The sequence below is a fragment of the Rutidosis leptorrhynchoides genome, chromosome 2, assembly GCF_046630445.1.
Source record: "Rutidosis leptorrhynchoides isolate AG116_Rl617_1_P2 chromosome 2, CSIRO_AGI_Rlap_v1, whole genome shotgun sequence".
Classification (NCBI taxonomy): domain Eukaryota; kingdom Viridiplantae; phylum Streptophyta; class Magnoliopsida; order Asterales; family Asteraceae; genus Rutidosis; species Rutidosis leptorrhynchoides.
In genome coordinates, this window is record NC_092334.1 from 589,338,707 (window position 1) to 589,410,795 (window position 72,089).

At 31.0% G+C, this 72,089-nt stretch overlaps 2 protein-coding genes across 3 annotated transcripts; one reads left to right on the plus strand and one right to left on the minus strand.

Moving 5' to 3' along the window:
• The first annotated feature begins 36,641 nt into the window (after positions 1–36,641).
• LOC139893311 (altered inheritance rate of mitochondria protein 25) lies at positions 36,642–42,007 on the plus strand. 2 transcript variants are annotated; one of them, XR_011774471.1, is made up of 13 exons: positions 36,642–36,762; positions 38,063–38,605; positions 38,779–38,865; positions 38,971–39,012; positions 39,100–39,144; positions 39,345–39,410; positions 39,531–39,587; positions 39,695–39,756; positions 39,841–39,961; positions 41,156–41,233; positions 41,312–41,418; positions 41,546–41,643; positions 41,769–42,007. XR_011774471.1 is itself a non-coding variant. In XM_071876469.1 (12 exons), the coding sequence occupies exons 2-12, from the start codon at positions 38,144–38,146 to the stop codon at positions 41,574–41,576; spliced, it is 1,158 nt and encodes a 385-aa protein (XP_071732570.1). In that variant the 5' UTR covers positions 36,642–36,762; positions 38,063–38,143; the 3' UTR covers positions 41,577–42,007. The 2 variants fall into 2 exon arrangements, 1 of the variants encoding a protein (XP_071732570.1); XM_071876469.1 differs by having other exon boundaries at positions 41,546–42,007.
• A 2,720-nt stretch (positions 42,008–44,727) lies between these two features.
• On the minus strand, positions 44,728–49,965 carry LOC139893312 (uncharacterized). The gene is made up of 7 exons (XM_071876470.1): positions 49,673–49,965; positions 48,658–48,759; positions 48,040–48,154; positions 47,202–47,317; positions 46,878–47,063; positions 46,267–46,409; positions 44,728–45,884 (listed from the first exon to the last, which is right to left on the minus strand). The coding sequence occupies exons 1-7, from the start codon at positions 49,798–49,800 to the stop codon at positions 45,703–45,705; spliced, it is 972 nt and encodes a 323-aa protein (XP_071732571.1). The 5' UTR covers positions 49,801–49,965; the 3' UTR covers positions 44,728–45,702.
• Positions 49,966–72,089: the final 22,124 nt, after the last annotated feature.

Consider the following 72,089-nt stretch of genomic DNA (forward strand, 5'->3'; position numbering starts at 1 on the left):
ATAGGTCAAACGGGTCAAAGGTCAAATGGGTCAATTTTTTAAACGGATCAAAATGGGACGGGTTGGATCGGTTTGGGTAACGGGTCGAAATGGGTTACAGGTCAAATGGATTACATCGTTTTTTACATTATTTTAGTTATTATTATTTATTATATACGCATAAGAAATATTAATACACATAATAAATGATATAACCATGCATGCTTTCATAAATTTTTGGCGGATGAAACTTTGTATGCTTGACCCATTTGACCAATTCACAAAACCCATTAGACCTATATTTCTATTTATTGATCGTTGAGTATTGATACCCATTAGACATATTCTTTTATTTTTTGTATAAGACTCAATAGGTTGGAGAGAAATTCATTTGGACATTTCTTTAAGTTTTAATTTACATTGCTAAGCCTAATTTTTCTCAAGACCAATTGACCTGAAAGTTTGACCCAGTTGATCCAAATTTGAGAGTATGGGTCTCAATTGCCATGTATAGTCTTAACATAATTAATTAGTTAATGTAATAATATATCTTATTATATCAATTTATGCTATTTTCTTTATATAGAAAAAGTATAATAACAATATTACTTTTCAAAATTTAAAATTCAAAATAGTTTTTAGTTGAAACAGGTTAAACAGGTAACAATTTTAAACGGGTCCAAATGGGTCAGGCTGGATTGGTTCGGTTGAGTTAGGTAACAAGTCGAAGCAAGTCACAAGTCAATTGGGTCCAAACAGGTCATATACTTTTACATTTATTACACTTATTATATAATATTAGTTATTATTATTAATTTACTGTATTTATTATTTATAAGAAAATATCTCAATCTCGATTTCTATCTCTATCTCTATCTCTATCTCTATCTCTATCTCTATCTCTTTCTTTATCTCTATCTCTATATCTCTATATATATATATTATAACAAAATCAATATTACCACATATTTCGCACACAGATTGAGCTTAATCTACATACAGATTGGAGCAATCTGCATACAGATTGAGTTCAGTATGTGAGTTCTCTGAGTTTTCTCCTAAACTTGATTCTTTCTGGATCCTCACCATATATATATTATATTATTTTTGTAATTTTATAATTTATATAAAAGAAAATTCATTACTAAGTCACAATTTATCAAAAGAATTTAATCTTAACTTTTTATGTTTTTTATAATTGTGAATTTCAATAACTAATTTAGATGATAATGTCATGGTTGTTTCTTCTTAAATCAAAGATTGTTTTGTTTGTTTGAATAACAACCATTAACTTATTATATTTCTTTTAAATATTGAAACAAAACAAATTCAATAATATTAAATAAAAGATAATATTAATTATAATTATAATTATAATTCTTCTTATATATTAATTGAAGCCCAAAATTTGATTGTTTACTCACCATGAACGACAACAATGCACAATTCAAATTTTACACTTTCACCCCTCCTTCAGGGTCCAAACCCATAATTTCCAAGGACCTAAAGTGTAAATTCTATTTAAATTAAAACAAAACCTACAAACTCACCAACATCTTACACGGGACCTATCTTTCTATTCGTATCGACTTAATTTCCACCACCTACACAATTAAATTCAAAATAAATTTACTAACAAAACTGTGACGATCGCTCCAAATCCATATGGACGAATACGTCATTCATCGATTTCATTGCGAGGTATTTGACCTCTATATGATACGTTTTATAAACATTGCATTCTTTTAAAAAGGTATACCATAATGAATATTTAAATCCAAGGTTTTCGACATCTGATGATTTCTACATATAGACAATCACCGTAAATAATAGTTTACAATAATACTTCCGTTGACAGTGCGGTCAAAATAGATACATGATGATGTTTTGTGAATGCAACGTTTATAAAACGTATCATATAGAGGTCAAATACCTCGCAATGAAATCGATGAATGACGTATTCGTCCATATGGATTTGGAGCGATCGTCACAGTTGGTATCAGAGCGTTGGTCTTAGCGAACCAGGTCTTGCATGAGTGTGTCTAACTGATAGTTGCTAGGATACATTAGTAAGTCTGGACTTCGACCATGTCTGCATGTCAAAAGTTTTGCTTATCATTCTTGTCGGAAATTACCTGCTTATCATTCTTAGTCTAGACACGTTTTACTGCATTGATTGCATGAATAGCGTATAGACAAAATTCATATCTTAGCATATCTGTTACTGTAAACTTTGCCTGACAGCTTCCGAAAGTTCCTCCGTAATTTGCGGATCCCTTGTACTATATATAGGTATTCTATGTAATTAGAATATCATCCGATATCCAAAAATCATTTCATATCAAAAATCCTTTATCTAACCGTGTAAGATGAATTCTGCATCTAGTTCGAATTCCTCAGATTCCGACAGCTATTCCGATATGGAGTTTCATTCAAGCTCCGAAAGCAGCGTAACCGGAATGGATCAACCAATTAGCCATCATCTATTCTGGATGAATTGGGGATGGGTTTGTAATCTACTTAATCATTGGAGACAAGAAGAAGGTGATCCCTTCCATCCACCACACTCACCTCTTGGCGAAGAACCTGAAGCACTTACCGGCGAACCTGTCCGAAACACCATCTTCTCTCTCATTTCCAGAGTATCTCATCATGATTATATACTATCTCAAATCCTAAATCTTATTCATCTGCTCGTCCGAACCGACAATCATCCCGGTGTAATAGAAGAAGTCAACGAGCTTCGCGCTCGAGTAGTGACTTTGGAGAACATGATGTGCAACTTGCAGGCATCACAGGCACCACCAGCATCAGCGGCAACAGTACCACCGACAACAACACCAACAGTACCATTTCCACCACCAACAACAGCATCCACATCACACGCCTCAACATCACAATCTGTACCTCGGATATCAACATCGTATGCACCATAGATACCAAGGAGTACCAACGACAACAAACGATGAAGTATGAATTCATAACCTCATCGGGGAAATATCCTACGACGATTATGTAATCTCTAAAATTTTATAGATTATTTATCCCAGTTCTAACCGTAAATCAGATGAATAGAGATGATATAAGGAAGAATAGAAACCCTGACAGGAATGGTACGTGATTTACAAGCTAGACTTGTTATACATCATCACCAGAAGTACCACTAGCAACACCTGTATCACCACAAGCTCCACCAATTTCATAACCACCGACGATATCGACACCACAATCACCAATGGGTATATTAAGATAATAAGTTATGAAGTATTAAATCATTGTTTCCAAAGAATTTATATATATATGAATTTTGGAAACCATAATATATCTTTTCGTACTAAAGCTATTACGTGTGAATTTTAAGGGGTAGATACTACTCGGTTAATTCATATTACTAATATGCTATAATGTACATCTTTCGTTAACGATTTACCATTGTTAACTACAATCTCTGTTTCAACTCAATGAATTCCATTTCCTAATAAACCAAGTGTATTATTCAATTACATAATTGATTTTACATCTTCATTTTCGATGTACTCGAAACTTTCCAGAAAATATCATTTGTGCCTTGCGAAGTTCGCAAGAATTCCACAAGCATCAACATCCTTCACCAAGGAATATCAATAAGAATAAATAATGAAGTATTGATTTCATTAGTGAAATACTCCGTGAAGATTATGTATTCTCTAATGTTTTAGAGATTAATCATTTCTAAGTCAAGCCTAAAATCAAATGAGCTTAATATGATATTAACTCATTAAATCTATATTACATCTGAAGAAAATATACATACATATATTTTCATAAAGACGGTAATAAAAATTCTTTTGTACAAAGTATTAATTGTGAAATCTTTAACGGGTAGGTAATACCCGGGAAATATTTAAGTTCGCAATTAATATGTTACACTGTACATTCTTCAACTTTGATTCAAAAATTATTAACAATACTCACAACGATATACAATCGTTTTCATATAAATTCAATTACATATTCTGATATCGACGGATCAGAATCCAAGTCATAACTCTGAACCGATGATATCATTCTTAGATCTCTACATCTTTCAAAGCTATACTTTGACTTCAAAACTGTGAAAGATTCTTTAGCATTGTTATTACCGAAAATAATCTTGCAATCCTTTTCAAAGTATCCAGTTTTATCACACTTTCAACCAGTCAACTTCAACTTTTCAGATTAACCTTATTATAACTTTGACATATACGTTTTTGTTACTGGGGAACCTTTCATATTCCACCACATTAGCAGTAAATTTATCAACAACTTCATCGATCCTAGATCTTCCGAAAAATCCTTATACTCATTGAAACTCTCATCCGCATCTTGTAACGGTAATTACCATACCAACTACCAGAAATTAGCAATTAGTATTTCGAATTTCGCAACAATTCTACGCCAACAGTTATATATATACATATAATGTCTATCTTCTAAACTTACCTACTTTGAATGTGAAGTTTCTGAAAAACACCCCAAACTGCGAAATTAGTTCTCCGAAATTGGAAAAATGCTGATGAAGCAGCAAAAACTGTAAACGACCTTACCAGTCAAAAGTTTGATGATAAAAAATAGTATGGTGGTAAAGCTGAGAAAAAGAGAAGGGTTGGAACTGGAAAATGGATTGAGCAGACCATGAAGGAGGCTGTGGACAAATCACAAAGACTAAACTTGCCTTCAAAGAATCCAAATGATTCAGTATTTACTGAAGTCATTAACGAATACCTTGCTCCTGACTCTAAACCTTTACGAACAAATCTTCTTCATCATCCTTCGATATTAGAAATTCTAAGATATCATCATATCTTTCATTATAAATATCTTCGATATTTCTGAAGATATCTTCATAACTATTATTATCCGAAATTATTTATCTCTTCGCGCTATCTGTGTTACATCGTAAAAGAATCTATTTTAGTTTCTAAATTCTAAAAATTTCGAAAAATGGATATTTTTGAAGTAGTGTTGGGAATTGAAGCATGAGTTAGTATAATATAATGACACTTGATCAACGTGATTATATTACAGTAAGTCATGCTGAGTTTCTAATGGAACGTGATAAAGGTTCACAGATCATACCCTCATCATGAACCATGTTACATAACTCTTTCATTCTATATAATCTCTAAATATATCAAGAAAATATTTTCTTGATGATTCGGTGGTAATTTGACAAATCAAGATCTTGCCATTACAATTTCTTTCTTAGAACATTAACTATGTTCATTCCGAAATGTATAGCTACGAATTCTGGACCATTATTCGCTTGACTTAAAGTCGGGAAGAGAAAACGAAAGCATGAAGCTTCGAAATATAATGGAAAATATAAAGCCCGACAACAACACATAAATTAAAAACCGTGTATATCAATGCGTATAACAATATAAAGACACGGGAGAATGAAAAACACTATAACTCCAAGGTAATAGTAGAAGAAAATAACCTCCTCTGGTGGCAGATGAAAAAGAAGAATGAAGGATACGATAGCCAAGAAAATATCAAGAATCAGAACTGGATTAAGCATTTTAACAATCTATTAAGAAGTATGAAATGTGATGACCCGGAAATTTCCGATCAAATTTAAACTTTAATCTTTATATATTTCCGACACGATAAGCAAAGTCTGTAATGTTGAGTCTCGAAAGTTTTGAAATCTATATTCATGTAATCAATTACCCTTTGACTATGCTCGACGATTCACGAACAATTGTTTGTAAATAAATATGTATATATATGTGTGTGTATATATATATATATATATATATATATATATATATATATATATATATATATATATATATATATATAAATGTAAGTAATTATAATATTTGAAATTACAAGATATAAATTAAGCATTAGAATTAAATAGGTAACATGTGATACAAAATAATATACAGAATGATTAAGTTGCTATTAAAATGAATATATATATATATATATATATATATATATATATATATATATATATATATATATATATATATATATATATATATATATATATATATATATATATATATATATATATATATGCACATGGTTTCTATACCTAATTAATATTATATGAAATATATAAGTATTAAATAATCAATATGCGATATTATGTATAATAGATGTTATTAAATATTACCTACTTAATAAAATGTAAAAGTAATATATTAAATTACTAAAGGATAAAAATATAATTGTCATATTTATAATATTAGTACTTTCATTAAAAAGATTTATATTAATATCAGTATTAATAGTATCATTAATATTATTATATAGATATGAAATTTGATACAATAAAATTTTTATAATTAATACTAATATTAGTGTTACCATTATTAATAAAATTATTATTATACATAATGATAAATTATGAATTTTGTCATTTTAAATTTCATTATTATTATTAAAACTAATAGTTAACATTGATAATTGTATAATTAATATTATTATTATTATGTTTCTTTATATATTTAATATACAAATATATATAGTTATACAAATAAAGATATATGTAAATATATATACAGATGCAAATTACAGTTACATATATATATGGATAAATATGTGTATACAGTAATTTAAATAAATAAATACGGTATATATACATATATAAACATGGTATATACATATATAGATACAGAGAAATTGCATATTCAGTTTCCCATCGTTTTCAATACTATACATAATTTGTTTCTATCTCTAAAGATCTGTACTAACGATTCTAATATCAGTAATATCCAAAAATCGTTAGCCATCACCTTCAACCTTTTGTATTTTTTTTTCTTGTTTCTGTCCTTCATGTCTGCGTGAGTAAAGAGCGACCACAATTGTCAATACAAAACAAACAACGATCATATCATATGTACTACTTCAATTATTCAATTACAATCTCTATCTAATTCGATCTTCACAATGCAAATGGGAATCAAATTTAACGAAAACAAAACTCACACAATCATTTACAATCACCATCTCCTTCACCTTTTCTCTATGACTCTCTCTTATATTTCTTTTTGTATTCGAATCACTTCAACAAAAACCGCCACTTTTAATCACCGGGAACCACAACCGATCACCACCAAACCACCTTCAATATGATAACCATCAACCTTGTGTTGTATTTCACTTCTATCGTGAATTGTGATCATACGTCACCACCTCTCTAAGCTGCCACCCATCATGACAACAAACCCATTAACCACCCTCTAAAAACTGCAGCAACTATTATTGTTTTCTGCATAACCGAGAACATAAACATCAATCTTCCATCACCACACAATCTCCACTCTAACTTCGGTCACCAATGAAAAACCATTCGATGATTACCACCGTGAACTCCTTCTACTCGACAAACAACACAAACCCTTGAATATGAATAAAACCTTTGCTACAAACCGCTATTTTATTTCTTTGCTACACCACCTTTCTATTTTTCTACATTGATTCGAAATTTTCAAACATGCAAAATATATATATACTCCATTATCTTGAAGACTACTTTCGGTGGTATTATATTTTTTTTACTTCATTTGGATTAATATAAGTGGAGTGCATTTTTTTCCTAATATGACGGACAAGCAATGAACAAAGAATATGTTGATGATGATGTCGAGCATAGTGTAAAGATGATGATATGATTAAACGCATGAGAACACTTTCCAACTTTTTGGAAGTAGTGGGAATTCTAAATTGTTTTGCGACTAATGAATCTACGAAAGCCAAAGAAACCGAATCCTTTATGCTTATTATTTTTTCTTGGACTGCTTTATCTTTCTTTTTGGAACCGTGATTTATGGAGTCGACCATGATTCCATTTCTCACTTTGTATCAACTAGCTTTTAGTCAACAACCACTAAACCAAGAGATCCCACTCAACTATTATGAGCCGGTTGTTATGATTTGTATTATTATTTTTTTGGGCCACATAATCATATTGGGCCGGTTTAACTGCATTTTGGGCAGCCATATTTTCGGTTGGACTAATAAAAAGTGGCGGCCAACAATGTTGTATTGAGGAAACAAAAATCGTGGAAGGCAATTTATGGATTAAATGATGATGTAGCTAAGTAAACATGGTTATGAATTGATGATAATGATGATTAATTTATGATGATAATAATATGATAGATCAGGATAAGATATAAGGATGATGATGATGATGATGAGGGTTAGAAGAAGAAGACAGAAACAGAAATGGGTTAATTGAATTTAAGTTCTGAAATATAACAGCATGTAAGGAGCAGAGGAGTGGTTAGAGATGTTTGTAATTAAGCGAGAGGTCTCAGCTTCGAGCCCGGTCTGGGGCATTCATTTTTGGAAAGCCTTTTTAAAGGTAGTTTTAATAGTTTTGTCAGTTTTATTATTTTATTATTATTATTGTTATAAGTATTATTATTATTAATATCATTATTATTATTATTATTATTATTATTATTATTATTATTATTATTATTATTATTATTATTATTATTATTAGTAAAAATATTATTTTTATAGATATTATAGCTATTATTATTATATTTATTATTAAAAGAACCATTGTTTTTGAAATTATCTTTTTATTAAAATTTTCATTTTTATTTTTATTAAAATTATAAGTATTATCACAAGTATCATTATTATTAAAATTTTCATTTTTTAAAACTACCTTTTATTTAAAATTTCATTACCATTACTATTATTATATTATTATAACAAATAAATATTTTGTACATAAAAATATACTTATACTATAATTATATTAATATTACCTATAATTATATATTAACAATATTAACATTTCTATTATATATATATATATACAAAATAAATACATATATAACATAAGATATATAATATAAATAAAATATATAATAGAATTTAGCACAAATTATATACAAACTACAACCCTAAATATACAACCCTAAATATATAAATACTATATAATTAATAGATGGAATTATTTAAATTTCATTATATGTTTTAATATATATAATTGATATAGGTTCGTGAATCCGAGGTCAACTCTGCATTGTTCAATTCCGTCATATGCATATTATTACTACAAAATATCGTATCGTGAGTTTCATTTGCTCCCTTTTACTCTTTATATTTTTGGGACTGAGAATACATGCGCTGTTTTTACAACTGCTTTATTAAATGCTTTTAAAATATATTTTGAACTGCGAATACATGAAATGCTTTTATAAATGTTTGACGAGATAGACACAAGCAAAACATTCCTCGAATGAATTATTATGCAGACAGAAGTTCTGCGGATTATTATTGAATTATGTGGACATGATAATTGTCACCGTTGAATTATGTGGACATGATAATTGCCACCGTTGAATTATGTGGACATGATAATTGCCACCGTTGAATTATGTGGACATGATAATTGCCACCAATTGATATGAATGTTATGTATCGAGAGAATGATTTTTATACACAGGTTATGTGTATTATATTTTGTACACAAGATATGTGTACGGTTACTAAGATTTATGAAAAAGGATTTCGTACACGAGAAAGGTATATTGTATTTAAAAGATATCGCATGTACATTACAGGCGGGTATAAGATTCGGGCCCATTTGTACCATGCAGGATTTAAATCTTGTGGTCTATCAAAATGATAAATTTTATTATTTTATGATAAACTTATGAACTCACCAACCTGTAATATGAGCAAACTTCAGCTGCAGCTCGTAAATTTTATTATTATTCTCAGGTGTGAAAGAAATCTTCCACTATGCATTTGCTCATATTACATGGAGTCGTTCATGGCATATAGAGGTCAGAACCTCGCAATGGGACCAACTGTTGAAGACTTTGTCCAGATGGATTAGGACTGGTCACTACAGGTGGTATCAGAGCGGTGGTCTTAGCGAACCAGGTCTTGCATTAGTGTGTCTAACTGATAGATGTTTAGATGCATCAGTAAGTCTGGACTTCGACCGTGTCTGCATGTCAAAAGTTTTGCTTATCATTTCGTGTCGAAAATTACCTGCTTATCATTCTTAGAAAATCATTTGCTTATCATTCTTAGTCTAGACACATCTTACTGCATTCATTGCATGAATAGTGTATAGACAAATTCATATCTTAGCGTATCTGCTACTTCATATCTTAGCGTATATGTTATTGTTACCTTTGCCTGACAGCTTCCGTAGATTCCTCCGTAACTTATGGGATTTTAGTATTATATATGCATATGTAAATTATGTATTGCAGGGTACTAATCTACATCCTATAATCTATTTCTTATCGAAAATCCTTCATCTGATCGTACGAAATGAATCCCTCAACAAGTTCGAGTCCCTCAGATTCCGATAACTATTTCGATATGGATGTTCACCTAAGCTCCGGAGGTAGCATCACCAGAATGAATCAACCAATCAGCCATCATCAATTCTGGATGAATTGGGGCTGAGTTCATAGTCGACTCAATCAATGGAGACGAGAAGAAGGCGATACTTTTCATCAACCAAATTTCCCTCTTGGCGATGAACCTGAAGCACTTACCGGCGAACCTGTCTGAAACATCATTTTCAGTCTCATTTTTAGAGTAGCTCGACACGATTATATTCTATCCACAATTCTAAACCTTATCCATCCGCTCGTTCCGACCAAAAATCATTCTGGAGTAAATAGAAGAAGTCAACGAGCTTCGCGCCAGAGTTGTAGCCTTGAAAAATATGGTGCAAAACATACCAGCTTCAGCAACATCACCGGCACCAACAGTATCATCAGTAACATCATGAAAGGACCCGTCCTAATCCACCTGGACGAAGTCATCAACATTTGGTCCCATTGCGATGATCGGCTCCAAGTAATGTCCTTATATTGAGCAAATGCACAGCGGAAGACTTAATTCGTACCTGAGAATAAACATGCTTTAAAGTGTCAACCAAAAGGTTGGTAAGTTAATAGGTTTATCATAACAATCATTTCAATATGTTAATAGACCACAAGATTTCATAATCATAAACATAATACACTCGCAAGTGTATGTAAATCATTCTAAGTGGTTGAGCACTTGGTAACCATATTTAACATTTAATCAACGTGGCATATTCCCTTTATTATGAAATCTCACTACACCGTACCAAGTGTAGTCACCAAAACGAAGTACTGTGCAACCGTTGAATACTGGTCGTCCAGTCCGGTTGGGGTTGTCAGGCCCGATAGATCTATAAACAGGATTCGCGTTTACAATACCCATGTAAATAGTAGTTACAAAGCTACAGGGAAATATGCCAGTGGTACAACTCAACATAGAATATATTTTTAAGTACTTGTGTCTATTTTGTAAACATTTATAAAAGCAGCGCATGTATTCTCAGCCCAAATATATATATTGCAAAAGCAATTAAAAAGGGAGCAAATGAAACTCGCCTTTTGCCTTGAAGGTATTTAATTCGACTTGGTCTCCGATAGATATCACGAACCTAACCATATATATAATATATCAACATATTTTCTTTTTAAGTAATCGTTACATATATATATATACTTTTAATATTTTCTTAGTCTGTAGTTAGCAGTCCGATGTTAGTGGTCCACAATTAGTTGCTTAAATAAAATAAATAAATACCCCATCGTATTCGTATTGATCAGAATTATTCTCGACCCATGGTACCATGTTGTCAAATGATGTGTTGCGTACATAAAGTACCGTGTTGTCAAATGACGTGTTGCGTACAATCATGAGGTCTTATGATTAATCTTCTCGTGTTGTTTACGGGTGGTCCTGAAATATATAAAATCAAATCATAAGTAATTATATATAAAATATCATATTAATTAGGAAATATATGATTAATTTACTTTTTCTCCAAATATTTTCGTAGCTAAACTATCTTCGGATACCCAATCTTGTTTTAGTCGTAGTTTCTTCATTACAACTCCGTTTTTGTTGGTTCAACTTGCCACTTCTTTGGATCGAGTCAAATTTTAAGAATATGAACTTAAAATACCCTAGTTTGTATTCAAAATCATAGGTTATAGGTCAAACTTTGGTGAAACTTATGAAAGTGATCATTTTCCATCATAAAAACAACATTTAATGATCATTTTTCTAAAAATACTTACACTTTGAGTTAAACCATGAAATTTTTATGTGTTAACATATTCATAAGAAATATCATTTTTTCAGAAAATGAACTTCCAATTCAAAGTTCAAGATAGTTTTTAATTATCCACCCCAAAACAGCCCCCGGTTGCACTCCGACGACGTAGATTCAGTTTTTAAGATGTTCTTTGTAAAACCAAGTTATATCTTGTTAGGTTAGCATATCATTATGATATATTACAGGTCTTGAAGTGTTTTAAAAGTTAATTTAGAAGGATCTATTTAGTTTGCGAACAAGTTTGAAATCATTCAAACTATGTTCTTGTTGTTAAAATTTTATACCACAAAATAAGATAGCTATATGAATATGAATTGAATAAGATTATGAACAAGGTTACTACCTCAAGTTACTTAGACAAAGTTACTGCAAAATATAATAAATAATCTTGAAATCAAAGAGTGTGGAGTTAGATCAAAAGGTTGGAAGTAAACTTCTTCAAATGGGTGGTTATTTTGATATGTTCTTGAAAGAGTTTTCTTATGGTGTTTAAGGCTTGTAATTGAAGCTAAATGATGGGGAAAATGCTTGGAGATGATCAAGTATGAAGTTAGGAGTATTTTGAGAGAGAAATGAGGGTGTAGGTATGAGAAAATGGAGTGAAGAAATGGTGTTCATTTATAAAAACGTTTTTAGTTTATAAAGAAAGAAAAGGATTCCTAATTTTGTTTTCTTACTAATAATTCATACTACTTGACAAATCCTAGTTACCTCATATCTAGGGCAGTAATAATGTTAATTAGGATGTTGATTTGATGTGTATATATCAATAGTAAATACGTATAGAAGCTGGGTATGATACGGGTACATATACCCTAGATATACATATAGAAATCTTGAGGAAACGGAACGAGAATTCAAATATAGATATCTTTTGTGAATATACTTATATTGTTTTATGTATTTAAGTCCTTAAAAAGTGATTAAATACATTATATATACGATACATGTATAAGCATTATAGATTATAAGTATATATATCAAAGAATGTTACATATAGTTATCGTTTTGAAAACTTAAGTTAGTAGTTTCAAAATATACTTATAACTCATTGTCATTAGTACACAATGAGATGTTAAACCATACTTAGATCATGTTAAATATATATAAATACATATATATACACAAACGTATAATTATCGTATGTTATATAGTTCGTGATATCATCGGTCATATTGGACGGTCAAACGTTGTGTAAAACTCTTTTCAAAAACACAAGTCTCAACAATTTGGATTGCTTATCATGTTGGTATAGTTTAATTTATGTAAATATTAATCTCATAAGTATAATTTGGTCAGAAAATTCCGGGTCATTACAGTACCTACCCGTTAAAGAAATTTCGTCCCCGAAATTTGATAGAGGTTGTTATGCATAACAAGAAGAAGGTTTTCATGACAAATATAAGGTGATAATGGAGTTTTATCATCATTGAGTAATGTAGATAAAACGATTCGATTATGCGAAGAATATAAATGAGACTATCGTAAAAGAGTGAGATGAGTAAAATATATTCGTCTTAACCGATGACGTAGTTATGATTGATTTCCGGGATTTAAGGGATTTAAAGAGAATCTTACGTAATAAGATTTGGTTCTTTGGTGATTAAGAAAATCAGGATCTTCTTTGATTATATGCAATAATCTGTTTCGATTGCTCTGTCGGATATTTCACTATAAATTCACCCCTTTTTTTCCTTATTTTCCACGATTCACACCTTCTATTCTTTCTCCCTTGATTTTTACTTTAAAGCATTCATCAATATGCTCCATCCAGTCCTGATTCTTGATATACTCCTAACTTTTATATCTATCATTCTTCTTTTTTCATCTACCACCAGAAGAATCTATTTACTTCTAATATACTCTTGTGTTTATAGTGTTTCTAATTCTCCCGTGTCTCTATATTGCTATCTGCATCGATATACACGGTTTGTAATTTCGAGGTTATTATCGAAGTTTATATTCTTCATTATTTTTCGGAGCTTCATGCTTTCGTTTTCTCTTCCCGACTTCGAGTCAAGCGAGTAGTGGTCCGGAATTCGTAGATATGAAATTCAGAATGAACATAGCTAATGCTCTAAGAAGAAAATGGTAATAGAACGATTTTGATTTGTTAAATTACCAGAATACCCTGGAGAAGACCGAGTCATCCAGAAAAATATTCTCTTGATATGTTTAGAGATTAGATAGAATGTAAGAGTCGTGTAAATGGCACATGATGACGGTACTGTGAATCATCATGCTTCATTAGAAACTCAGCATGACTTACTGTAATATAATGACGTTGATCAAGTGTCATTATATTATACTAATCCATGCTTCAGTTCCCAACACTACTTCAAAACATTCATATTTAAAACTCGAAGGTTTCAGAATTTAGAAACTAACACAGTTTCTTTTATGTTGCAGATATTACGAAGAGATAAATGATCTCAGATAAGAATAGTTGTGAAAATATCGTCAGAAATATGGAGGATATTTATAATAGAAAATACGAGAATATCTTAGAATTTCTAATATCAATGGATGATGAAGAAGATTTGTCTGTGAAGGTTTAGAATGAGAAATAAGATGTTTGCTAATGATTTCAGCAGGCACAGAATCATTTGGATTCTTTGAAGGCAAACTTATTCTTTGTGATTTGTCCACGGCTTTCTTCATAGTTTCACATAATCCGCTTTTTGGTACTAAATTTTTTATCGAGCGTTCCTAACACTCCTTTCTTTATCATCAAACTTTTGGCCATTAAGATCATCTATAACATGCTGCTTCGTCAGCATTTTCAAAGTTAACTGATCTGAGTCATCGGTTATCAAACCGAGGTAGTTTCAGGAGAATTGTGTTTTTTAAGAATGATTAATCGCTGATGGTAATATTTTGGAATATAAAAGGTTCCCCAGTAATAATAAAGAGTACGCATATATATCGCGGTTATAATAAAGTTGTTTCGGATGAAAAGTCGGAGTTGACTTGCTGGAGCTGTGACAAAATTAGCTATTTTGGAAAGGGATTGCAAAACAATCTTCGGTAATAACAATGTCAAAGGAACTAGAACAGATACGTGTCAAACGTTTACTCAATTTTCGAGGGTTTTTCAGGTGCATAACTATATGCATCAATCTTTTCTTCCGTAGATGAAGTGCGGTTGGTTTATCCTCTCGATTGAGGTGTTTTTAAGAATCATGATAGATTTGAACGCTGATTGTAATCGTCGAGATACAATGAGGTTTAAGATGAAATCAAGTGGCAATCTTGAAGAAATGTTTAGTTTCATACGTTATAATCAATATTTTAATTCATTTTAATTGTCCAATGTCATTAGTCCACAGTCGATAGTCCACAGTAACAGTCCAATAATTCATATATAGTTTAATATATAATATACGAATTAATTAATACGTGTCGTGACCCGTATACGTCTCAGACTCGATCACAACTCAAACTATATATATTATTGTAGAATCAACCTCAACCCTGTATAGAGAACTCGATCATTACTGCATATAGAGTGTCTATGGTGATTCCAAATAATATATATAGATGCGTCGATATGATATGTCAAAACATTGTATACGTGTCCCGATATTTAAAGTGCGTAAAATAATTACAGAAATTAAATGACGATAAATAAAAGTGCGATAATTAAATTACGATAAATAAACTGCGATAAATAAAATGTAATCAGTTAGCTAGGAACAGTTAGCTGGAACAGTTAGCGTGGATTCTTAACAAAATTTTTCATAGTTAATTTGTTTGTTTCTAACAGATTTTATTTTGTCATATGTTTTCTTCTTATGCCACTTGTTGGATTCTGGGAAGTCAAAATCCAAATATGAAATTGAATGAAAATGGTTATTCTGCGGTGAACGGATACGTATATCGGTGGTTGTAAGTAGGATAGTAAATGACTGTTGAATCAGCTTCGACGAATGTACAATGTAACTTATTAAGATGAAATCTAATTATTCCTCGGGTATTACCTACCAGTTAAAAAAAAATTTCACCATTATTATTTTGTACAAAAGAACTATTAATTACAATCTTTATGAAAACATATATACATATTGTGATGACCGGGAAATTTCTGACCAAATTTAAACTTAATCTTTGTATGATTAACATTTCCGACACGATAAGCAAAGTTTGTAAAACTGAATCTCAAAATTTTTGAACTACTTTCATATATTCAAATACCTTTCGGTTATTCTTGACGATTCGCGAATAATTATATGTATATAGATACATATATATATATATATAAATATATATATATATATATATATATATATATATATATATATATATATATATATATATATATATATATATATATATACTATAACTTGAAAACGTAACAATGTATTAATTGTTTGATACCGTACATTAAACTTATTGGTTTAAATATTTATTTGAATATATATGATAAGTTGTAATATTAATTATGTGAATAACTTGCGACGTATATTTAAAACGTGTTTATGAATGTTGAAAATATATATTAACTTGGTCATAAAACGATTTGTTATTATATATATATATATATATATATATATATATATTAACAAATAGCGAGACAATGATTTATAGAAGTAAATGACCAAAACACTCGAAAGTTTAAGATACACTTTAAATGATATAGTTTATTGATAATTTAAGACTATATTTTGACAAAGGTACGAGTCACAAAACGTAAATTGCGAGTTTTCTAAGCGTATGAAAATGCGTTCGAGAAATCGGAACCGGGACATAAGTCGAGTGAAAACGTACGAGTCATCGGAATGAAAATTACAAGTCAACTATGCACATGAATTTAATATAATATATAATTAATTATTTAAATTATATATATTATATATATTATATAATAATATGTCGACAAACAAGAAAACAAAAACATTTTGAGCTGGATCAGGCGGCCATACGATCGCATGGAAAATACACTAAAAACCCATGCGATCGCATGGGCATCAGATTCCAAAAAGTTGCCTATAAAAGGCCAGTTTCTGCTCGAGTTTAAATTTCACATATACTACTCCCTCTAATATTATTATTATTTATTATTTATATTAATATTATTAATATTATTATTATTAATATTATTATTATTAAGATTATTATTATTATTTATTTTATTATTATTAGTAGTATTATTATTATTACTAATTATATCACTTAAAATACTACGACGAGATCATGAGGGTGTCACTTTCAAAATGGTTTTCAAGCGGGATAGAGCTAAGGAAACTATGGGTTATTACTAAGGAGGTTTTGAGTATTGTTCAAGTGTTTTGCTCGTGAGTCAAACTAGTATTTATCATCTCTGTTGCGTCTACGTACTTTCCTACAATATTGATACGTTGAGATCTACGGTTAATTTTGCATTCCGAGTTTCGGTCACTTTTTGGTAAATGACCTTATGTGCTGCTAAGGTGAGTTTCATAAGATCCCTTTTACTCTCTACATTTTTGGGCTGAGAATACATGCAAATGCTTTATTAACCGATATGCAATATTTATATGTGTGAGTTTCATTTGCTCCCTTTTTAATTGCTTTTGCAATATATATTTTTGGGCTGAGAATACATGCACTTTATTTTTAATGCAATGGATACAAGTACATACTAAATTCTACACTGAGTTTGAACCGAAAATCCCTTAGCTTTGGTAACTAGTAACTGTCAGTTATAAGAACTGGTGGGCGCGAGTAGTAGTATATGGATCCATAGGGCTTGATATCCCCGTTCGAGCTAGAGCACTAGCCTTTTAACGGACGTATGCTATTTGAGAAGCGTACACATTGGTTTGCGTATATTTATTAAGATGATTATACAAAGGGTACAAATTATATATACGTTAAGTTTAGTTACCAGGGTGCTCAATTTCGTAGAATATTTTGATAAACGTTTCTGGATGAAACAACTGAAATCTTGTGATCCACCTTTATGTACAGATTATGCAAAACATTAAAACTATGAACTCACCAACCTTTGTGTTGACACTTGTTAGCATGTTTATTCTCAGGTTCCCTAGAAGTCTTCCGCCGATTGCTTATATGTTATACAAGCTATGTGCATGGAGTCTTACATGGCATATTTTCAAGGAAACGTTGCATTCACCAAATCATCACCATGTATCTTATTTTGACTGCATTGTCAACGGAAGTACTATTGTAAACTATTATTTACGGTGATTGTCTATATGTAGAAATCATCAGATGTCGAAAACCTTTGATTTAAATATTTATTTATGGTGTGCCTTTTCAAAGAATGCAATGTTTACAAAACGTATCATATAGAGGTCAAATACCTCGCAATGAAATCGATGAATGACGTGTTCGTCCATATGGATTTGGAGCAATCGTCACAGTTGGTATCAGAGCGTTGGTCCTAGCGAACCAGGTCTTGCATGAGTGTGTCTAACTGATAGTTTTTAGGATGCATTAGTAAGTCTGGACTTCGACCGTGTCTGCATGTCAAAGTTTTGCTTATCATTTCTTGTCGGAAATTACCTGCTTATCATTCCAAGTCTAGACACATTTTACTGCATTGATTGCATGAATAGTGTATAGACAAAATTCATATCTTATCATATCTGTTACTGTAAACTTTTCCTGCATCTTCCGAAAATTTCTCCGTGATTTATGGAATTTGATATTATATATACATGTGTAAATTAAGTATTGAAGAATACCAAACTAAATTCTATAATCTAATTCATATCAAAAATCATTCCCTGATTATACAAGATGGATCACGTATCTAGTTCAAATTCCTTAAACTCCGACAGCTATTCCGATATGGATATTCACCTGAATTCCGAAGACAGTGTAACCGGAATGGATCAACCAATTAGCCATCACCTATTCTGGATGAATTGGGGATGGGTTCGTAGCCTGCTTAGTCATTGGAGACAAGAAGAAGGTGATCCCTTCCATCCACCACATTGCCCTCTTGGCGGAGAACCTGAAGCACTTACCGGTGAACCTATTCGAGACACCATTTTCTCTCTCATTTCCAGAGTGTCTCGTCACGATTATATATTATCTCAATTTCTAGATCTTATTCTTCCACTCGTCCGAACCGAGAATCACCCCGGTGTGATAGAAGAAGTCAACGAGCTTCGCGCTCGGGTTGTGGCTTTGGAGAATGTGGTGCAAAGGTTACAAGCACCAGCAGCAGCACCGACAGCAACAGTACCACCATCAGCAACACCAACATTACCATCACCACCACCAACAACAACATTCACATCCCACACCTCAACATCACAATCTGTACCTCGAACATCACCGTCATACGCACCATAGATACCAAGGAATACCAACAACAACAAACGATGAAGTATTGATTCTTAACTTCATCGAAGAAATATTTTGCAGAGAATATGTTGTTTCTAAAAGTGTTAGAGATTATATATTCTAGTCCTAGTCGAAAACCAGATGAGATTAATATTATGTTAACTCATTAAATCCATGATTACATCTAAGGAAACTATATATATAGGTATATTTTCATAAAGATTGTAATTAAGAAAATTATTTTGTACAAACTGTTAATGGTGAGAATATTTTAACGGGTAGGTAATACCCGAGGGATATATAAATTCACAATTAATATGTTACATTCTTCGATTCTGATTCAACAAATCATCAACTATACTAACTACTTTCACACAATATATATTCTTTTATAAAAATCAAAACAACCATCATCATCCAAATTTGATTACATATTCTGATTTTAAAAAAAAAAAATCAGAATCCAAGTCAAGATTTAACAAAAGACATCATTCTTAGATTCCTAAATCTTTTAAAGCTATACTTTGACTTCAAAACTATGCTAGAACATTATATATATTAACGATTACAATCTGTATTCAAACCCTTCGAAATTCCTGAAGACACTTCAAATAATGAATCATCGAGATGATGATCCAACCACATGTTACCCACAGTTATGTACCTAAAAAACTCTTGAAACCAAAGTCATAATTTAACACGTATCCGTGTTAGACCCTTTGGCATTTATTAGCTAAAATAACTTTGCAATCCCTTTACAAAGTAGTCAGTTTTGTCACAACCCCAGCAAGTCAATTTCGATTCTTCAGTCGAAACAGCCTTATTATAACATTGATATATACGTTGCCCCTTTCGCCATCATTACCAGGGAACCGTTTATGTTCCACCACAAATAAACTTACCAACAACTTCACTGATCTTTGACTTTCTGAAAAATCATTATATTTATCGAAACCCCATCATTTACTCATCTGCATCTTATAACAAGAATTGTCTTGCCAATTACTGGGAATCAGCAATCAGTATTTTGAAATCTCGCAGCATGTCTACTCCAACAGTTATATGTGTACATATAACATCTATCTCCTATACTTACGTACTTTGAATGTGAAGTTTCCGAAAACACCTTAAACCGCGAACTAGTTCTCGAAATTTTGAAAAGTACTGATGAAGCAGCAAAAAATGTAAACGACCTTAACAGTAAAAAGTTTGATGATAAAGAATAGTGTGTTGGTAAAGCTCAGAAAAAGAAAAGGTTTAGAACTGGAAAACGGATTGAGCAAAGTATGAAGGAGGCTGTGGATAAATCACAAGGACGAAACCTGCCTTCCAAGAATCCAAATGATTCAGTATTTGCTGAAGCCATTAACGAATACCTTGCTTCCGAATCTAAACCCTTGCGGACAATATTCTTCATCATCCTCTGATATTAAAAATTCTAAGATATCATCATATCTTTCATTATAAATATCCTCCATATTTCTGGAGATAATTCCTTAATCATTCTTATCGAAAATCAATTTTCTCCTTATGATATCTGTGTTACATCATAAAAGAAACTATTTTAGTTTCTAAATTCTAAAACCTTCGAGTTTAAAATATAAATATTTTTGAAGTGGTGTTGGGAGCTGAAGCATGAGTTAGTATAATATAATGACACTTGATCAATGTGATTATATTACAGTAAGTCATGCTGAGTTTCTAAATGGAACGTGATGATTCACAGATCATAACGTCATCATGTGCTATGTCATACGACTCTTGTATTCTAGTTAATCTCTAAGAATATCAAGAAAATATTTTCTTGATGATTCGGTCTTTTCCGGATATTCTGGTAATTTGACAAATCAAAATCGTGCCATTACAATTTCCTTCTTAGAACATTAACTATGTTCATTTCAAAATCCATACCTACGAATTCTGGACCATTACAAGTAATGCTTAGTCACAAGAAGAAGAAACGAAGGGACAAAACTCCGAAATAGAAATTGGGGTATAAATCGCAGCAAATAAAAGAAAGCATTAACTGGGGATGATAATAATTATAGAAGACAGAAGCAGGAACTTTAAAATATAAGGGAGAATAAAGCCCGATAATAAAATATAAATTACAAACCGTGTATATCAATGTTTATCGCAACATAAAGACACGGGAGAATTAAAAGCACTATAACCCCAAGGGCAAAGTAGAAGTAAGCGGATTCCTCCGGTGGTAGATGAAAAAGAAGTATGACAGATATGAAAGTTAGGAGTATATCAAGAATCAGAACTGGATGAAGCATTTTTCACAATCTTTTGAAAATAGGAAATGAGGAAGAAGATGTAAGAATGATGAAAATAATGAAATGGAAGAGGTCAATTTATAGCGAAATATCAAACATAGCAATCGAGGCAAATTACGCATTTAATCAAAAGAAATCTTAATTTCCTTAAATTCCAAAGAATCAAATCTTATTTAGATTATGAAGATTTTCTATTCCTTAAATTACGGAAATCAATCGTTAATACGTTAAGAGTTAAGACGAATCTCTATTCTTCATTTTACTCTTTTACGATAACTTCTCTCATACGCTTCGAATAGTCTGATTATTTTATCCATATTATTCAACGGTGATAAAACTCTATTTATCAACACATATACGTCATGAAAACATTTTTATTGTTAGTCATGACGACCTCACTCAAATTTCGGGACGAAATTTCTTTAACGGGTAGGTACTGTGATGACCCGGAAATTTCTGACCAAATTTAAACTTAATCTTTGTATGATTAACATTTCCAACACGATAAGCAAAGTCTGTAAAACTGAATCTCAAAATTTTTGAACTACTTTCATATATTCAAATACCTTTCGATTATTCTTGACGATTCGCGAACAATTATATGTATATAGATACATATATATATATATACTATAACTTGAAAACGTAACAATGTATTAATTGTTTGATACCGTACATTAAACTTATTGGTTTAAATATTTATTTGAATATATATGATAAGTTGTAATATTAATTATGTGAATAACTTGCGACGTATATTTAAAACGTGTTTATGAATGTTGAAAATATATATTAACTTGGTCATAAAACGATTTGTTATTATATATATATATATATTAACAAATAGCGAGACAATGATTTATAGAAGTAAATGACCAAAACACTCGAAAGTTTAAGATACACTTTAAATGATATAGTTTATTGATAATTTAAGACTATATTTTGACAAAGGTACGAGTCACAAAACGTAAATTGCGAGTTTTCTAAGCGTATGAAAATGCGTTCGAGAAATCGGAACCGGGACATAAGTCGAGTGAAAACGTACGAGTCATCGGAATGAAAATTACAAGTCAACTATGCACATGAATTTAATATAATATATAATTAATTATTTAAATTATATATATTATATATATTATATAATAATATGTCGACAAACAAGAAAACAAAAACATTTTGAGCTGGATCAGGCGGCCATGCGATCGCATGGAAAATACACTAAAAACCCATGCGATCGCATGGGCATCAGATTCCAAAAAGTTGCCTATAAAAGGCCAGTTTTTGCTAGAGTTTAAATTTCACATATACTACTCCCTCTAATATTATTATTATTTATTATTTATATTAATATTATTAATATTATTATTATTAATATTATTATTATTAAGATTATTATTATTATTTATTTTATTATTATTAGTAGAATTATTATTATTACTAATTATATCACTTAAAATACTACGACGAGATCATGAGGGTGTCACTTTCAAAATGGTTTTCAAGCGGGATAGAGCTAAGGAAACTATGGGTTATTACTAAGGAGGTTTTGAGTATTGTTCAAGTGTTTTGCTCGTGAGTCAAACTAGTATTTATCATCTCCGTTGCGTCTACGTACTTTCCTACAATATTGAATCACAATATTGACACGTTGAGATCTACGGTTAATTTTGCATTCCGAGTTTCGGTCACTTTTTGGTAAATGACCTTATGTGCTGCTAAGGTGAGTTTCATAAGATCCCTTTTACTCTCTACATTTTTGGGCTGAGAATACATGCAAATGCTTTATTAACTGATATACAATATTTATATGTGTGAGTTTCATTTGCTCCCTTTTTAATTGCTTTTGCAATATATATTTTTGGGCTGAGAATACATGCACTTTATTTTAAATGCAATGGATACAAGTACATACTAAATTCTACACTGAGTTTGAACCGAAAATCCCTTAGCTTTGGTAACTAGTAACTGCCAGTTATAAGAACTGGTGGGTGCGAGTAGTAGTATATGGATCCATAGGGCTTGATATCCCCGTCCGAGCTAGAGCACTAGCCTTTTAACGGACGTATGCTATTTGAGAAGCATACACGTTGGTTTGCGTATATTTATTAAGATGATTATACAAAGGGTACAAATTATATATACGTTAAGTTTAGTTACCAGGGTGCTCAATTTCGTAGAATATTTTGATAAACGTTTCTGGATGAAACAACTGAAATCTTGTGATCCACCTTTATGTACAGATTATGCAAAACATTAAAACTATGAACTCACCAACCTTTGTGTTGACACTTGTTAGCATGTTTATTCTCAGGTTCCCTAGAAGTCTTCCGCTGATTGCTTATATGTTATACAAGCTATGTGCATGGAGTCTTACATGGCATATTTTTCAAGGAAACGTTGCATTCACCAAATCATCACCATGTATCTTATTTTGACTGCATTATCAACGGAAGTACTATTGTAAACTATTATTTACGGTGATTGTCTATATGTAGAAATCATCAGATGTCGAAAACCTTTGATTTAAATATTCATTTATGGTGTGCCTTTTCAAAGAATGCAATGTTTACAAAACGTATCATATAGAGGTCAAATACCTCGCAATGAAATCGATGAATGACGTGTTCGTCCATATGGATTTGGAGCGATCGTCACACATATATATTTTCTTCAGATGAAATCATGAATTTAATGAGTTAATATGATATTAATCTCATTTGCTTTTTGGTTTGAGCTAGAATAAGAAATCTCTAAAACTTTTTGAAACCACATATTCTTCGCAGAATATCAATGAAGTTATGGATCAATACTTCATCGTTCATTATTGTTGGTACTCCTTGGTATCTATGGTGCGTATGATGTTGATGTTTGTGGGACAGATTATGATGTCGAGACGTGTGATGCGGATGTTGTTTGTTAGTGGTGATGATGATATTGTTGATGTTATTGATGGTGGTGCTGATTATGCTGCTGGTGCTGCTGCTGGTGTTTGCCACCTTCGCACCATGTTCTCCAAAGCCGTTACGCGAGCGCGAAGTTCGTTAACTTCTGCTAGTACACCGGGATGATTGGCGGTTGGAGCGAGCGAATGAACAAGATTTGTAATATGGGATAGTATATAATCGTGACGATATACTGTAGAAATGAGAGAGAAAATGGTGTTTCGAATAGGTTCGCCGGTAAGTGCTTCAGGTTCATCGCCAAGAGGGCAATTTGGTGGATGGAATGGATCACCTTCTTCTTGTCTCCAGTGATTTAGTATATTACGAACCCATCCCCAATTCATCCAGAATAGATGATGGGAAATTGGTTGATCCATTCTGGTGACGCTGCTTTCGGAGCCCGAATGGAAATCCATATCAGCATAACTGTCGGAATCTGAAGAATTCGAACTAGATGAAGAATCCATCTTGTATAATGGGGAAAATGAATTTTTGGTATGGAATAGATTATAGGAGTTAGATTTGGTACTCTTCAATACATAATTTACATATGTATATATAATACCAAAATCCCGTAAATTACGGAGAATCTTTGAAAAGATATCAGTCAAAGTTCGCAATAACAGATATGCTAAGATAAGAATTCATCTATACACTATCAATGCAGTAAATGCAGTAAAACGTGTCTAGACTTATGAATGATAAGCAGGTAATTTCCTAAGGATGATAAGCAGATGATTTTCGACTAGAAATGATAAGCAAAACTTTTGACATGTAGACACGGTCGAAGTCCAGACTCGTTAATGCATCCTAACAACTACTAGTTAGACACACTAATGCAAGACCTGGTTCGCTACAACCACCGCTCTGATACCAACTGAAAGGACCCGTCCTAATCCACCTGGACGAAGTCATCAACATTTGGTCCCATTGCGATGATCAGCTCCAAGTAATGTCCTTATATTGAGCAAATGCACAGCGGAAGACTTAATTCGTACCTGAGAATAAACATGCTTTAAAGTGTCAACCAAAAGGTTGGTGAGTTCATAGGTTTATCATAACAATCATTTCAATATGTTAATAGACCACAAGATTTCATAATCATAAACATAATACACTCGCAAGTGTATGTAAAGCATTCTAAGTGGTTGAGCACTTGGTAACCATACTTAACATTTAATCAACGACGCATATTCCCTTTATTATGAAATCTCACTACACCGTACCAAGTGTAGTCACCAAAATGAAGTACTGTGCAACCGTTGAATACTGGTCGTCCAGTCCGGTTGGGGTTGTCAGGCCCGATAGATCTATCAACAGGATTCGCGTTTACAATACCCATGTAAATAGTAGTTACCAAGCTACAGGGAAATATGCCAGTGGTACAACTCAACGTAGAATATATTTTTAAGTACTTGTGTCTATTTTGTAAACATTTATAAAAGCAGCGCATGTATTCTCAGCCCAAAAATATATATTGCAAAAGCAATTAAAAAGGGAGCAAATGAAACTCACCTTTTGCCTTGAAGGTATTTAATTCGACTTGGTCTCCGATAGATATCACGAACCTAACCATATATATAATATATCAACATATTTTCTTTTTAATTAATCGTTACATATATATATACTTTTAATACTTTTAATATTTTCTTAGTCCGTAGTTAGCAGTCCGATGTTAGTGGTCCACAATTAGTTGCTTAAATAAAATAAATAAAGACCCCATCGTATTCGTATTGATCAGAATTAATCTCGACCCATGGTACCATGTTGTCAAATGACGTGTTGCGTACATAAAGTACCGTGTTGTCAAATGACGTGTTGCGTACAATCATGAGGTCTTATGATTAATCTTCTCGTGTTGTTTACGGGTGGTCCTGAAATATATAAAATCAAATCATAAGTAATTATATATAAAATATCATATTAATTAGGAAAGATATGATTAATTTACTTTTTCTCCAAATATTTTCGTAGCTAAACTAGCTTCGGATACCCAATCTTGTTTTAGTCGTAGTTTCTTCATTACAACTCCGTTTTTGTTGGTTCAACTTGCCACTTCCTTGGATCGAGTCAAATTTTAAGAATATGAACTGAAAATACCTTAGTTTGTATTCAAAATCATAGGTTATAGGTCAAACTTTGGTGAAACTTATGAAAGTGATCATTTTCCATCATAAAAACAACATTTAATGATCATTTTTATAAAAATACTTACACTTTGAGTTAAACCATGAAATTTTTATGTGTTAACATATTCATAAGAAATATCATTTTTTCAGAAAATGAACTTCCAATTCAAAGTTCAAGATGGTTTTTAATTATCCACCCCAAAACAGCCCCCGGTTGCACTCCGACGACGTAGATTCAGTTTTTAAGATGTTCTTTGTAAAACCAAGTTATATCTTGTTAGGTTAGCATATCATTATGATATATTACAGGTCTTGAAGTGTTTTAAAAGTCAAGTTAGAAGGATCTTTTTAGTTTGCGAACAAGTTTGAAATCATTCAAACTATGTTCTTGTTGTTAAAATTTTATACCACAAAATAAGATAGCTATATGAATATGAATTGAATAAGATTATGAACAAGGTTACTACCTCAAGTTACTTGGACAAAGTTACTGCAAAAGATAAGAAATAATCTTGCAATCAAAGAGTGTGGAGTTAGATCAAAAGGTTGGAAGTAAACTTCTTCAAATGGGTGGTTATTTTGATATGTTCTTGAAAGAGTTTTCTTATGGTGTTTAAGGCTTGTAATTGAAGCTAAATGATGGGGAAAATGCTTGGAGATGATCAAGTATGAAGTTAGGAGTATTTTGAGAGAGAAATGAGGGTGTAGGTATGAGAAAATGGAGTGAAGAAATGATGTTCATTTATAAAAACGTTTTTAGTTTATAAAGAAAGAAAAGGATTCCTAATTTTGTTTTCTTACTAATAATTCATACTACTTGACAAATCCTAGTTACCTCATATCTAGGGCAGTAATAATGTTGATTAGGATGTTGATTTGATGTGTATATACCAATAGTAAATACGTATAGAAGCTGGGTATGATACGGGTACATATACCCTAGATATACATATAGAAATCTTGAGGAAACGGAATGAGAATTTAAATATAGCTATATTTTGTGAATATACTTATATTGTTTTATGTATTTAAGTCCTTAAAAAGTGATTAAATACATTATATATACGATACATGTATAAGCATTATAGATTATAAGTATATATATCAAAGAATGTTACGTATAGTTATCGTTTTGAAAACTTAAGTTAGTAGTTTCAAAATATACTTATAACTCATTGTCATTAGTACACAATGAGATGTTAAACTATACTTAGATCATGTTAAATATATATAAATACATATATATACACAAACGTATAATTATCGTATGTTATATAGTTCGTGATATCATCGGTCATATTGGACGGTCAAACGTTGTGTAAAACTCTTTTCAAAAACACAAGTCTCAACAATTTGGATTGCTTATCATGTTGGTATAGTTTAATTTATGTAAATATTAATCTCATAAGTATAATTTGGTCGGAAAATTCCGGGTCATTACAGTACCTACCCGTTAAAGAAATTTCGTCCCCGAAATTTGATAGAGGTTGTTATGGATAATAAGAAGAAGGTTTTCATGACAAATATAAGATGATAATGGAGTTTTATCATCATTGAGTAATGTAGATAAAACGATTCGATTATGCGAAGAATATAAATGAGACTATCGTAAAAGAGTGAGATGAGTAAAATATATTCGTCTTAACCGATGACGTAGTTATGATTGATTTCCGGGATTTAAGAAGTATGAAATGTGATGACCCGGAAATTTCCGATCAAATTTAAACTTTAATCTTATATATTTCCGACACGATAAGCAAAGTCTGTAATGTTGAGTCTCGAAAGTTTTGAAATCTATATTCATGTAATCAATTACCCTTTGACTATGCTCGACGATTCACGAACAATTGTTTGTAAATAAATATGTATATATATGTATATATATATATATATATATATATATATATATATATATATATATATATATATATATATATAAATGTAAGTAATTATAATATTTGAAATTACAAGATATAAATTAAGCATTAGAATTAAATACGTAACATGTGATACAAAATAATATACAGAATGATTAAGTTGCTATTAAAATGAATATATATATATATATATATATATATATATATATATATATATATATATATATATATATATATATATATATATATATATATATATATATATATATGCACATGGTTTCTATACCTAATTAATATTATATGAAATATATAAGTATTAAATAATCAATATGTGATATTATGTATAATAGATGTTATTAAATATTACCTACTTAATAAAATGTAAAAGTAATATATTAAATTACTAAAGGATAAAAATATAATTGTCATATTTATAATATTAGTACTTTCATTAAAAAGATTTATATTAATATCAGTATTAATAGTATCATTAATATTATTATATAGATATGAAATTTGATACAATAAAATTGTTATAATTAATACTAATATTAGTGTTACCATTATTAATAAAATTATTATTATACATAATGATAAATTATGAATTTTGTCATTTTAAATTTCATTATTATTATTAAAACTAATAGTTAACATTGATAATTGTATAATTAATATTATTATTATTATGTTTCTTTATATATTTAATATACAAATATATATAGTTATACAAATAAAGATATATGTAAATATATATACAGATGCAAATTACAGTTACATATATATATGGATAAATATGTGTATACAGTTATTTAAATAAATAAATACGGTATATATACATATATAAACATGGTATATACATATATAGATACAGAGAAATTGCATATTCAGTTTCCCATCGTTTTCAATACTATACATAATTTGTTTCTGTCTCTAAAGATCTGTACTAACGATTCTAATATCAGTAATATCCAAAAATCGTTAGCCATCACCTTCAACCTTTTGTATTTTTTTTCTTCTTTCTGTCCTTCATGTCTGCGTGAGTAAAGAGCGACCACAATTGTCAATACAAAACAAACAACGATCATATCATATGTACTACTTCAATTATTCAATTACAATCTCTATCTAATTCGATCTTCACAATGCAAATGGGAATCAAATTTAACGAAAACAAAACTCACACAATCATTTACAATCACCATCTCCTTCACCTTTTCTCTATGACTCTCTCTTATATTTCTTTTTGTATTCGAATCACTTCAACAAAAACCGCCACTTTTTATCACCGGGAACCACAACCGATCACCACCAAATGACCTTCAACATGATAACCATCAACCTTGTGTTGTATTTCACTTCTATCGTGAATTGTGATCATACGTCACCACCTCTCTAAGCCGCCACCCATCATGACAACAAACCCATTAACCACCCTCTAAAAACTGCAGTAACTATTATTGTTTTCTGCATAACCGAGAACATAAACATCAATCTTCCATCACCACACAATCTCCACTCTAACTTCGGTCACCAATGAAAAACCATTCGATGATTACCACCGTGAACTCCTTCTACTCGACAAACAACACAAACCCTTGAATATGTATAAAACCTTTGCTGCAAACCGCTATTTTATTTCTTTGCTACACCACCTTTCTATTTTTCTACATTGATTCGAAATTTTCAAACATGCAAAATATATATATACTCCATTATCTTGAAGACTACTTTCGGTGGTATTATATTTTTTTTACTTCATTTGGATTAATATAAGTGGAGTGCATTTTTTTTCCCTAATATGGCGGACAAGCAATGAACAAAGAATATGTTGATGATGATGTCGAGCATAGTGTAAAGATGATAATTAAACGCATGAGAACACTTTCCAACTTTTTGGAAGTAGTGGGAATTCTAAATTGTTTTGTGACTAATGAATCTACGAAAGCCAAAGAAACCGAATCCTTTATGCTTATTATTTTTTCTTGGACTGCTTTATCTTTCTTTTTGGAACCGTGATTTATGGAGTCGACCATGATTCCATTTCTCACTTTGTATCAACTAGCTTTTAGTCAACAACCACTAAACCAAGAGATCCCACTCAACTAGTATGAGCCGGTTGTTATGATTTGTATTATTATTTTTTTGGGCTACATAATCATATTGGGCCAGTTTAACTACATTTTGGGCAGCCATATTTTCGGTTGGACTAATAAAAAGTAGCGGCCAACAATGTTGTATTGAGGAAACAAAAATCGTGGAAGGCAATTTATGGATTAAGTGATGATGTAGATAAGTAAACATGGTTATGAATTGATGATAATGATGATTAATTTATGATGATAATAATATGATAGATTAGGATAAGATATAAGGATGATGATGATGATGAGGGTTAGAAGAAGAAGACAGAAACAGAAATGGGTTAATTGAATTTAAGTTCTGAAATATAACAGCATGTAAGGAGCAGAGGAGTGGTTAGAGATGTTTGTAATTAAGCGAGAGGTCTCAGCTTCGAGCCTGGTCTGGGGCATTCATTTTTGGAAAGCCTTTTTAAAGGTAGTTTTAATAGTTTTGTTAGTTTTATTTTTATTTTTTATTATTATTATAAGTATTATTATTATTATTATTATTATTATTATTATTATTATTATTATTATTATTATTATTATTATTATTAATATTATTATTATTATTATTATTATTAGTAAAAATATTATTTTTATAGATATTATAGATATTATTATTATATTTATTATTAAAAGAACCATTGTTTTTGAAATTATCTTTTTTATTAAAATTTTCATTTTTATTTTTATTAAAATTATAAGTATTATCACAAGTATCATTATTATTAAAATTTTCATTTTTTAAAACTACCTTTTATTTAAAATTTCATTACCATTACTATTATTATATTATTATAACAAATAAATATCTTGTACATAAAAATATACTTATACTATAATTATATTAATATTACCTATAATTATATATTAACAATATTAACATTTCTATTATATATATATACAAAATAAATACATATATAACATAAGATATATAATATAAATAAAATATATAATAGAATTTAGCACAAATTATATACAAACTACAACCCTAAATATACAACTCTAAATATATAAATACTATATAATTAATAGATGGAATTATTTGAATTTCATTATATGTTTTAATATATATAATTGATAATTGATAATTGATATAGGTTCGTGAATCCGAGGTCAACTCTGCATTGTTCAATTCCGTCATATGCATATTTTTACTACAAAATATCGTATCGTGAGTTTCATTTGCTCCCTTTTACTCTTTATATTTTTGGGACTGAGAATACATGCGCTGTTTTTACAACTGCTTTATTAAATGCTTTTAAAATATATTTTGAACTGCGAATACATGAAATGCTTTTATAAATGTTTGACGAGATAGATACAAGCAAAACATTCCTCGAATGAATTATTATGCAGACAGAAGTTCTGCGGATTATTATTGAATTATGTGGACATGATAATTGCTACCATTGAATTATGTAGACATGATAATTGCCACCGTTGAATTATGTGGACATGATAATTGCCACCGTTGAATTATGTGGACATGATAATTGCCACCAATTGATATGAATGTTATGTATCGAGAGAATGATTTTTATACACAAGTTATGTGTATTATATTTTGTACACAAGATATGTGTACGGTTACTAAGATTTATGAAAAAGGATTTCGTACACGAGAAAGGTATACTGTATTTAAAAGATATCGCATGTACATTACAAGTGGGTATATGATTCGGGCCCATTTGTACCATGCAGGATTTAAATCTTATGGTCTATCAAAATGATGAATTTTATTATTTTATGATAAACTTATGAACTCACCAACCTTTTGGTTGACACTTTAAAGCATGTTTATTCTCAGGTGTGAAAGAAATCTTCCGCTGTGCATTTGCTCATATTACATGGAGTCGTTCATGGAATATAGAGGTCAGAACCTCGCAATGGGACCAACTGTTGAAGACTTCATCCAGATGGATTAGGACGGGTCACTACATGAAATAAGGAAGAAGATTATAGGAATGGTGAAAATAAATGAAACGGAAGAGGTTAATTTATAGCGAAATATCAGACATAGCAATCGAGGCATGTTTTCCTTAATTCCCGTAGAATCAAATCTTATTTAAATTATGAAGATTTTCTATTCCTTAAATTCCGGAAATCAATCGTTACTACGTCAAAAGATAAGACGAATCTCCATTTCACTCTTTTACGATAACTTCTCTCATACGCTTCGAGTAATCGGATTGTTTTATCCATATTATTCAACGGATAAAATTCTATTTATCAACTCATATTCGTCATGAAAACATTTTTATTGTTAGTCATGACGACCTCACTCAAATTTCGGGACGAAATTTCTTTAACGGGTAGGTACTGTGATGACCCGGAAATATCTGACCAAATTTAAACTTAATCTTTGTATGATTAACATTTCCGACACGATAAGCAAAGTCTGTAAAAACTGAATCCCAATATTTTTGAACTACTTTCATATGTTCAATTACCCATCGACTATTCTCGACGATTCGCGAACAATTATATGTAAATAGATACATATACACACTATAACTTGAAAACATAACAATGTACTAATTGTATGATACCGTACATTAAACTTATTGGTTTAATTATCTATTTGAATATATATGATAAGTTGGAATAGTAATTGTATGAATAACTTGCGATGTGTATTTAAAACGTGTTTATGAATATTAAACTTGGTTATTAAACGTTTTGATTTAAAACAATATTATTAAATATACTTTGATAGATAATGAGAAGATAATTTATAGAAGTAAATGACCAAAACACTCAAATGTATAAGTTATATTTCGAGTGGTATAGTTTATAGATAATTTAAGCCTATATTTTGACAATGGTACGAGTCACGAAACGTAAAGTACAAGTTTTCTCAGTGTACGAAAGGATGTTTGAAAAACCGGAACCGGGACATAAGTCGAGTGATGACGTACGACTTATCAGGTTAACTATGCACGAGAATTTAATATAATATATAAATAATTATATAAATTAAATATATTATATATATATTTAAATAATATGTCGACGAACTAGCAAACAAAGGTTTGTGAGCTAGATCCCATAGCCATGCGATTGCATGGCCAAGTAGGCTAAACTCCATGCGATCGCATGTGGTGCTGTTTCAGGTCAGGTTCTATAAATAGCTCGAGTTTTGGTCGAATTGTTTACACATTCATCTATCTCCTCCCTCTGCATTATTATTATTATTATTATTATTATTATTATTATTATTATTATTATTATTATTATTATTATTATTATTATTATTATTATTATTATTAAGATTAATATTATTATTAATCTTATAGTCCGGAGTATTATTATTAGTAGTAATATACATAAGATACTACGACAAAGTCTTGAGCGTGTCACCTTCAAAAACTGGTTTTCGAGCGGGATAGAGCTAAGGAAACTATGAGATATAGCTATGGAGGTTATGAGTAATGTTCGTGGGTATTATTTACAAATCAAACGAGTGTTTATCATCTCCGTTATATCTACGTACTTTCCTGCAATATTGAATCACAATATTGATACGTGAGCATTCATATCTTATCTTTTATATATTAATAGTGCATCCCTGACTAGTGCTCGAGTATATATGTTTATGCATGTTTGTTTGTTAAAATTAGTCGTTAATGAATCACGAATTTAATACATATACAACTGATAAAAGATATATGATATGCATGTTTTTGGAAAGCTGGCGAAAAATCAATAACTTTTCATTTAGAAATCGCGTGATTTCGATGAACGGATTAAAAGATATGGTCAACTGAATTATGTTTGACGTTAATTAAAATTGCTTTTGAATCTGCAATTAAGATTTAAACAACTTGTTTATAAGATTGATAAATGAGATTTTTATATATCACTAATCGAGTAAATGAATTTCTATATAAGGCACGTTTTGTTTTGTTGATCAATTGTCAAAATTGACTGTTTTATCATACTTTAAAGCCTTATAAAAACTATAGTTTAATTTTACAAGAATTGGAAAACTATGTGAAATGTTAAAATGTTTCGATTGCCATGATCATTCAACTATTGTATTGAGTCAGATCGACTTTTTGAAATGACTTTTGATAACTTTTGTATGTCGATCTCGAGCATTAGGATTGTGATACACTATGACCTGACCTAGCTTGATAGACAATTATTGACTAACATATGTTTTCTAGGTTGAGATCTACGGTTATTTGGTATTCCAAGTTTCGGTCACATTTCGGTGAACGACTTTATGTGCTGCTAAGGTGAGTTTCATTTGATCCCTTTTTAATTGCTTTTGCAATCTATATTTTTGGGCTGAGAATACATGCACTTTATTTTAAACGCAATGGATACAAGTACATACTAAATTCTACACCGAGTTTGAACCGAAAATCCCTTAGCTTTGGTAACTAGTAACTGCCGGTTATAAGAACTGGTGGGCGCGAGTAGTTATATATGGATCTATAGGGCTTGACATCCCCGTCTGTTCCAGGTATAGAAACCCTAGCCTGAACTATAAAACAGACGTATGCTATTTGAGTTTAGTACACGTTGGTTGGCGTGTATTGTACATGTTGGTTGCATGTATGTTAAAACAGGGGTACTTAATATATATACGTTAAAGTTTAGTTACTAGGGTGCTCAATCTTGTAGAATATTTTGATAAACGTTTCTGGATGAAACAACTGAAATCTTGTGATCCACCTTTATATACAGATTATTCGATACATTAAAACTATGAACTCACCAACCTTTGTGTTGACACTTGTTAGCATGTTTATTCTCATATTCCCTAGAAGTCTTCCGCTGTTTGCTTATATGTTAGACAAGCTTTGTGCATGGAGTCATACATGCTTTATTCAAGAAAACGTTGCATTCACAAAACCATCATCATGTATCTATTTTGACTGCATTGTCAACGGAAGTATTATTGTAAACTATTATTTACGGTGATTGTCTATATGTAGAAATCATCAGATGTCGAAAACCTTGGATTTAAATATTCATTATGGTATACCTTTTCAAAAGAATGCAATGTTTATAAAACGTATCATATAGAGGTCAAATACCTCGCAATGAAATCGATGAATGACGTATTCGTCCATATGGATTTGGAGCGATCGTCACAAAAACGCAACTAACTACGCTCGAAACGGCCGCTTTTTAAAAAACACTATCCATCTCAGCATCTTAGACGAGACTTATCTTTCTATTCGGCGCAAGTTATTTCTCACCGACATCACCATTAAATGAAATAATTTTACAAACACAACGCAACTAATTATACTCGTAACGAAAGATTTTTTAAAAACGCTAACTATTTCGGGCTACCTTTCATAAATATATACACACATATAATAAACAACTAAAACTAACTATATCATGTCGATGGATTGAGCAATTGCTAGCTTCATGAGCTTATGAAGGAAAAGACCTGAATTCCAGCCCTTCCGTCCCCCTTTTTTTTTTTGCAATTTTTCACTTCAGTTCTCGCTCGGCATTACTTTCATATGACGTTAAAAACGCCAAAACCATTAGGTATACTGGACACTAATCACGAATATCCAAACACACTCGCAACAACGCGCGTGGAGAATTTTTTCTAGTTATAATTTTCAGGAATTCGCCTGTGTAAGATAGTATACTACTATATCAATTAATCTCGTTATTTTTTCGCATTTGTTAAACCCGAAGTCACGGTGGTTTTATTAAAACCGCAAGGATGTTTACAATTTTTTTTGAAGTTTCTTCAAATCTAAATAAAAATTTACTTAAAAATAACGGATTACTTTACTTTGTTTGCAACAATAAACATAATAATTAATAATTAATTTAATAATGCTAGTATATCCTAATCCTAATTAAAATATAAGCAGTCTCTATGCATTTGTTACTCTCGAAGTTGAAGCACGCGTCTCACCTGACTTCCACACTACATATATCGCTCACAATCCATTTTCTCTACTTAATTGATCGCCGGAACTTCATAATCAATCTACTTCGCCTTCCAGATTCTTCTTTCGAGGTTAGGTTTTCAATTCTTCATCATTGTTTTCACCTATAAATTACTACTTGCTACATTTCATTTCAATAAACCCTAGCTTTTAGTAACTGACAGTATATGCATTTCTGTTATGCGAAATTGTAACTGACAGTATACCCTAGCTTTTACTTCACCTAGAAATCTGTTATGCAATTGTAACTGACAGTATATGCATTTCTAAACACGATCTGTTCAGTATAATGTGCTTTGCGAAATTGTTTCTACACCGACGGTGTAAATTTCTGTATTATACCTCATTTCATTGCTTCGTCAGCTAAAATTGATATTGTTAGGTAGCTGAATTTGTATTTGTATCTTGATGATACGTACATACGGTTATATAGTTACAGTATATGTGTATGATCTTCATAGTCAGTATGCACTGCCTTTGCGTTTCATATGAGATCAGGTTATGTTCATCAGGAACTAACCTTCTTGCCACATAAATACAGTTTAATTAAGAGCGATTTTACCAAGGACCTTAACAATATGAATTTGTTGAGCAATTGTTACTTTGTATCTTTTATGCTTGAATTGAGTAAAAGTGATAGTTTAGAAACTGTTACTAAGTACTAACTGTGAGGTTGTATAAGTTCATCTCATATGCATGATATAATTACTGTATTTTGTTGCTTCACGAATTTAAAATTGATTTATATATATGTGCTCCAGTGTTATGTATATTCACATGATTGCATAGGTATACACTAATACACATATAAGTTTAGTCTGTGAGTGAAAGTTCAACATAAGCGGATGATCCGATACTCCGACCCTTAGCAGTTTGGAAAATTTGTAGGTCTGTGTACGCATTTACACAACTAGAATAGATACACATATACATATGGATGCTCTGTGAGACAAGCATCTGACCTGCAGTTTTTTGGAGAATCTATATGCATTCACACAAGTAAACAGGAACACTTGTATAATCTAGTCTGTGTGTGAAAATTTTGCACAGGCTGAGTCATGGATCCGATCTTTCATTGTTTGGAATATATATTTAGCTACTATTGTCAGTCGTTGTGCATCTGTATATGTGAGTATTGACCATAAATGAAAATTATGTCAGTCGTTGTGCATCTGTATATGTGAGTATTGACCATAAATGAAAATTAAGTAAAGAAGTGTCTATAGAGAGTTACTTGGGGCATATAATGATATACTGAATAAATATCAATAGGTATGATTCTACATACTTATATAGTTACGGAGTATATATATCTTTTTGATATGAATATGATCTGTTCTAGTCTAAACTGCAACTTCTGCTTTCAAACAGGACTGAATGGAGAAAATGATTGGGTAAAGATCAATTAACACAAGGTTTAAGTCCTTCTAAGCTGTTTCAAATTAGCTGACAATGAATCGGATAAAAAATGTGCAACGTATCACTCGATTGCCGAAAGTCATCAGCGCTATACACACACACAATTCACGAAATTGCTCTCTATTGAACAAGCATCAAAATGGTGTTTATCTTGCTGACAAGATCCTATTTTCCAAGAAAACTGGTTTGGTTCAAGGGGACGTTGCTCATGTTGCAAGTTTAACATCTGAAAGAAAGTTGTGTTCAAGATTGTATGCGATAGACAATGGTCCAAACTTGAGCAGAGATTTTCTAGTACAGTTGTGGGTTGCAGATGATAAAATGAAAAAGTCCCTTGCGAAAAGAAAACAAATACTTGCTGAACATGCAAGCAAATTCGAAATAAGCACAAAAGGTTTAAGTGGAAGTTACTTTTCTGGCAGCTCTGTAACTGGTAAACATTATGATTCTAGACATATCACCACACAGCCTTTAGAGTCTGCATCCCCAGAAGAGGTATATTGAAATTATGCAACCAATTTAAGTTTCATAGTTTAGGCGTAGTTCACACTATTTTTTATGTTAGTTCTGATTAATAATTTGTCAAATAGTATGACAACAACAGAAATGTGTGATATAAGATGACTTTGAAATCGGGACAAACATTATTCGTTTATTGAATCTTCCAGGCTATTATCGCGCCTCTGCTTTCACGATCTAATCTGCTTATTATTAGGGACATAGAATGGGCGAACCTGACACTTGGTTTTGAACAGGTAAATTTGATAGCATTCTGTTTCCAGTACTCGTTATAATTTTCATTATTTTCATTTTATATTAAGTGTTAATACCATCTAAACGGATTGTCTGTTATATTATAGGAGAACAGATATGCAATAGTTGATTTCAGCAACCCACAAGTGGTATTTTTCATCTATGTATTTTCTTTTAAGTCTTGAAGTCTTGATGTATATGTTGTTAACATATGTGTTCTTTTGTATTTCTTTCAGCCTGCAGGGTTTATCCGTGAGGAGAGCAATGTCATTTTTAGACAGGTATATCAACATAATAAATATGCTGTTTAAGTTCTACTTCCCCAGCCTATTTGAAATGCTGAATTTACTAGAGCATCGTTGTGTGGATTCCATAAAAAACATAGATTACGTACCACCCACATAAACTAGATTCTTATGTTCTATCTGTTCATCTGTTGGTATATATGATCATTTGACATTTTTCATGCTGAATTTGTCAGTTGCTTCGTTCGAGAAGGCCTTTTGTTGCTACTATAACCGATGGCTCTGGTAATGAGCTGTTTCGGGTAAGACTGCTGGTATTTTAAATTAATGTAGCTCCTATATTTTGGGCTTTTGACTTTCTCTTTATATGTTATGTGCAAAGTGCTATGAGTAATTTATTTCAATTAAATGCGTACATACAGGTTCGAAGGCCCTTTTGGTGGATAACCAGCTCGATATATGCAGAAATAGGTGGAAAGGTATGCCCATTATGTATAAAGTCTGAACATAAAAATTAAATGTATTTAAACATTGTTGTTTTGTTGTGATATACTTGCTTTCCAACTTTATGTTGCATTATCTTTAGGAAATTGGAGTGGTTCATCAAAGATGGCATCTATGGAGGAGGATCTATGATTTGTATTTGGGGTAATATTATTGTCCTTAAGCTATTTATCCGCCTTTTGGTCTTTATTTTGAGTTTGAAATTGGAATTTGAATGGCCTTTTGCAGCACTGAACAGTTTGCAGTAGTTGAGAATCCTGGCTTTTGGTATTGGACTTTTACTTTGAAGGACACTAATGGTGAGGTGTTGGCTGAGATAGATCGTGATTGGCGAGGTTTTGGTTTTGAGGTTAGTGCTATTATTCAATTGACTTGTCATTTCGATGTTGAGTTTGTTGCCTAAATGTCTATGGAACTGTATTCCCATATCTACTTTAGTCTACAATAATCCAATATCTGTAGAAATCGATCTATGATAATCCAAACCCTTTTATAAACATTTTTCTAATACACGTAATTATCTAATATTGTTTAATTGGAACATAATTTCTAGCAAGAATTTTCAGTTCCTTTATATTAACCTGCCAGTTTATTTTTTTTAAGACATATAAATGTTCTGTGTAAACCATCAGTCCATCATTAAGTAGTATATCAAGAAGTTTACTAAGTAAAGTATGCATAACTGATTTGCTCAGCTCAATCTATTTGCATTATTCTACACAAGCTTTATTTAGAAGGTTAATAATTGACTATATCTTAGAACTTTATTACCATATATATGTCAGTTTACAAGCTTCTAAGAATTCGTATAAAAGTTCTGGGTGTAAACTTTCTACGTCAACCCTTTCTGACTACATGTCACATATGTGAAAGTTCAATATGATTTTGAAGGGACGTAATGGATTTTAAGATAAAAATCTCAAAGTCTCTCTTGCAAGCTTTAATATTATATTATTATATATTAGTTTCTTAAAGATAAAGGATCTTTAAAAGACCATATATTAGTTTCTCATTCTTTTATTATATTAATAAAAGTTCGCCGGGGTAACCCTTCAGCTAAAAAAAAATAAGGATCTTTAAACGAGAGAATGTCAGTGTTAGTTCATAATTCTACTACTTAAAATTGTGGTGCTGGATAATACATTGATGAATTAATATATTCTCTAATAACAGTCTGCTTATACGTTGCACCTTAAGCATTTCGTACCCACAAATCTTTTCTTTCCTCTGAATAATAATGACAAACTAAATTCTAAACAAAGCCCTTACAGCATCTTGGGTAGCATTCTCAAGACAAACACTATACCATGTGTAACAGTAGTGCACATTTAGATATGCTAGTTTTCTTTTTCACAATTATACTTCTGATTATATCTTTTTAAAACTACAATTGTTTCTTAAATGCCTTGAATTTATTGTGAAAATATTGATCAACACATGTCTACTACTTCATCTTCAAGATAAAATTGTAATCTATAATAATTAGGTTTAAAACATATAATTGCTAGAAATGCTTAAATCATTTTTGATAAATATGATGCAGATGTTCACTGACGCTGGTCAGTATGTAATTAGATTTGGGAATGAGGCTCAAAACCACGTGTCCAATTTATCTGGAAAGGTAGTTCTACTTACACTTGGCTAATCTGTTTCCACAAAATACGTTATAGTGTTGATATGATTAATTTGTTTCTTTTAGGTTCCTGAATTTAAAGTTGCCCGCCCATTGACATTGGCAGAGAGGGCCGTAACTGTTGCACTTGCTGTGTCATTAGACAATGATTATTTTTCAAGACATGGAGGCTGGTAAATATATGTTCTTTAATTTTGTTTTTACTCATCACTATATAATATTTAAAACGGACGGGCAAATGGAAGAATTGGAATTAAAACTGTACATCAATATTTGACATCACTTTAATTCTATTGCTAGGGGAATTCCTTTCATTGTGGCTACTGAATGAATACTCGAAGATGAGCTTAAATCTATTGAGGAGTGTAGACACAAGCATAGAGACACAACATGACATTGTAAGGAAGTCATTCATAGATACATCATTGCATTTCTATTGAAAAAATCTATCTACATTGCCCTAAATGGTGAGCATTTGTATTAACTCGGTGTATATACTTAATCAAATCGTCATTATATGCAGCTAAACCTTGGAGGAAATCTCATACTCAGTGGCTTGTAATCTTGTATTATCTTTGATAGTTTGGCTTCACTAGAATATCTTCGTTATGTCTGTTTTCCTTGTAGTCCAAATACATGCAGACTTTGGTTTTGCTGAAGGTAGGATATATATAAATAAATGTTACTGTATAAATAAAACCATTGAGGTATCTACTCACCAAAACAAGCCATCTTGTTGCATTAAAAGGAAATTATACTAAAAGCCTAAGAGGTCATCTAAGTATACATTTTGTTTTCTAAGGGCCCGTTTGGTAATGTCTTTGAAATGAATGGAATGTGTCAAAGGAATTGAAATCCGAAAGAATTGGAATTGACAAATTCAATGAAATGTAAAAAGTTATACAAAAATCTAATGTTTCAATAAATATGGACAAGGGCATGCAATTTTAGATGTGTTGGAACACTTTGTTCTAATTCAGCTCTTTTTCTACGTTCGCACAATTTTGGCTGTGTTAGAACAATTTTGGCTGTGTTAGGACAAATTTCGTTCTATAACACAAAATTGTTTTAACGCACACAATTGTTCTATTTCACCTTTTTTGTTCAAAACCATTTGTGTTAAACGATAAATCTAAACAAAAAAGGTGTTCATGAAACGCTTTATAATGAAGTTGTGTTTTTTAACTTAAGCGACTTTCGGCTTCAACAGTGTAAACCACATTAGTTCAAAGTTTGAATTAGAGTAGCTTATCACAGTGTAAAAATTTAATAACTCCGTAAGATATATACATTAAAAGCGAGCTATAAAAAAAGAATACAAACATAGAACAATATCACTTGAACCTTAAATTCACATATTCTTTATATTGTTTTTGTCAAAGAAGTTTTGAAATACTTTATTGAATCTACAACAAACAATTTCATGTATACCTTAAATTCACATATTCTTTATATTGTTTTCTTCAAATAAGTTTTGAAATACTTTATTGAATCTACAAAAAATTATATTTCGCTACTAGTTTTTTTTTCTTCACAAATTTCATTATATATAGCAGTGGCAGAAGATAATACAACCCAAATGTGGTATCCGCCGCACCTGAATTTTACGAGAAAAAAAATTTTACACTAAAAAAAATTGTTTCCAACAAAATAAGGTTTTTTTTTTAATGTTTCCCTCTGCTAGCAATGAAAAATTTATTAAATTTTTACATTCTCGGATCCGCCCTATTTATATCCGTTTTCAAGTTACGCCACTTATATAGATGACATTATTCCATGTGAACAATTGCATAATAATATTGTTTGAGAACTAGTGATACAAAACATGAATTAATTCGAATTCGTTGTTTCAAATCATCAATATTCAATATATAATTGCGTAAGCTAGGAAACCCTCATATGAACGAACACAGTGGCTCCCTCATAGAAGGTAAAACCTCGGGTAATCAAGTCCCCGAGCGTGAGACCTGGTACCAGATGAATTGCGCAATATGCGCAATATCTAATTGTATAAGATGATGTAGATATTTTAAGATGTTTGTCATATATGTTTATAATATCATATTCACTTTTCCCTTGGTGGCATCATGCTATTTTCAATGGTTGATCAGTCACTAATTATGTAACACACATTTGAAGCTGAAAACTGAAAAACTATTTACCACAGAGTTTTGTAGGAGTTTGCACTAAATTTTGTGATCAGTTATATGCAGGGGCGGATCCAGAATTTGCAGTCACTGGTGTCACCGGTTAAAACCCAAAAAAATTTATACTAGATATTTTATTTTAATGGTGTCACTCAAAAAAATTTACAATATCCACTGGTGTCACTAGTTAAAAACCTAAAATTTTTCCACTACATCGCGTATTTCAGTGGTGTCCCACACTCAACACACTAGGTCCGCCCCTGGTTATGTGTTCATTGATCAATTCACGTTAACAACGATACGGGAAAAAATAGATCTTTTCTCATCAACTTATAGGTACTCATATCTTCACAAAAGATGTACCGCGTTCAAAACTCACTATTTACAGGTCTTGAGGATGGTCGGTATGAGTCGAAACAGTGACGAGATACATCATTTAAGTCACAAACATCCAAGTAAAAATATTTTTCTACCTGAATAACTTGAACATGAACACCTCATCCTTTATCCATTCCATGTAAAATTAATCCATCCTAGTTTCTAACGACTTAGTTACATATGTGAGCAAGTGTGTTTCTAGTCTTGACAATTGATATTATGAAATATGGCACACGTTAACAGGGGCGGATCTAGTATAGACCCAGTGGTTGCACGAGACACCACTGAAATGTGCGATGTAGTGGAATTTTTTTTTGAGTTTTTAACTAGTGACACCACTGGATAATGTACATTTATTTGAGTTACACCATTGAAATAAGACATCCAGTAGAATTTTTCTTGAGTTTTAACCGGTGACACCAGTGACTACCAATCCTAGATCCGCCACTGCACGTTAACCTCAAGTGTTCCACATCTTTTTTATCGATATAATCTTGTAGAAACTGTTTACCTGAGAATGTCCCTTGACCCGTACGTCCTGACACAAGGTTAGACTTCTAGCTCTTCCAGAATGGTATCTCACTGATGGCTCGGACCCCCCCGGAAGGAGACCTTCTTCGCCTTCCACCTAAGCTGCGCAGGCCTGTGCTTGGGTTTGTAGGTCCCTTAGAGCACTGAGAGTGGTGACTGAGGTCAGTTGGCATGTCAGGCGTGACTTACTGAGTCAGAAAAAGTGGGGAGTAGTGACCTATGTCACTTGATCATGTCAGTTTTTATTTTTATTATTATTTTAATGATTTTAAAAATAACATAAATTAATAAAATTATAAAAATTAACATAAACAGAAATAACTTTCATTAAAAGTTAAAAAAAACATTACATTTAACATACGATTCCTAAAAATTAAAAAAAAAAAAAAAAAACATTATGATTCCTAAAAATAAAAAGAAAAACATTACGAACCTAAAATTAAAAATAAAAACATTACAAGTCCTAAAAATTAACCCGTCCGATCGAGCCTTTCACGGGCTAGGACTATTGTATCCCTCATCACTCTCGTTGTGCAGGTAGTGAAGATGTGGGCGGCGGATGAATTCTCGGGACCATATGTGGATACAATACAAGTCGATAGACTCGTCGTTGAGTGTTGCTTTCCCGACTAGTTCTTCTCATTCTTGTTCAGTCGTGAGAAACTCAAAGGTTTGAGTTTCTGGAACAATGTACATAAAATCCGAGGCTTTGTAGTCGACATGCTCTCGTATGTAGCTGAACAAACGCCCTGTATCCCACCCATTAACGTCGAGGGACTTGAACGTCATACATTTCGAGTTGGAATACGATTTCCAATCCTCGCTGAGCTCTCCACCGTGGTAAACATTCAATGAAACAATGGAAGAATTCATATTTTTTTAAGTATACTCGCGTGTTTAAATTGAGAAGGGAGAAGAATGTGTGTTTTTTTAAATTGAGGAGGAGTTGTATTATATATAATAAAAGTGGGGGAGAAAAAAAAAAGACAATTCGGCCGTTGCATGCGTCGCAGGCTCGACTGACTGGACCGAAACGAGCTCATGCGACGGGAGTGGGGAGACTTGCGACGAAGTGTGCGACGTGGTGGTGACTGACCTCCACTCCCACTACTCTTACAGTTATCCGTTTAGGGGCAAATCCTTCCAACTTTCACATTCCCACATCAACCCAAAAGGCAAATGGGTACTGAGCTGCATATACCCACCCCGACAAAAGCATCCTTTTATCGTCATGTTCATAATAAAGAATGATGTAGTAGTTTGATTGATATAGTTGCCGTACCTGGAGGTCACATTATACCAAAAGTACCCATTTGATTAATATAACAGTACATGGTTACTTCTATGTTTGTACTTTACATGACTAATATTTCTCCCTTTAATACAACCACCGCAGAAACATCAAGGGCTTAGTGACATAGACACGATTGATGACAGTTTAAATTTCTGAATTTTAGCCGTGTCTTGAAGCTGAAACAACACCTCTGTATTGGATCTAACTGTTACTTCATTCCACTCTAAACCGGAAGATCCTTCCTTTCTGTAATCTAGTGGTGCATACAAAACTTGAAGCTTTGAATGAGCTGTATTCAGTCACAAAAGATGCTAATTAGAAACTAGAAGGGGCAAGTTTGACCCATTTATCTACAAACGAGTACTGATAAGTTAAATGGGAGAGCACCACAAAAGAAAACAGTTAAATAAGCCAAACAAAATAGAAGCCATCTGAAATATATTCAACTGTATGAAAAACTCCTCAATAAACTAATTAAAATAAGCTCAATAGATAATTGCCTAATATATAATATCATAGTTTGCTATAATCACATGTAGTGTATTTAATGTTTGTAGGACTGAAGGTCGGGTATACACGTTTTTGCGGGTCAGCCAAACCCACCCATTATTCTATCTCTAAAAGGAACCTTTCATCTAAAAGAGATATTAGACGAATGGGTTAGCAAATACCTAAACCAAACATGCTTGTTTTTTGGATCATCATACGGCTAACTTTTGATCTCTTTATATTTCTTAGAGATGCAATATCATCTTGCTTCCCTTTGAATTCTAAAAATTCTCCTAATAGATGTTTGTTATTTTTTAGCTCCAACCTGCAAGAAAAAAGATATAAATACAAGACGAGTTACGAGCAACCTGTTTAATGTGTTCAAAGCTTTCATTCATCATAAAGTATTACAAACAAGTAGCTTAACACAATACCAAATTACTATTGATAGAGATGGCAACCTCGTCCCACTTCTGATCGATTCAAATCGATTTTTAATGGTTCAAGCAAGTAGAACAAGAATTAGCTTAAAAAGATTTGGTAAATAGTTAATCTAGGTAAATGCATAAAACCTCTATAATCATTTTATTAGAAAACTAGATTAGTATTCTAGTAATATAATAATATATTCTTTATTGACTATTTACAAAATAAATTCTGGAGGAGGTCGACCCAAGCCAGTCTGTTCCGAGTTACATCCCATTACCCGACCCGCCCATTTTCCCACTACCTCTAGATATTGAAAGATATCTCCATTTCTAGAAAAGAAATAATATAGAATATTTCAACATACCTATCCCACATTGGAGCAGTGTTAAGGATAAAACTAAGATTCTGTTGTATTGACTCATGCGTTTCATTCTTATCACTACGTAGAGCACCTTTAATCCACCCAGAAATGCTCTTTTTCTCTGGTTTTAATTCTGCCCATTGCTCATACGTCACAACCTCAGGTGGAAAGTAATCTGGATGTACGGTGCTGAAATTATTTCAAAAATAGACCACATACAAGTTTTGATTATGAGTTTTCATGTCTCAAAGTAAAGATCTTTGTAGTTCACAAATATTGTGAACATCACAAGTATCTTAACCTAAAAGGGAATTCATTTATCCGTACCGAAAGTCTGGGTTGGGGCATACGATCTTGTAGGACAAATATCCGTCTGGAAGAGTAACTCCCCTTTGTTCAAGATAAGATTCAAGAACTGCAACTTGTCTTTTGGCCTCCACCATCTGTTGCAGATAAAAACAAAATGCTGATGTAAGAAATAGAATAAATAATAAACCAATAATAGGGACAACCATCCTCACACCCCAAACTAGAGTAAGCAATACTACTAGTTGTATTTTGGACACGAAGTTTGACTTATATCCGGCATTTTCTTGGCATGTCTAACTTATTTAATAGCGACAAATCAGATAATGCAAATAGATATATAAAGATTGAAGCATCTGTAATTCCATTTGATCTAGAAAATTAGAACTGATGCGTGACATGTGCATCATTTAACATTTGATGATCGCATATGGTAATCTGACTAAGAATCTTCAAATATTATCATTATCAAATGGAGAATTTTTTAAAATGTTATCCGATGAACCACATGTTTTAATGCTTACTCATGAATTTTGATACCTCAAATCATATGATATGTGTTGTTCACAAGATGTCTTAAGTATGCAAAATACTAATAATTTGTGTTGTTTTGTAACTGTCTTTCCTTATGATTCTGTATGTGAAACTATAACCAACTTCTTGTTCACCATTTATCTGATAAAAACTTCATTTACAAAGTAGTAGTCTCCTTCTGAGCGAACCCTAAGCGTTTAGAGAAAATACAATAACACTGACTGAGCAAATCAGCGTATAAACTAGTTACTCGCTAAAAGCTTGGATTGACATAATGTAAACGATACCAAAGCTAAAATACAATCGAACAGAAATTAATACTCACAGGATCCTGAAGACGCTCTGTTTTGTGCTTAGAATGACCTGTGCAAACCCACGTACCATCCTCATCAATGGATACAATCCCAGAAACATTAATTACAGAAACAACCACTGCCTCACTGAAACAAAATAACATTTTAAGTACTAACATAATTATCACTACCTGTTTCCACTTGAGAATTTGAAATGTTGAAAAGTGGACTGGTAAGCAAATTGGCTAACAGGTCAAAATGGGTCAGTTCAGGTATAACCAAAACATCTTTCTTTTGTCCAAACAAAATAACAACTTAATCATCTACAAAAACTGTGTGTCAAATATGATTGCCACTTTATATTATTACAGGTAAAGTCTATTTAACTGAATAAATTGATTAACAATGTTTTATGGATAAAAGTACACTTTGAGAGACATTCATTTCATTTCATTTAGCCCAATTCAGGTATTGCCAAAACATCTTTCATTCGTTTGACACTTTAGAAATAAAAAAACATATCCCAGATCAACCCATTCATAAGTAATTTTGTCAAACTACCTCTATGTCAAATATTCTTCGAGGGAAATAGACAATTGTGATAAAACGTAGATTGAAACATATGAGTAGAAAGATGAGATGTAAATTACCCTTTCGTTACGAGAACCAAATCAATATTCAATCGAGAAGCAGTATCAGGGTCAGGAATACGGAGCCCGACATAAGCTTTGCCACCATATAGAGCTTGAAGTCTACAAGTGCAGTTTGCATACATAAGTGTTGGAATAAACAAAAGTCGAACTTACATTATGTATCTGATAAGTCACAAAATTTGTGTATGAAGAATTAATTAAGTGTATTATTTCAGTCTGTAGATGTATTCGAGACTGAGTCTGAAACTTCAGACTCATCCAGAACATGGGACTACGGACTCACACATTTCAGATCCAATCCAGACTTCAAATTTAATAACGTTATATTTGAGATACGGCAGGATTGTGTTTCCTATCTCAAATTTGAGTGTAAACAGGGATCATTAGGTTACAGAAAAACGATAAAACTGTAACTTATAATCCATAAATTCGACATTCGATAAAATTCGAAGATATTGTGTTTCCTATCTCAAACTTGAAAGGGATCACTGGGTTACAAAAAAATAAAAATTAAAAAAAAAAAAAAAAAAAAACTGTACTTTATTATCCCTAAATTCGACATTCGACATTGAATAAAATTCGAAGATATTGTGTTCATTCACTGTTATTTATTCCGCACATATACTAAATATTGTTAATTGTTAATCAATTTACTAGTATTTAACGTGTAAAACTTTATTTGTTTATTGATCCAAATTCTGTGTTAACATATCACGACCTAAAAAAAAAAAAGATTATCACTACAAGTACAAACTATTCATTCATCTATTGTATCAAAAAACAGCTTTAAAAAAAAAAAAAAAAAAAAAAAAAAAAAAAAAAAAAAAAAAAAACAAACTACATAATATAAAGTTATATTCTAATTATCCCTAAAGTTTAGATTGTTGCAACATAATCAATCGAAAAAATAATGGAGCTGAAATTGTTGGACAGAACCGAATTAATTAGGGTTTAAATGTTGACGATTAACATTGGGAGTAATAAGTAATTTAGGGGAAATTGAATTAAATACCGATCAGCGACGGCGAAAAGAGCGTTGGAACGGGAGGTACCAAAATCAAAGTGTTGTTCATCATCATCAAAGAAGAAATAGCGTACTAATTGGAAGATTATCAAGCCGAAGAAAACTTCTAGCCACATCACTGATGACTGATCGATAAGACAGATAGATAGATAGATATATATACTGTTTATATAGAATTATTAGAAGAAAATGGGCATATTATGTATTGGACGTCGTCAACAGGTGAATTGCTTGGAAGGTCGGTCAAGCAGATGCTTCGATTGTGTGGAGGAACCCGTGCTCCTCACTGGAGCAGTGCAATTTTTTTTTTTTTTTTTTTTTTTTTCCTAAAATAACGATAACATAAAACCAAGTCTTTTCATTAATCGATGAAGAAGACGAACAAATTACAACTCCAAACGCGAACCAAGGCTCGGGAACAGAAACAAACCCTAAAGCTAAACACGGAGCTTAAGCTAACCAAATACGAGCCTTGAAAAACTAAACACAAAAAGCAGACACGAGACCTAAACAACAAACCACAACCAAACCAAAATCTAAGAGACACCAAATACAACAATCATAAAAAAATGAAACAAACCGCTTTAACTACTACCCGACTACCTCTTTACCTTTACCTCTACTTTTTCGAGTTTTTAAAGTCGGTTTAACAACCACACCGTCAACCTTCAAACGCTTGAGCTTCTTGCCACCCCGATTCTCAATATCATAAGATGATACTTTTGACGCTCCGATAATTGTTGGAGTAACCTTTACAAATTTCTTTGATTTGATTCCAAGTCTATTAATATCTGATGTCTGATATATATATGAGTTTTAATTAAATTTCAATTAAAACATGACAACAAAATAAAATATGCTTGTGGTCAGGAGTTGTGGTCAAGGTTGCAAAAGACGTGAGACGGGGTCGAAACGGTTAAATCTTAAAAAGGTCGAGACGTTCGAGACGGGGTCGAGAAGGACGTTGACCAAAGTTGACTTTTAAATATATAAGTATATAAATGTATATATGTTATATGTGTACATATTTTTAAAGCAAAAAACTTAAATTGACTAATTTGTACTCATAATTGCTATCATCGTTAATATAATACATAAAATTCAAACTAAAATACGACAAATTTGACCAATTTTACCGACTTTCTGACTTTTTCGTATTTTGAGAGACTTTGACCTGATTTTTTTCAACTTTGACCGGAATTTTGGCCGTTGATTGTCATATTAAACGATTTTCTTCGAGACGGGACGGGCTAGTCACCAAATCGTCGCAACGGGCGTCGAGACGGCTCGAGACAGGGTGTTTTGCAACAGTGGTTGTGGTAGTATATTATTTTCATCTATATCTATATACTAGATTTGTATGGCAGCTCTATGTGAGGACCGGTCCTAATCCTCCCGGATGAAGTCATTAACAGTTGGTCCCATTGCGATGATCGACTCCAAGTATGTCCTTAACATGAGCAAATGCACAGCGGAAGACTTAATTCGTACCTGAGAATAACATGCTTTAAAATGTCAACATAAAGTTGGTGAGATATATAGGTTTGATGCTAGCAGCGTTATAACTATGGACCACAAGATTTCATATATAAAAATATAATACACTCGCAAGTGTATAAAATCATTCTGCTTATGTTGAGGCCTCAGTAACCAACCTTAACAATAATATAATAAGTCATCTTCGCAAAGATGGATATGTACACTCGCAAGTGTATAAATAATGCTCGAAGTACTAAACATCCGCCCACTAGTTCTTATGTCTAGTGCAGCCTACTGGATGGGGGTGTTAAACCCGATAGATCTATCTTTAGGATTCGCGCTTACATGCTATTATAACATATAACTAAATTACCTAGCACATCAATCCGCAGAATATCATTTTTAATCACTTGTGTCCATAACGTAAATCATTTATAAAAAAAAACAGCGCATGTATTCTCAGCCCAAAATATTTAAAGTTTAAAAGGGACTATATACTCACCTAATGTATTTTGTAGTAAAAATACATATAACACCACTGATAAATTATAAGGTTGGCCTCGGATTCACGAACCTATAACATTTGTATATCTATTAATATACATAATCGTAATCGAACAAATATTCACATAAAATTATTAGTTATATACTCTTTATATAGTATATGTATATAAGTTTCATATATTCATTTCGTATATAAAAATATTTGTTTTGTTAAGGATAATATTAATTAATGCTAATAATAATAATATTTATAACAATATCTGCAGAATATAAAATTTACAGTTAGTGATATTTATGATAAGGTTTTAGTAATTATATAATAATAGTACTCACAATAATTATAATAATAATAATAATAATAATATTAATGATTTGATAACAATATAAATAGTAATAATACATAATGATAATACTATTAATTATAAAATTTTAATGAAACTACATTTATTGATTTTGATATAGATAACCATAACAATAATAATATTAATGGATATTTAGTAATAATACTCTTAATCATAATCATAATAATAATAATAATAATAATAATAATAATAATAATAATAATAATAATAATAATAATAATAATAACAATAATAATAATAACAATGTTAATAATAAAATTAAAAATGTTTACCCTTTCAAAAGCTTCTAAAAAAAATTGCCCATAACGGGGCTCGAACCCTCGACCTCCCGCTCACCTGTCATGAACTCAACCATAGAACCGTTTCATTTTATCTGCTTTAAGTCAGATTAGAATTATTATAACCCATATCGTCTGTTCTTCCTTTATCTCCTCCTTCTTCAACATACTCCATTAAACAGAGATCAAGGTTTAATTCATAACTCGTTTTTGATTTAATCAGTATATTAAAATCGAATGAAAAGCAAACCAAATCCATGATGATAAAAAAAATTAAATAAAAAAAAAATTAAAGAGAAAAACAGCCGCTGCTGTTTACGGTTTCAAAGAAAAAAAAAATTGATTTCCAATTCGTGATCGTTTTAGACAATGCTTTCCACATGAAATGAGTTTTAAAACATTCCTTAAATCGTTCTCAACCCTTAATCTAACTTCATTTACAATCTATAACTCGAATTTGATTAAAGAATGAATTTTGATTTTTTTTTTTAAAATTAACACTTTGATTTGAAAATTCGAAGTTGATATAATGATTTAGGATTCGAAATCTTGCAGAAAGTTTGTTTGTCCAATTTCTAACACGATGACATTCATAGATTTGAAGAAAAATTCATCTAATTTTCGATCCCGTGATCATCTCAGACGTGAGCAAGGACTAGACAGATTTCATAAACTTCCATATTAATTAAAAACCAAGATAGATATTAATAGATAATTAAGATCGATATAGAGAATAAAAAAAAATTGAAGTAAATCTGTTTTCATTTCAAATGGATCGATGGGTTGTATAAAGGATAAAGGCCGACACCTTCACAAGTATAATAGGGATTCTGTGGAAAAATTAAATACAAACAAAAATAAGATCAGATAGATAGATACTGATATAACGTGTGATATCCTTTTAATTTAATATAATTAAATAATAGTATATTAATTAATAGTGCATTAATGAATAAAAATATTAATTAAAAATATAATAATAATAGAATTAATACTAATCTTAATGATAAAAATAATTAATAACATCAAGTAATAATAATAATATAGATAAAAGTAGAAATAATGATAATAATAAAAATTATAATATATATATATATATATATATATATATATATATATATATATATATATATATATATATTTTTAACAATAAATAAAAGTAGTAATATTTAAGCCACAACTAAGTTATAATTTTAAAAAAAATTCTTATTTTGATAACTCTAAAATTATAAAAGTTTATTAATTAAAATTATAGCAGTAATAATATTAATATAAATAATAATAATAATTATATTAATAATAATAGTGAAAGTAATAATGATGACATTACAACTATATTTTATCTTGCATTATATTTAATTAATTATGTACTAACATATAACACATCTATAATAACTTATATTAGTTATTAAATGTTTATATATATTTTAGTATCTATTGATATGCATATATTAATAATTAATTATAGATTTCTTAAATATAATTATGTTTTAAGTACAAACTCTATACATATGTTTCTGTTTTCAATTAGAGGTTCGTGAATCGTCGGGCATGGTCAAAGGGTAATTGATTACCTAAATAATAATTTCAAACTTTCCAACTCAACATTAGGATTTTTGCTTATCGTGTCGGAAACATATAGAGTTTAAGGTTTAAATTTGGTCGGAAATTTTCGGGTCGTTACAGTACCCACCCGTTAAAGAAATTTCGTCCCCGAAATTTGGTAGATGTTGTCATGGATAACAATAGGAATGTTTTCATGACGAATAGAAGGTAATAATGAAGTTTTATCATTATTGGAAGATATGGATAAAACGATTTGATCATGTGAAGCGTACCAGTAAAACTATCACAAAAGAGTGAAGTGAGTAAATATGGAGTTGTTTTAACCGATGACGTGATTAAGATTGATATCCAGTATTTAAGGGTTTTTAAAAGAAAATCCTACGTAATAAGATTTGGTTCTTCGGCGATCAGGATCTTCTTTGATTTAATGCGGCATTCTGTTTCGATTTCTTTGTCGGATATTTCACTATAAATCCACCTCCTTCGTTTTCTTATTTCCATATCCCATATCTTCTACTCTTTCTCCTAAATTCCTACTTTAACATATTTGCTAATATGCTTCATCTCATTCTAATCCTTGATATACTCTTAATTTTTACGTCTGTCATCCTTCTTCTTCGACTACTGCCAGAAAAATCTATTTACTTTTACTATACTCTTGCGTTGATAGTGTTTCCAATTCTCCCGTTTCTCTATATTGCTATCGGTATCGATATACACGGTTTGTAAATTTCTGAGTGGTGGTTGAGTTTTATATCTTCCCTTTGTTTCTTCTTCCCATTCTCGAGTCAAGCGAGTAATGGTCCGAAATTCGTAGGTATAAGATTTGGAATAAACATAGCTAATGCTCTAAGAAAGAAAGGGTATTGGCACGATTTTGACTTGTCAAATTACCAGAATATCCTGGAAAGGATAGAACTATCAAGATGATATGTTCCTAATATGTTTGGAGATTTGATAGAATGTAAGAGCCGTGTAACATGGCACATGATGATGGTACTGTGAATCATCACATTCCATTAGAAACTCAACATGACTTACTGTAATATAATGAAGTTGATCAAGTTTCATTATATTATACTAATTCATGCATCAGTTCCCAACACTACTTCAAAACTTTTATATTTTAAATCCGAAGGTTTCAGAATTTTAGAAACTAACACAGTTTCTTTTATGTTGTAACACAGATATTACGGAGAGATACATGATCTCAGATAAGAATAGTTGTGAAAATATCTCCAGAAATATGGAGAATATGTATAACGGAAGATATGAAGATATCTTATAATATTTAAGATAAGATGATGATGATGAATATCATCTGGAAAGGTTTAGAATAAGGATTAGGGTTCTTACTAACGGTTTCAGCAGGCACTGAATCTTTAAATTCTTTGAAGTCAAACTTATTCTTTGTGATTTGTCCACGACTTACTTCATAGTTTCGCATAATCCGCTTTTTGATACTAAATTTTCTATTGAGTGTTTCCAATACTCCGTTCTTTATCATCAACTTTTGGCTATTAAGACCATTTACAACAAGCTGCTTCGTCAGCATTCTCAAAGTTAACGGATCTGGGTCATCGGTTATCAAACTGAGGTGGTTTCAGGAGAATTGTGTTTTTAGATGGTTAAACGCTGATGATGGAATATAAAAGATTCTCCGGTAACGACAGCGAAAGAATAACGTGTATATATATCGAAACTAACCTTTCTGAGAAATCGAGGTTAACTTACTGGAGCTGTGACAAAATTGACTAATTTGAAAAGGGATTGCAAAGTTATTTTGGGTAATAATAACACCAAAGAAATTAACACTGCTGCGTGTTAAACGTTGACTCAGTCTCCGAGAGTCTTACAGGAGCATAAGTCTTTTCTTCCGTAGATGAAACGCGGTTGGTTCATCCTCTCGATTGAGGGGTTTTTCAAGAATCATGAAAGATTTGAACACGCATTGTAATTGTCGAGATACAAATGAGGTTTTAAGATGAAATCAAGTGGCAAGCTTGAAGAATTATTTAGTTTCATATGTTATAATCAATATTTTAATTTAATTCATTTTAATTGTCCAAAGTTAGCAGTTCAATAGTCCGATGGTTCAATGATTCATATATAATTTAATATATAATATTCGAATTAAATAATACGTATCGTGACCCATGTACCGGTCTCGGTGTTGAACACAACTCAAAGTATATATATATTTTGGAATCAACTCCGACCCTGTATAGCCAACTCCCACCTTCACATATAGAGTGTCTACGGTTGTTCCAAAATATATATATAAATGGGTCAATATGATAAGTCGAAACCTTGCATACGTGTCCCGTTATTTAAAGTGCGTAAAAATAAATAACAGAAATTAAATGACGATAAATAAAATTGCGAGAATGTAAATTGCGATAATATAAATTGCGATAAATTAAATGTTAATCAGTTAGCTGGGAACAGTTAGCCGGAACAGTTAGCGTGAAATCCTATCACAATTCCAATTAATTAATTCGTTTGTTTCTAACACTTTTTATTTTTGTCCAATGTTTTCTTCGTTATGCCACTTGTTGGATTCTGATAGGTCAAAATCCAAATATGAAATTTGAATAGAAATGGTTATTCTGGGGTGAACGGATACGTATATCGGTAGTTGTAAGTAGAATAGTAAATGATCGTTGAATCAGATTCGAAGAATGTACAGTGTAACTTATTAATGTGAATTCTAAATATTCCTCGGGTACTACCCACCCGTTAAAATATTCTCATCATTAACAGTTTGTACAAAAGAATTTTAATTACAATCTTTATGAAAATACACTTGCATATATATTTTCTTCAGATGTAATCATAGATTTAATGAGTCAATAAGATATTAAACTCATTTGGTTTATCGTTAATACTAGATTACATAATCTCTAAAACTTTAGAAATTACATATTCCCCATGTCGAACGAGGAAAAATGAGGTAGAATGATACGTAAAGCGAAGATAGCCGATGTAGATCGATGTGTAGAACGAAGTTCATACTCGAAGTACAGATGGTGATATTGAGGCGTGTAATGTTGATATTCGAGGTACAGATGGTGATATTGAGAGTTACGGCGCGGTTATGGTTTAGAGATGATAAGAGTACTGTCAACGTCGATGATGGTGGTACTGATTATGCTGCTGGTACTGCTGCTGGTGTTCGTAACCTTCGCACCAGGTTCTCCAAAGTCGTCACACGAGCGCGTAGTTCGTTAACTTCTTCTGGCACTACGGAATGATTGACGGTTGAAGCGAGTGAATGAATAAGATTCGAACTATGGGATAGTATGTAATCGTGATGGGATACTCGGAAAAAGGGGAGAGAAAATGGTTTCTCGAACAGGTTCGCCAGTAAGCGCTTCAGGTTAAAAAGGGCAATTTGGTGGATGGAAGAGATCTTCGACGTGAAATGATTTTTGGATATCGGATGATATTATAACTATATAGAATATCTATATGTATTTCGTATACTACATAGGAATTTACGGCATATAACAGGCAAGTCTACAGATATGCTAAGATATGAATTTTGTCTATACACTATCGATGCACTAAATGCAGTAAGACGTGTCTAGACTTATGGATGATAAGCAGGCAATTCCCTAAGGATAATAAGCAGATGATTTCCGACTAGAATGATAAGCAAAACTTTTTGACAGGTAGACATGGTCAAAGTCCAGACTCACTAATGTATCCTAACAACCACTAGTCAGACACACTAATGCAAGGCCCGGTTCACTAAGACCAACGCTCTGATACCAACTGTGAGGACCGGTCCTAATCCTCCCGGACGAAGTCATTAACAGTTGGTCCCATTGCGATGATCGACTCCAAGTATGTCCTTAACATGAGCAAATGCACAGCGGAAGACTTAATTCGTACCTGAGAATAACATGCTTTAAAATGTCAACATAAAGTTGGTGAGATATATAGGTTTGATGCTAGCAGCGTTATAACTATGGACCACAAGATTTCATATATAAAAATATAATACACTCGCAAGTGTATAAAATCATTCTGCTTATGTTGAGGCCTCAGTAACCAACCTTAACAATAATATAATAAGTCATCTTCGCAAAGATGGATATGTACACTCGCAAGTGTATAAATAATGCTCGAAGTACTAAACATCCGCCCACTAGTTCTTATGTCTAGTGCAACCTACTGGATGGGGGTGTTAAACCCGATAGATCTATCTTTAGGATTCGCGCTTACATGCTATTATAACATATAACTAAATTACCTAGCACATCAATCCGCAGAATATCATTTTTAATCACTTGTGTCCATAACGTAAATCATTTATAAAAAAAAACAGCGCATGTATTCTCAGCCCAAAATATTTAAAGTTTAAAAGGGACTATATACTCACCTAATGTATTTTGTAGTAAAAATACATATAACACCACTGATAAATTATAAGGTTGGCCTCGGATTCACGAACCTATAACATTTGTATATCTATTAATATACATAATCGTAATCGAACAAATATTCACATAAAATTATTAGTTATATACTCTTTATATAGTATATGTATATAAGTTTCATATATTCATTTCGTATATAAAAATATTTGTTTTGTTAAGGATAATATTAATTAATGCTAATAATAATAATATTTATAACAATATCTGCAGAATATAAAATTTACAGTTAGTGATATTTATGATAAGGTTTTAGTAATTATATAATAATAGTACTCACAATAATTATAATAATAATAATAATATTAATGATTTGATAACAATATAAATAGTAATAATACATAATGATAATACTATTAATTATAAAATTTTAATGAAACTACATTTATTGATTTTGATATAGATAACCATAACAATAATAATATTAATGGATATTTAGTAATAATACTCTTAATCATAATCATAATAATAATAATAATAATAATAATAATAATAATAATAATAATAATAATAACAATAATAATAATAACAATGTTAATAATAAAATTAAAAATGTTTACCCTTTCAAAAGCTTCTAAAAAAAATTGCCCATAACGGGGCTCGAACCCTCGACCTCCCGCTCACCTGTCATGAACTCAACCATAGAACCGTTTCATTTTATCTGCTTTAAGTCAGATTAGAATTATTATAACCCATATCGTCTGTTCTTCCTTTATCTCCTCCTTCTTCAACATACTCCATTAAACAGAGATCAAGGTTTAATTCATAACTCGTTTTTGATTTAATCAGTATATTAAAATCGAATGAAAAGCAAACCAAATCCATGATGATAAAAAAAATTAAATAAAAAATAAATTAAAGAGAAAAACAGCCGCTGCTGTTTACGGTTTCAAAGAAAGAAAAAAAATTGATTTCCAATTCGTGATCGTTTTAGACAATGCTTTCCACATGAAATGAGTTTTAAAACATTCCTTAAATCGTTCTCAACCCTTAATCTAACTTCATTTACAATCTATAACTCGAATTTGATTAAAGAATGAATTTTGATTTTTTTTTTTTAAATTAACACTTTGATTTGAAAATTCGAAGTTGATATAATGATTTAGGATTCGAAATCTTGCAGAAAGTTTGTTTGTCCAATTTCTAACACGATGACATTCATAGATTTGAAGAAAAATTCATCTAATTTTCGATCCCGTGATCATCTCAGACGTGAGCAAGGACTAGACAGATTTCATAAACTTCCATATTAATTAAAAACCAAGATAGATATTAATAGATAATTAAGATCGATATAGAGAATAAAAAAAAATTGAAGTAAATCTGTTTTCATTTCAAATGGATCGATGGGTTGTATAAAGGATAAAGGCCGACACCTTCACAAGTATAATAGGGATTCTGTGGAAAAATTAAATACAAACAAAAATAAGATCAGATAGATAGATACTGATATAACGTGTGATATCCTTTTAATTTAATATAATTAAATAATAGTATATTAATTAATAGTGCATTAATGAATAAAAATATTAATTAAAAATATAATAATAATAGAATTAATACTAATCTTAATGATAAAAATAATTAATAACATCAAGTAATAATAATAATATAGATAAAAGTAGAAATAATGATAATAATAAAAATTATAATATATATATATATATATATATATATATATATATATATATATATATATATATATATATATATATATATATATATATATATATATTTTAACAATAAATAAAAGTAGTAATATTTAAGCCACAACTAAGTTATAATTTTAAAAAAAATTCTTATTTTGATAACTCTAAAATTATAAAAGTTTATTAATTAAAATTATAGCAGTAATAATATTAATATAAATAATAATAATTATATTAATAATAATAGTGAAAGTAATAATGATGACATTACAACTATATTTTATCTTACATTATATTTAATTAATTATGTACTAACATATAACACATCTATAATAACTTATATTAGTTATTAAATGTTTATATATATTTTAGTATCTATTGATATGCATATATTAATAATTAATTATAGATTTCTTAAATATAATTATGTTTTAAGTACAAACTCTATACATATGTTTCTGTTTTCAATTAGAGGTTCGTGAATCGTCGGGCATGGTCAAAGGGTAATTGATTACCTAAATAATAATTTCAAACTTTCCAACTCAACATTAGGATTTTTGCTTATCGTGTCGGAAACATATAGAGTTTAAGGTTTAAATTTGGTCGGAAATTTCCGGGTCGTTACACTCTATAAAATAGTATTCGAAAATGTTCGTATTGATTACAAGACTGATTAAGTGTATGATGTAATTACAAATTTACAATAAATCTAAAATGTCATATATGGTTCTAAAATTTCACCAAAAACATAAACATATTCGACCTTCACACAGAGAAGTTAACACAATTGTGTGCGTTCACCTTAAACTGTTGACATTGGCGAAAAACAACCCGTTGGTGAATTGAACATAGTTTTAATCGAAGATAATCATGGGAGACCTTTATTGTCCATTATTGCTAATTGTTTCACAATGCACCGTTAAAGTTCATAAGGGAACCCGTTATTACTAACTATTTCACAATGCACTTGTTCATTAATAGTAAAATTGGATTACTATATGAACCGTAAATATATCCTTGGTAATATATATATATATATATATATATTTTGGCAGGATCAATGGGGAAGTAACTAATCGGGGGAAGCGAAGGGAAGTAAAAAAAAAGTTTTTCATTTTTTTGGAATTTTTTTTTCAGGCATCAAAATCACACGAAAATATGAACATTAAGAAAAAATACTTCGTGATGAATGTTATTATTTAGGCGGGAAAACGGTCGACAAAAATAACATTCAAGATAATATTGTTCGTGAAGAATGTTAACGTTTTTTTTCTTCATGTTTTGTGAAGTAAAATTTAACCCGATTTAGAGTTTAGGGTTTATGGTTTAGGGTTTGGTGTTTTGAGTTTATTCCATAAACCCAAAACACCAAACCCTAAACCCTAAACCCTAAACTCTAAACCGTTCGTGTTAAAAACTCAATCTAAATCCTAAATCTAAACCCTAAATCTAAACCGTAAACCCTAAATTTCTAAACCCTAATATCTAAACCCTATAAACCCTAATATCTAAACCCTAATATCTAAGACCTCAAAATACGCTCGAAAAACACGATAATTGTTATATATTACTTCTTCGAGCGTTTTCCGGCCAAAATAAAAACATTTATCACAAAGTATCTCTACTAAATGTTCATATTTTCATCTCATCTATAATGTTCATGAACAAAGTTTTTTCAAAAAACGAAACAAAAAAAAGTTTTTGCTTCCCCCCGCTTCCCCCTGAATGGTTACTTCCCTCTTGATCCTACCAATATATATATATATATATATATATATATATATATATATATATATATATATATATATATATATATATATATATATATATATATATAACCAATTAACCACGTTAAATATATTCATGGTAATAATGCACTTGCTCCCCCGACGTTGAATTTGAATTGACATTGGAACGTTCAATTTTGAATATGTATAACCGTTGAAAATGAATTGTATTCCTCTTCTTATCTTTTCTTCGGGTTTTTTTTTTTTTTTTTTTTTTTTTTTTTTTGTATTTTTTTTTTTTTTATTTCTTATGAAAGTTTGAGTTCTGTTGGAATTGACTAGAAGAAGAAAAAAGAGGTGTGGTTTTTGTTTTTTTTCAATGTTAAATAAGGTAACATTTTATTAAAAGATAAAGCCGTTTTCAAATAATATGGGCTGATAAAAAAAGTCCTTTTACCCAAAAAAATAAAATAAAATAATTAATTTGTTTTATTTATTTTATTTATTTTGTTTACAAATTTATTAAAAAGTATCAAAATATCAATATTTTCAGTATCGGATTTGTGGTTTCATAGTTGATTAGTAGTTATCAATTTTTAATGGGGCCAATATTGTTAAATTTTTTATTTTCGATGTTTTGACTTTGAGCTGAAATCGTACCAATAGGTTAATTTTAATGAAAATGAACTCATGTTATATGTAGATTTCGTAAAAAGTAATTTATCTCAATGACAACATAAAAATTTCATCTATACTTTATAGTACATTTTTAGCAATCAAAGTTCGAATACACAAAATATCATTATTGTAAGGAACACCAAGTTTGTGGGGAGGTTCTAAGAGCACTGGGAGTCGCTCGAGTTTTTCAGCGTCGAGCAAATTCGACGTTGGGGACGGCGGAATCGCCGACTCCGTCTTGGCGTTAAATGCTTGCGTTGGCCCTCACCGTCAGTTTAGGCGACTTTGTGTATTTTTGGACCGTTGCAAAAATAAGACCCTTGAATGGCTCTTTTTCAAGTTTTATTATTATTTTTTTAATTCATATCAATTCACTTATTTAAACTGACAATTTATCTCATTTTTTCAAAACAATTTCAATCTTATTCTCTACATTTCTATTAAAAAAATAAAAAATGTGTAGCAACCAACATAATTTCAACAAAATCACCCAAACCATCCCAACAATTTAACAATCCCGTTAATCTTTACTCGAGTCAATGGAATCCGTTTAGTCCGTATACACCCGCACAAAACACTTTTTAAAATCCATATACTCTAAGTTGTAGCTTTTTAATTTTTATTTGAATTTTTTTTTTTTTAATTTAGGTCTTTATTTAAGTATTGTAATGTTATTTAAATTATTTAATGGAATTTAGTTTTTTTATATATTTTTATTATCTAAATTATAATAAATAATAAATAAAAATATAAAATTAATTAAATTAAATAATTAAAAATGAATTAGACACTGAAATTAAAATTAAACACTGAACTATTTCCCTCAATTTTCGGCTTCAGTGTTAAATTTAGAGTCTTGGAAGACACTAAAATTATACACTGTGTTCAGTGTTACGATTCCTAGTGCTCTAATGTCTTCACAAGAGGCTTTTGGTTCAAACTTTACTGTGAGTATATATATACACTATATATACATATATTTGTGTGTCTCTTGGAAAAGAGTTGAAAATGATAGAATAATTCGATTATGTTATAAAATATCTAGATTGGATGTTAATTTTATTATTATTATATTTCTTGCATAGTAATATTTTATACTATAAATAGACATGTATGGTAGCCATTTAAGGTGTACCATTTCTCTTGAAATATCAATATCAATATTTCTTCTCTCTTTCTTCTCTCTTTTTCTCTCCTTGTTCTTATAACCATTAAAGGTAGTTATAAGCTTACTGAATTATAACACGTTATCAGCACGAAGAGCTTAGTGTAATCAAAGGATATCTCAAACGATCACGAGTCACTAATCAAGGTATGAAATTATTAATAATTTTCAGACTCGGACATATCAAATTTTGGACTACTAACATTTTGAACTACTAATTTTTATTAAGTTCTTAGTGCATTTGTATTGTTCTTATTATATGGTTGGCTCTGCCACCTAAATTATATATGGTCGACACTGTCGCCTAACTATCATTTATGTTTACTAACTTTTATTAACTTCACTAACATTTATATTTATGTTATTTAAGTTATATATAGTCGGTTATACCACCTGAATTATATTTATGTAATCTAACTTTTATTAACTTCACTAACATTTATATTTATGTTATTTAAGTTATATATGGTCGGTTATACCACCTGAATTATATTTCTGTAATCTAACTATTATTAACTTCACTAACATTTATATTTATGTTATATATGGTCGGTTATACCGTCTGAATTATATATTCTGTAATCTAACTCTTATTAACTTCACTAACATTTATATTTATGTTAATAAGACCTCATGATTGTACGCAACACGTCATTTGACAACACGGTACTTTATGTACGCAACACGTCATTTGACAACACGGTACCATGGGTCGAGATTAATTCCGATCAATACGAATACGATGGGGTCTTTATATGTTATCTAACATTTATGATTACTTATGCAATTAATCATTATTTATTTCATGCATACTAATGTTTATTCTTAAATTTATAATCTTAAAAGTAAAAAAAAAAAAAAGGTAGTTTGTATTTTTATTAAAAGTAAATCTTAAAAGTTAAAATAAGAAAAAGTATTTTGTACTTTTATTAAAAGTAAATCTTAAAGGTTAAAATACAAAAAGTAGTTTGTATTTTTATTAAAAGTAAATCTTAAAAGTTAAAATAAAAAAAGTAGTTTGTATTTTTATTAAAAGTAAATCTTAAAAGTTAAAAAAAGAGATACAAAACACACATACACAAAATGCTATTTTTCTTTCTCATTTTCAAGTAACCAAAATACTTGAAATCTATAATTGGGTTCGGTTTTGGTGGAAATAAGGAAGAAGAAAAGATCCGTTAAGTAGAAGGTATAGATCGAAGCAAGGTTGGCACTTTGGGTGTCTACCGTTTAGAGGAACTCTTCTTTGAGTTTTCAAATTCGATTTTCAAAAGGCTACAAAGGTTGTATTCTAATCTTCTCTCGTTCGATTTCGTTAATTTGTTTTGTTTACTAAAGTTTTGTACAATGATCCGTGAAAGAGTATGATTTTATAAAGTTTTAAAAAATGCTTCCGCTCGCTTTGAATTAGTATCATACTCCAATAGGTATTTGGTTCAATATCTAAACAAATTTGATTTACATAATCCATTTTCTTAAAAGAATTCACACTATTTATTTTATGATGAGAGATTATATGTGTTAATTAAGATGAAAGAGAAGTATAAAGAAAAGAAACACTGCATATATACTTATAAACAAACCAAATAAAAAGGGTACACAAACAAAGCATAGTAATGTAAAACTATTTTCTAATGCCTAATTGTCTAATAATAAAAGGGACACTAACTTGTCTAATAAAAGGGACTCTGATTTGGCGGTACAGAGCCAAACCTTCTAACCTTGAAGATAATGTTCAAATCTTAGAAATGAGACGAAGATTGTTTCAAAGAATGAGAAAGATTGCTCGGTGTAATTGTCTTTCAAAAATAGAAAAAATAAGTAAGGAAATGAAAATGGACATAAATTATTTATGTGTATACAAAGAGCCATAAGCATTATATTAGACTGTTTCTAACCGTGACGGTGACATCAAAGGCAAGTGATGTACTTTTTGGTGATGTGGCAAGGTCAAGAGACGAAGTTAAATAAATGGGGAGTTAAAAAAAATAGTCAAATTGTTTCAACGAACAAGGGTTCAATTGGATGTCTCTTAAAAAAAAAAAATCCAAATTTCCAGTTATTTGATTTAAAAAAAAAAAATCCACGGGTAAGGGTGATGGATCCAATGGATCCGCATCCACGACCCGCGGGTGCTATCCCTAATTGTGACAAGTACGAATCAACTAAAAGTCTAAAAGATAAATGCTCTTATATGGACCAAATGTTCACAATAATTGCCTAAGCTAGATATGAAACAAATAGTTCATCAAGAAAAAAAATATGCATCTAAAGCTTCTACTGAAAATTAATGTGCAAGGTACAACATATAACTATATGGTCAAATTCATTTGAGCCTTCGGAGTCACAAGTATATGATGTATATATATTACTCAATTAACAAAATAGTAAATCGAAATTAATTTATATGAATAGTAAAATGAAATTAATTAATTTACTATTCACATAAAAAGCGCATATTATAAAAGCGCATATGATGAAAAACGCATATGATGAAAAGCGCATATGATGAAAAGCGCAGTGCATATGATAAAAAGCGAATATGATGAAAAGCACATCGCATATGATGAAAAGCGCATATGATTAAAAGCGCATATGGTGAAAAACACAGCGCATATGATTAAAAGCGCATATGGTGAAAAACACAGTGCATATGATTAAAAGCGTATATGGTGAAAAGGATATAAGATGAAAAAACACATATGGTGATTTATAAAAAAAAAAAAAAAAAAAACACATATGGTGATTAATGGAAAACACATATGGTGATTAATGAAAAGTATATTGTGAAAAAGAATTACAAATATTTCTTGAAAGAATTCAAGGTAAGATATATGAACCAATTCATCCATCATGTGAACCATTTTGATATTTCATGGTTCTAATAGACGCATCTAGCGGATGGTCTCATATTTCTATGTTATCAAGCCGTAATATGGCATTTGCAAAGTTTCTTGCACAAATTATTAAATTGAGAACACATTATTCTGATTACACCATTAAAAGGATGAGACTTGATAATACCGGTGAGTTAACATCTCAAGCTTTTTAATGATCATTATATATCTACAGGGATTGTTGTTGAACATCCAGTTGCTCATGTGCATACACAAAATTGGTTTAGCTGAATCAATAGATAAACGCTTGCAGCTAATAACTAGACAATTGATAATGAGTACAAAACTATCAATATTTATATGTGGACATGTAAATTTACATGCTGCGATATTAATTCGCATTATACCATGTGGAAGTCATAAATATTTTCACTTACTACTTGATTTTGGCCAAGAGCCAAATATTTTCCACCGTAGAACATTGGTTGTGCAGTGTATGTTCCAATTGTATCACCACAACACAATAAAATGTTTTTTCAAAGAAAGATGGTAATATATTTTGGATATAAAACATCTTCAATCATAAGATATACTGAACCCATGATGGGTGATGTTTTTACAGCACGTTTTGCTGATTGTCATTTTAATAAAACATTGTTCCCTAGATTAGGGGGGTGAAGTAAAAAAAAAATATAATAAAATGATGCTTCATGATGTGAACATCAATTAAGGTATATTGAACTCGCACAAAAGAATGTGAAACGAAAGTTCAAAAAATAATGCATATGCAAGAACTTGCAAATTAATTACTTTATGCATTTACAGATATAAAAAAAAAGGTGACTAAATCATATATACCAGCGAAAAATGCTTCAGCTCGAACTGAAATTCCAAAAGCTGGCAATAATGTCACTGTTGAGTCTTTGCCACGCATCAAACGTGGAAGATCAATTGGTTTCGAAGATAAAAATCCTCGAAAAAGAAAATCAGCTGATAATGAGGTAAAAGAAAGTGTTCAAGAAGAACCACAAATCAGTATTCCTTCTGCAGAGGATATTGATAAATGTAAATACTAAAATTGCGATAAATTATGCAATATTATGGAACCGAAATGAAATTAAAATCTCTATGAGATATTTTCATATAATGTTACAATGACATCATGAATAAAGATGATGATCTGGAACTAAAATCTGTCATTGAATATACAAAATGGACATGATTGAGCTCAATGGAAAGGAACAATACGAGCTGAATTAGAATCGCTCGATAAAAGAAAAGTTTTCGGATCAATCGTTATCACTTTTAAAGATGTGAAACGTATGGAATACAAATGAATTTTTATCCGAAAAGAAATGTGCAAATGAAGTTACAAGGCAAAACTAGACTTGTAACTCAAGATTTCCCACAAAGACCATAAATGAATTAGGAGGAAAACTTATCCTCCTGTAATGGATACAATTACTTATTAGATACTTAATCAACCTGGTAGTTATTTAAATGCATCTCATACATGTTGTTACTACTTACTTATCTGTATGGATCACTTAATAGTGATATATATGAATATACCTAAAGGGTTAAGGTATCATAAGCATCTAATGTAAAACCTAAGGGAATATATTCCATTAAATCACAAAGATTTCTTAATGTGTTTATACAAACGGGACGTATGTGGTATAACCGATTAAATGACTACTTGATAAGAAAAAGGGTATACATATAAACTTATTTTGCACGTATGTTTTATAAAAACAATGTTCGGATATGTGATCGTAGTTGTTTATGTCAATGTTCTTAACATCATATGAACAAATAAAGAGATCTATGAAATCATTCAACTTCTAAAGAATTATTTTGAAATAAAAAATCTTGAAAAAACCAAGTATTGCCTTGGATTGCAAATTGAGTATATGCCTAATGGTCTACTTGTACATCAAACAACTTATACTGAAAAGATTTTAAAACATTTTTTTAAAGATAAAGCCAATTGGTTGTTAGATCACTCAATATTGACACTGATCCATTTCATCCCCGTGAAGATCATGAAGATATTAACGGATCAGAAGTTCCATATATTAGTGCAATTGGGACTGTTATGTATCTTACAAATTGTACAAGACCTGACCTTTTTTTGCAGTTAATTTGTTGACAAGGTTCAACTCAGCCCTTACAAAAAGACATTGGAATGGGATAAACACATATTTTGATACCCTTGAGAAACTGCTAATTTAAAATTATTTTATTCTAACGTTTCAAAACAAGATTTGGTTGATTATGTATATGCAGGTCATTCATCAAATCCTCATAAAGATAAATCTCAAACTCGATATGTATTCCTAAATGGAGGTACCACAAAAATCATGGCGTTCTTAAAACAAACACTTGTTGCAACATAATCAGATCATGACGAAGTGATTGCATTATATGAAACTACTCGAAAATGTGTTTGGTTGAGATCAATGACACAAATCATTATTGATTCTTGTGGACTAGAACGCTATAAAAGACTAACAACTATCTTCACCAACAACTATATATGAAGATAATGCAGCTTGCATAATACAAATGAAAGAAGAGTATCAAAAGTGACTGAACAAAATATAAATACTGACGAGGCGCCAAAGCCATAGACAGTCTTAACGGTCATAAGTTTGATGGAAAAGAATGGTATGTTGGTAAGGCTCAGAAAAGACTACAAGGGAATATGAATTGAAACAAGGGTTTGAGCAAACCATGAAGGAGATTGTAGACAAATCACAGGGGCTAAACTTCTACATAAAAGATTTAGATGATACAGTTTCAGATGAAAACCTCGGATTCTTCTCATATACTCAAGATCTCGTAAAAGACAACCAGATTAAAATGAGATACGTTCAATCAACAACTCTGCTGATCTTTATACCAAAGCACTGCCAACTGCTATTTTCAGAACACACGTTCATAATATTGGCATGAGGCATGTTCAGAAGATGTAACAACTCAGACGTTGCCTACTTGAGGGGGAGTCAACTCTATACTGCACTCTTTTTCCCTTAGCTAAAGTTTTATCCCAATGGGTTTTCTTTAGCAAGGTTTTTAACGAGGCAGTACTAGTTATTCTCTAATAAAATTGTCATCCAAGGGGGAGTGTTATAAAATATCTAGATTGGATGTTAATTTTATTATTATTATATTTCTTGCATAGTAATATTTTATACTATAAATAGACATGTATGGTAGCCATTTAAGGTGTACCATTTCTCTTGAAATATCAATATCAATATTTCTTCTCTCTTTCTTCTCTCTTTCTTCTCTCCTTGTTCTTATAACCATTAAAGGTAGTTATAAGCTTACTGAATTATAACAGATTAACTAAAAATGTTTTCTCTCCTCAAATAGCACTAAACAAAAAAAAATCTTATTCATCAACTCGTTTACACATGCAATTGTGGTGTATAGTTTTGTTAGCTACATATTACAATTTCTCATATGTTTTTCACACTCTTTGACTCTAAGTTTGATTTAGATTTACATTAAAGTTACGATCAGATATATACTAATAACTGAATAACACACTTTTTTCCACCCACTAGTTTCTCTCTCAACTTGAAAAAAAAAGAAAAAAAGAAACCCTTGTTCTTCATTCTTCAGCCGCCACCAACATCTTCCTGCTCCTCCTTCCTCTTCTTCAGGTCACCATAAGCACGACGGAGTGTAAGTTCATTCATCCCCTCTCCGTTTCCGACCACCGACATCTTGCCGATGGTTCGGCCTTTTCTTGTTTTCCGTTTCAATAATGTTCAACCGCTCTTTCCCTTGTTCTTCTGGCATCAATCGTTTCACTTTACCTTTCCGGTTACTCTAACGGTAACCAAGCGGTGATTCCGTACCTTTGTGTTCGAAATTTGGTTCTGATAGTTTTTTGGGTGGGTTTTGGGTTCCAATTCGTCAGGGTTACGGGGTCTGCTGCTGCACCCTCTCGGTCGTCCATTTCTACCGCCTCTCTTGAATCTGGGGTGTTGTAGGCGGCGAGTTCCTTCGAAACTCTACAACCATCTCGGTCGGTTTGGGGGTTCTGTGGTGTGGCTGGGTGGGTTATTGGTGGGTTGCGGTTGGAGTGTTTGTGTTGAGATCTGGCGGATCTCGGTGGTTAGGTTGCTGACGGCTGCCGCTTGTTGTCATGGTGGTAGCTGACACGTTGTTTGTTGACTACTTGGGTTTGGGGTCTGTAAATATCCCTAGAAAAATCGGCGGAGGTGACTGGTCCCTATATGGTTCGTTTCTGTTTTTGTTTATGTTCGGTTGCTGCTTGTTTGGGTCTTACATTCCATTTTTCCCGTCGTTGAGTCTTTTGTGGGCTTGATGTTGTTGCCGGCGTTGTTGACTTAGTTGACTTCGGCAAATATGTAGTGACCCGAACTTTTCCATGATTATATATTATATGAGATTAATATTTACATGAATAAATGTTTCCAACATGTTAAGCAATCAAACTTGTTAAGACTTGATTAATTGAAATGAGTTTATGTAGACAATTGACCACCCCGTTTGCCTGATGAATCACGAACGTCATAACGTGTGATAATTATATAATCGTTTTATTTTTTTATGATGTAAGTTTTTATTATATATATATATATATATATATATATATATATATATATATATATATATATATATATATAAGAAGAAATACAATTAAATCAAAGATGTACAACTAAAACACTATTTCCTACAGTAAAACACTATTTGCTACAGTAAAACACTATTTGCTACGGTAAAATACTATTTGCTACAGTAAACACTGTTTACTACAGTAACACTATTTACTCGTATTCAATCCGTATTCGTACTCGTACAATACACAACTTCTAAATGTATATACTATTGGTATATACACTTCAATGATCAGCTCTTAGCAGCCTTAATGAGTCACCTAAACATGTGGGAACCATCATTTGGCAACTAGCATGAAATATCTAACAAAAATACATACTAATGTGATACCCCGTCCTAATCCATCTGGACGAAGTCACCAACATCTGGTCCCATTGCGATGATCGACTCCAAATAATATCCTTAAAATGAGCAAATGCACATCGGAAGAGTTTCTTTCATACCTGAGAATAAACATGCTTTCAAGTGTCAACCAAAAGGTTGGTGAGTTCATAAGTTTATCATAAAATAATAAAATTTATCATTTTGATAGAGCACAAGATTTAAATGCTGCATGGTACAAATGGACCCGAATCCTAAGCCCACCTGTAATGTACATGCGATATCTTTTAAATACAGTACACCTTTCTCGTGTACGAAATCAGTTTTCATAAATCTTAGTAACCGTACACATATCTTGTGCACAAAAATAACATACACATAACCTGTGTATAAAATCATTCTCTCGATACATAACATTCACTTTTTATTGCTTTCATAGCTTGGCTTGGTAACCGACCTTAACATATAATGCGCATAATAATATCCCCAAAACAGAACATCTCGTCTGTATAATAATCATATAAACTTCGAAGTACTAAACACCACGCCCACTAGCCCTTCCGTCTAGTCAACATTCTGGGTGGGGGTGTTAAACCCGGTAGCTACCTTTAGGATTCGCGTCAATTAGGCGTGCACTAATTCTCAAAATTAGTGATGTTCCCTAATTCTTAGGTTACCAAGCAATAATAATCAGGGGAAAAATATTCATATCAATTGTGGCAATTATCACGTCCACAT

Bases quoted from the DNA above. Each gene is read 5' to 3' on its own strand.
- LOC139893312 (XM_071876470.1), bottom strand. From the start codon at position 49,800: ATGTGGCTAGAAGTTTTCTTCGGCTTGATAATCTTCCAATTAGTACGC. The intron at 48,155-48,657 runs GTAATTTACATC...ATTTTGTTTCAG, and splicing joins TTGGTTCTCGTAACGAAAGG to TGAGGCAGTGGTTGTTTCTG. The intron at 45,885-46,266 runs GTATTTGCTAAC...GACTGAATACAG, and splicing joins AACAAGCATGTTTGGTTTAG to CTCATTCAAAGCTTCAAGTT.
- LOC139893311 (XM_071876469.1), top strand. From the start codon at position 38,144: ATGAATCGGATAAAAAATGTGCAACGTATCACTCGATTGCCGAAAGTC. The intron at 38,606-38,778 runs GTATATTGAAAT...TGAATCTTCCAG, and splicing joins AGTCTGCATCCCCAGAAGAG to GCTATTATCGCGCCTCTGCT. The intron at 41,419-41,545 runs GTAAATATATGT...TTCTATTGCTAG, and splicing joins TTTTCAAGACATGGAGGCTG to GGGAATTCCTTTCATTGTGG.